General features: G+C 35.2%; 5 protein-coding genes and 1 pseudogene across 5 annotated transcripts; all 6 read left to right on the forward strand.

The window, feature by feature from the left end:
* The first annotated feature begins 1,052 nt into the window (after positions 1–1,052).
* On the forward strand, positions 1,053–8,756 carry LOC126827356 (S-crystallin SL11). Its single transcript, XM_050556651.2, has 5 exons — positions 1,053–1,281; positions 1,936–2,028; positions 5,567–5,685; positions 5,878–5,982; positions 8,248–8,756. The coding sequence occupies exons 1-5, from the start codon at positions 1,149–1,151 to the stop codon at positions 8,398–8,400; spliced, it is 603 nt and encodes a 200-aa protein (XP_050412608.1). The 5' UTR covers positions 1,053–1,148; the 3' UTR covers positions 8,401–8,756.
* A 2,841-nt stretch (positions 8,757–11,597) lies between these two features.
* On the forward strand, positions 11,598–13,039 carry LOC126827975 (uncharacterized). The gene is made up of 2 exons (XM_056102289.1): positions 11,598–12,420; positions 12,709–13,039. The coding sequence occupies exons 1-2, from the start codon at positions 11,747–11,749 to the stop codon at positions 13,031–13,033; spliced, it is 999 nt and encodes a 332-aa protein (XP_055958264.1). The 5' UTR covers positions 11,598–11,746; the 3' UTR covers positions 13,034–13,039.
* A 122-nt stretch (positions 13,040–13,161) lies between these two features.
* On the forward strand, positions 13,162–16,223 carry LOC130013683 (uncharacterized). Its single transcript, XM_056102568.1, has 2 exons — positions 13,162–13,309; positions 14,884–16,223. The coding sequence occupies exon 2, from the start codon at positions 14,953–14,955 to the stop codon at positions 15,880–15,882; it is 930 nt and encodes a 309-aa protein (XP_055958543.1). The 5' UTR covers positions 13,162–13,309; positions 14,884–14,952; the 3' UTR covers positions 15,883–16,223.
* Positions 16,224–16,365: 142 nt separating this feature from the next.
* LOC126827838 (glutathione S-transferase 1) lies at positions 16,366–26,959 on the forward strand. The gene is made up of 6 exons (XM_050557403.2): positions 16,366–16,578; positions 23,865–24,153; positions 24,710–24,802; positions 25,462–25,580; positions 25,905–26,009; positions 26,807–26,959. The coding sequence occupies exons 2-6, from the start codon at positions 24,021–24,023 to the stop codon at positions 26,957–26,959; spliced, it is 603 nt and encodes a 200-aa protein (XP_050413360.1). The 5' UTR covers positions 16,366–16,578; positions 23,865–24,020.
* A 14,494-nt stretch (positions 26,960–41,453) lies between these two features.
* On the forward strand, positions 41,454–43,096 carry LOC126827974 (uncharacterized; annotated as a pseudogene).
* Positions 43,097–45,710: 2,614 nt separating this feature from the next.
* Positions 45,711–51,446, forward strand: LOC126827302 (uncharacterized). Its single transcript, XM_050556574.2, has 5 exons — positions 45,711–45,953; positions 46,319–46,413; positions 48,266–48,404; positions 48,929–49,255; positions 50,897–51,446. Exons 1-5 carry the CDS (start codon positions 45,794–45,796, stop codon positions 51,160–51,162), a joined length of 987 nt encoding a protein of 328 aa, XP_050412531.1. The 5' UTR covers positions 45,711–45,793; the 3' UTR covers positions 51,163–51,446.
* The last annotated feature ends 8,434 nt before the right edge of the window (positions 51,447–59,880 follow it).

Genomic DNA, 59,880 nt, shown 5'->3' on the forward strand with positions numbered 1-59,880 from the left:
ATATTAGACCATACCTTCATTGATTGTACGAAAAATTACGTTTTTAGCTTGTGGACACTCTAGAGGTCACAATTTTCATTTGATTTTGATGAAACTTGAAATGCATGTTTATAACCCAAAGATCCTGGTTTCTTTTGATATTGCGCATATCGGATCGCAACTTCCTGAATTATGGCCCCTGATTGTACGAAAATCTCGTTTTTAGCTTGTGGTCCCCCTAGAGGTCACAATATTTATCCGATTGAAATATTATTCGTGAAAATGGGGCCAAAACTGCCGAACAAAATGGCTGCCCCTCGTACGCAAATAGTGTAAATTTATATATGGTATATCCAGGCTGTGGACCCCCTAGAAGTCACAATTTTGATCCGATTTTGATGAAAAACTTGAACTATATATATCTTTATAACCCAAAGCTCTTGGTTCATGTCGACATTTGCACATATCGGATCGTAACTTCCTGAATTATGACAATTAATTGTACGAAAAATCGCTTTTTGTTTAGCTTATTCTCTATCCATTTCTTGCAAAATGTGGGCGTATCTTGCCTGGCAGTCGCTGGTTAGTAAATTCTTAAGTTTGAGAATACTTTGTGAACTCGGGACCAGATCTAAACATGGCATTTCGATTATCACATTCGTAAACGTTGATCAAAAGAGCCATTTCCAGTCTCCTTTTTTTAAATATGCAAATATATTTGGAAAGCTTGTCTGTAACCAGCGAAATAAAAAGTCCATTTAGCGGTTGATATAACGTGCATTCCGTTACTGGGCGATCGACTCCCCTAATTCTGGGGTTTCAGGCCAGATAGAGGGTAATGCGGCATAATAGTTATTCGGTGACGCCCACGCTTTAACTTTCAGAGCATATCGAAATTGGAACAAGCAACCCACAAAATTAATGAAATAAAAAAAAAACAATTGATACTATTAAACCCAGAGAAGAGTAATGTTGTCTGTATATACGTACAAAACGCATTGTAATATCGATGGGCTTTTAGAATGTCGTATCCCTGATACACCGTATTGCACAGAAAACCGGTTTCACCGTTCAACCGCATGCACGCATGGGTGATTTCATTCTCACCGGTATGGTATAGACCGAATTGATCTAGTTTTAGTTTGTTGAAGAAGAACATAAATACTATAATGCATGTTTACCGACTACATTACTTTCACTCTAGAGGCAGGGGCGAAGTAGCAAGACTGTTATTTCATGCTGCAGGTCAGCAATTTGATGACGTCAAGTACAACCAAGAAGGATGGCAGGCATTTAAGCCAAGTAAGTATAACACTAACAGAAGCATAACAAACCGAAGTAGGCAATCCGAATTGAACGTGCTTAAGAGCCTTAGGACTAGTTCCTTTCAAAATCCACGAAGTCCTCTTACCGTACCTATTAAAGTTCCGATACGCCCTTTTAAGCAGTAGGAATCACTTGCGAATAGGCCTACAATATTTTGAAAGATGCATCTCTGATCAGTGATAGGAATACCAGTCCATTAATGGTTTAATTCCGTTATTTACACAGGTATGTGAAATTGAAATTTCATCGACCTATGGCTATATGCTGCTCGTTATGTAATAAGCCCCGCGCTCATTTTGCTGTGGATGAACATAATTAATAGACCTATTTTAAAATCCAGTTGAATCCAAGGCGGGAGTTTATCTATGCAATAAGCCCACCGCCATTTTATTGTTCACGAAAATTTAATTATATATACGTCTTGTGAAATAATGTTCTATCCACCTCTGTTCTACTTCTATGGCCATCGTGAGTCCTTACCTTCTATTTTTAACCGTAATTCTTCTTTGATCGACAAAAAGAAGAGTCATTTCTCGCCACATCTAACATAAAATTATACTAATCCAACATTATTTCCAAATGGAATTTGGCGATTAATCAAAACATGTAAGTGTCCTTTTTTCTTTATAGAAACACCATTGGGACAGTTACCATGTTTAGAAATTGATGGAACTCTCTATGCACAATCCAATGCTATAAACAGTTATCTGGCAAAAGAATTGGGTTGGTATAATTTTTATTCTCTTGAAATAATAAGGATATATTATAGACTTGTCAGATTTAAGAAAGATTATCTGAAATATCTAAACCTTTTTGATTAAGACCGGTGGTCGGCAAGTCAACAACACCTGGTTGAATGAATGAAATGGGGTTTAACATCTTGCAGTTCTGCACAAACCGGGATAATGAAGACGGGGCATATGCGTCATATTCTGTGTGCTAGAAGGGATATTTTTCCCGGTCAGTAATTGAATTCAAACTGCCAGGGTTTCTTTTACGTGCACACCAACGTGTACACTGGACCTCGTTTTTTTGTCACACCCGCATGACTAGACGATTTTCTGGGCTCTCCGCCCTGCACAACTGACGTGTAATCTAGGAACACCGGGATCGAATCCCGGACCCCCTGGCTAGTGAGCCAGTGCCTTATTCACTGAACAACCGCGGCTCCTGACTGTATCTAAACTGCGATGCTTTTTATAGAATATAGTGTGACACCTGTTATGACGGGGGATTTGAGTCAAAAGTCAGTGCTATGTTGTTATGGGGCGCCGTTTGTAAATTAATTATTTAGCTTTTTATATAGCAAAAAACACTAGATTTAATTTAAATTTATATATATAGTTAAATCTTGACTTTTGTGCAAATTTTTCACTTTTAATATTTAAACTAAAAATACAACAAAAACTCAATATTGAACATAATATATATAAATATTTCTTGATTTGTCTCTATTTTCATATTTAACATTTAGCATTGAATATTAAGACCAAAACAAGAGATTTGATGATATATAAATATTTAGCTAAATATTTAGTTAAATGTTTAAACATTTAGCTAAATATATATTTAGTTAAATGTTAAAATATTTAGTTAAACATTTATATATTTAGTAAAACATTTATATATTTAGCTAAATAATGTATATTTAGCTAAATAATGTATATTTAGCAAAATATTTATATATTTAACTAAATAATTATATATTTAACTAAATAATTATATATTTAGCTAAACATATAGTTAAATTTACAAAGAGCAACCGTACCGCGCCGTTTGTAAAATAATTATTGTTCGTGGTCAGCTTTCATTTCTAATTGCTAGTAGGCCGATTGTGCCAAGGCTCACGTGTATATTTAGTTAAATATATATTTAGTTAAACATTTAGCTAAATAATATATATTTAGCTAAATAATATATATTTAGCTAAATAATATATATTTAGCAAAATATTTATATATTTAACTAAATAATTATATATTTAGCTAAATAATTATATATTTAGCTAAACATATAGTTAAATTTACAAAGAGCAACCGTACCGCGCCGTTTGTAAAATAATTATTGTTCGTGGTCAGCTTCCATTTCTAATTGCTAGTAGGCCGATTGTGCCAAGGCTCACGTGTCGGGTACACGTCATCATTTTATGCGCAGTTTTTTGTGTCGCTTACGATAATAGAAATATTGGCGGGACCACAAATATATATTTAGTTAAATATTTATACATTTAGCTAAACATATATATTTAGCATGATATTTATATATTGAGTTAACTGTTTATATATTATATAAATATATTTAGTTAAATGTTTATATATTTAGTTAAATGTTTATATATTTAGTTAAACGTTTATATATTTAACTAAATATATATATTTAGCTAAATGTTTATATATTTAGCTAAATGTTTATTTATTTAGCTAAATGTTTATATATTTAGCTAAATGTTTATATATTTAGCTAAATGTTTATATATTTAGCTAAATTAATATTTATATATTTAGCTAAATTAATATTTATATATTTAGCTAAATTAATATTTATATATTTAGCTAAATGTTTATATATTTAGCTAAATATTTAACTTTAGATTTTTCAGTGATTTAGTATTTAGCATTTATACCTACGAAAAACAGCACCTTTAGCTATATATTTAACTAAGCGATGTGAAATCAAGATATAACATTTAAAGTTTTTCATAGACCAAAAACTCGACTTTTAGCTACAATATTTTTTGATATTTACATATATGCCATTTTTGTTCTAATATTTATCTAAATATATATATTCGGAGTTAAATCTAATGTTTTTTGCTATAAACAAAATTAAATAATTATTTTACAAACGGCGCCCCATATGTTGTTAGTGCTTTTACATCTACAATGTTGCAAATGTTGAATGTAATGTGTAAATTGGAGGACGTTAAATTTAACAAAATATTGTAATACTGACAAATACATCGTGTAAATTGACATCTACGTTTTGTCATTAAACATTTCACATTAGACATTTCAAAATTTCCACAACACGCCTAACTCCATCTACCCAGATCTTTAAACATTGAACTCTCACATCTTCTCATATGACACGCGCACTATGTATCGTACCGTTCAACATTTCACTTTTACATCGTAACACAGAACTCACGACATGAAATTAGCCAGTATGAAAATAATATCAGACGGTACCTATTTTTAATCACGTGACATCTCGCGTGAAGAAAACATAATTTTGCAGCAGGGAATTTCCCCCGGCATGAGACCTGCAACCGGGTGTTGATTTCATGATTTTTTTTCTACATAAAGAAAGAAATGTAAAATATCTCGGCTTCCACATATAACACGAAGAATTTTACTCTGAAGTCGCCAGGGTTTTGTGTGAACGTGTGCGACAGTCCATGAGCAATGTGGACATAGAAAGTTGCCACAACAACCATCCTTCCCTTCATGAGAAGTATATACAATACAAAATATAATAGCCCAACAAATAAAAGGAGAAGAATGAACAATGGCCCATGGATGGGTATTATATAATTTATAAACAGGATAGCATTATAATGCAAAAGATGACAGCACCAAAAAGAGACAGCATAGGTACCGTGTGAACTAATTTGCATACTGGCTAATTTCATTACTTGTTCTGTGTTACGATACACAAGATATATGTCGAAGGGTACAATACATAGGGCGAGTGTCAAATGAGAAGATGTCAGAGTTCAGTGTTTAAAGTTGTGGGTAGATGGACTTCGGCTTATTGTGAAATGTTTAATGACAAAAAGTAGATGTCATTTTACACGATGTATTTGTCAGTATTACAGGATTTTTTACTTTTGACTTAGTCAAATTTACACATTACATTCAACATTTGCAACATTGGACATGTAATAGCACTAACAACATAGCACTGACTTTTGACTCAAATCCCCCGTCATAACCTGTAGCTAGTCAACTACATTTAAACTGGTGGCGTTTATTGTGTGATTTACCTACTTGTGGGCCCTAAGCCAAACTCATCAGTGGGCCCCAAAATGGCCCCATACTCATGACCCTATAATTATTCCATGGGGGCACTTAAGGTTTTGAATATATTATATCATGGACCGTATAATACAATGTTTATATATTATTAAATACCCGTTGTACACTTGAAACAAGATACACTAGCACGCTGTGCGACTGCGGACTATAAATTCGGCCCCCGTTGTGCCTACAGCTCATTTTAGCAGGGAATTAGGATGGCTTAGAGTTTATTCTATTTTCAGGATTTTATGGCAATGGAAATACTGATGCATTAAAAGTAGACGTGATTGTTGGTGTCATTGGTGATTTAATTCCAATTCTGATCAGAATATTTTTCTTAGAGCAAGATGAAACTAAAAAGGTAATATATAAGGGAAACACATATTGTTGAAATAAGCAAAAAATAAAAACGGCCCGATAAGGAGGAGCCCATAATAACAATATAGGCCTATCATAATAGCATATGATAATAACGGAGTTCATGTTTAAGCACTATGATTTTCTATTGTGATGCTTTAAATCTAATTATAAACAGTCAATATTTTTTTTTCAGAAAGAGCTTCTTAATAAATTGGTCACTGAAGACACTCCTAAATTTTTCACCAATCTTGAAACAATTTTAAAAGCTAACAGGAATGGCTATTTCGTTGGTGATTCGGTAAGGGTTATTGTCTGATCTGTCATAGTAACTCTTTCTGCTTACTCTTCTAGAATATCTGATACCACTTGTTATTTGTGTAGCTAACAAATATTAAGTTGTATTTTTGTGTTATACGAGTTTGAATCTCTTTGATTTGGGTTTAAAAAATGCAAGTGTTGATTTGAGTTTAAGCCGCAGTTTCAGGTACATTTTGGTTAAGAGAATTGGCTATTTCTTTGTGAAAGCCCCTGGGGCTGACTCACTAACCGGGAGTTCCGGGGTTCGATTTAGTTATTGGCCTAGAAAGTTCCTCAGGGTGTTTCAGCATGGTTTCCCTTGTCAGTGATGCATTAAAACGACACCTCCCACATCATATCATACAAACATCTCTCATATGTTAAACAAGCGGCTGTCATGTAAGATACGCCTACATTTTGCAAGAGATGAACAGAGACCAAGCTAAAACAAAAAGCGATTTTTCGTACAATCAGGGGCAATAATCCAGGAAGTTTCTTCATCATAATCGGATAAAAATTGTAACCTCTTAGAATGTCCACAAGCCAAAAACGTGACTTTTTGTACAATCAGGGGCCATAATCCACGAAGTTACGTTCTGATACATGCCAATATCGAAAGGAACCGAGATCTTTGGGATATATATCTATATTTCAAGTTTCGTCAAAATCAGATAAAAACTGTGGGCGTTTAAAAACGAAAACCGCAATATCATATGCTATCTCATGTCTTTAATCTGACCTCATACATTTGCATGATTATCTCTCATATGCAGGGCCGGATTAAGACCCACAGAGGCCCTAAGCACAATGCCATAAAACATTTTGGTGTCCTCATATTGAAATTCAAAATATAAACCACAAACAACCGCCAAACACGTGATTAAAGTTTTTCTGGGATTTTATACACATCATTATTAATTGCGATAAAACAGATAACAGTACGGAAAAACAAAATGAAAAACTGACCGAAAGACTTTAATTAATTTTAAAATTAAACATTTTAAATTTGGCATCTAACAAAGCAGACATTATGTAGTGCCCTCATTACCATGATGCTCTGGGCACATGCTTAATGGTTAATCCAGCACTGCTCATATGTATGTATCTACACGATTATCTCTTATACTGCATGTACAATTGTCAGGGTATCACTAACTGGCAACCCGACTGTTATCTGCCAGCTTATTGTGTGCCAGCTTAAGTGAGGGAGCAGTTGTTATTTATTGATCAAATGGTTAGGCGGTTTTGGGAAAATTGAGGGGTGTCAACGTACAAAAGACTCTGCAAATAAACGGCAGAAAAAGATGACAGAAAATAATTAAGAATTTACTTAGGCCTCAATATGTATGGTAAATGTACAGTAAGTAATGATAAATCCATTCTGAAAAATGGACCCTCCCACAATGTAGCTAAGTTGACAGACATCGCGTCTAACAACAGCTTACTTATAGCTATAGGTATCCCCGGCGAATACAAAGTTTTGAGAGGGAATTGAAGCAAATTTTTGATAGATTGGTCACTTTGAATATGTGTTTAGTCCAAATATATCATCAAATCACAAAGTTTGTACGCGGGAATGTATCTTTAATAAGAACGATTTTTAAATTTTAGCACAAAAGGCTCATGGACCTGAGATACACCGCTGCACATAAAGCAGCATGTATACTTAAAGGGCCATCATTTTTGTAGTTATTCTTTGATTTTGATTTTCTTTCACCGGTATGTTGCCAGAACATATTATGGGAAGCATATAAAAAGGACCTTTTTGTGATACCTGAATGTAGGGCGAAAGTTATTTTTGGTCTTTCTCTCCCTTTCCCTTTTCCCCCTTTTGCATGGCAATTTTTGTTGACTTTTTGGTGTAGAATCGAAGAAAAGGGTTTGAAAATACATTTTCTGCCAGGTTTTGGTGAATATTCAGGATTTTGGAAAGGATACAAGAGTCGAGAGGTTGAAATGTAGGGCTGAAAATTGCATGTTTACTTGTCTCTACTTCCAGCTTGTGTATCTCAAGTTTTTCATGGTGAACCTCATAATGCTTTTGGGCAAGAGTTTGCCACATGTTCCTCCATCTGTGGCAGAAAGAGTTCTACCCAACGAAAATTTGGGAAAAAAGTTAGAGCCGGTCTAAGAGACGAGAATTAACATTAAAGTCAATTGGGAAATCACCTTCCAGCCAGAACACCATTGCCTTTAATAATCGCGTTCAATAACTTAAAAACTTTATACTAATTGGCAAGTTTGACAATGTTGTTCTATATTTTAGTTGACTCTAGCAGATATTGCGGTTTATGACATCACAGATCCTTTACTTCAACAAAAAGAAGATCTACTTTCATCGTTCTCATTAATACAAGAAAACAGAAAAAAGGTGGAATCCAACCCAGGTCTCGCCAGTTATCTTAAAACTAGAAAATAAAATATATCTCCGGATAACCCCAGCCAATAGACACTATCGATAATTGCGTAAAATCCGAGTTGTATTTAGTTATACGTGTATAATGATTTGTGATAAAAAGATCATAAACACACATATTGTTGAGTTTAGTTCAAGGGCATAGACCTACCCAATTTATGTTTCGTTCGAATCAATGTCGTACTTAAGGTAATTCCAAACTTCTGATATAGATAAATGGTTGTTGTCCGAGAAACTACACATGAACACGTGCACTGAAAGGCGGGAAAGTTAAAGCGTTTATACAATTTGGACTTATGCTGTAATGGTTAGTCTTTTGGAATTACACAGCCCCTTTAGACGCGCAAGTTAAACTGATTTAAAAACCTAGGTGATCGTTTAACCAGGTTAATTTGTCGTCTGAACGCAAGAGTGGGACAAATGAGTTGCCTCAGTACTGGGCACGCGCGAAGTCAGTTACCTTCTGGCAAAAGGATGACATGTTGCCATGCGTAATTAAAAGACCGAAATCGCCATTCTCTGGCACCTAGATAAGGACACAAAATGGGTTGCAACGCATATAATAATGTAACATGAATGTATATATAAACTGATTTACATTCAATCGTTTCTGTTTTTACTGTAATTTCTAATCAGTTATATATGTGCGGCGAAATGCGCGAAGCCTCCAAATTGAATGACATTCTTTGGCGTCTGATTATTATTATTATTATTATTGCGTCATATTTATAGTGCGCCCTTTCATATAACATTTTCAGGGGCACTTTACAAAGTGACAATGTAATCATAAATAAACAACAAGATTGTGGACAGTTAAAAGCCTGATTAAATAAATGCTTTTTTAAGTTGTTTTTTTTTTAAAAGAATTTAGAGATGTACAACATCTTAAACTAAATTGTAGATTATTCCACAAAACAGGTGCTTGATAACTAAAAGAGCGCTGATCACAAGAGACTAATGTAGTTGAACAGTTTTGGGAGTTTAATAACTTTTTTTTTATCTAAGTTAAAACTATATTTATAATTTCAGTTAACTCTAGCCGATATCGCTGTATTTAATGTCACCGACCTCTTGTTGAATTCGAAAGATGATATTCTCTCACCATTTCCGCTGATACAATCCAGTCGTAAAAAGTGGAATCTTTCCCGGCACTCAAATCTTACTTGAAAAGTAGAAAATAAATAATTAACAAATATGAAATCAGCAATAATCAGTCACCATAATATATATATATATATATATATATATATATATATATATATATATATATATATTCGAAATAAAGATGTTATAGGAAAAAAAACCTAGGATTTTGCGAGTACTTTCCACTTTATTAAGCTTCTTCAGGCAAATTTTACCAATTCCAACAATTGATGTGACGTAATAACGTCATGATTACAACAATGAACTATAATGGCTATAATAAGCACGATAAGATAATATTGCATACATTATGTATCATTAACAAAATTATTAATTAAACATTTATATTTTACCCAAAACTCAACACCTTGAATTAAGCAATGGTTTGAATTTTTCAATAAAATATGATTCCTTTGCTTCTAACAGATCGTTGTTTTTGCTGTTTAATTGATATAACGGAAAGACATTAAAATTGCATTTGCCACAAACATCGAGGTGTCGGCTCAGGGGTATCATCCTGTATAGCGGATTAAGAATATGTTGTCGATGGAGGTTCATTCTTAATCTAAGCATATTTATGGTCTTTCCGATATATCTACCCTTACAGCCCGGACAAATTATTACATATATAATGTAATCGGATTTACAAGACATTGGTTGTTTTACATGAAATGTAAAATTGTCCATGATATTTATGGATGAACCTTCAATTATGATTGAACACGTTTTACATTTGGATTCATTACACTTATTAACTGTTGGTATGATTTTAGTTGATTCGAATTTTGATGAGATTAGTAATTTAGCCAGGCTTTGAGGTTGCTTTAAACTATTTATTATTTTTGCCTTATTTAATATATCATCCATAATCGGGCTATTTTTAAGAATATGGAGATTATTATTAATTATAGATTTACCATCTTCTTGTGATGGGTTGAAAGTAGTTACTAAAGCAACTTCTTCGTGACTCTTTGTTTCACAAATCGTTTTTGGACACCTTAATTTGCTCTGATCTAAACTTAAAGCTTTTCGGATGGCATCATCTACTAGCTTTGCCGGGTAGTGTTGCTTTTTTAGAAAACCTTTAAGCCCATTAAGGCGTATTTGTTTGATATCCGATTGTGAAACTATGGTGCACACGCGTCTAGCTAAATTATACGGAATATTACGTTTGATATGAGAAGGATGGCATGAATTAAAATTGAGATACTGATGTGTGTCTGTCGGTTTATAATACATATCAGTTTCAATTTGACCATTCGGTAAAATGTTCACCGTGACATCGAGAAAGTTTAGTTTTACTTTACTAGATTCAACAGTGAATTTAATATCGACATCTAGGCTATTCAAGAGATCGTGGAGTTTGGTGATCGCTGTATCTTCTATATTAAGGACGCACCAACAATCATCCAGAAATCGTTTCCACGATTGCTTAATCATGTCGCTAAAAGTTTTATCGAAGGTTGTGGGTATTTTCTCATACCAAATTTCTTCGAGGTAACCTAATGTTAATGTTGCGTATGTCGGACCAACTTTTGTACCCATAGCAACTCCTTTAATTTGTGAGAAATAATGGGTATCGAAGAAAAATATGTTATTTGAAATTACTAAATTTAGAGCGCCAATTATAAATCGTTTAGAAAAACGATCTGGGATACTATCGGGGTATGTATCTATCCAATATTCGATAGCTTTTATTCCCAGATCTTTACTGAAGTTATTATATAGATTTACTACATCAAAGCTTATTAATGTACTACCAGGTTCTACCTGCTTAGGTAAATGATGAAGGAAATCTATATCATCGCGGAGAAAGGTTTTGACTTTAGAACATAGTGGTTTCAGAATGATATCAATGAAGTTGCTAAGTCTTTGGGTACTACTATTTGGTCCGCCTACTATTGGCCTGAACGTTAGGTCACCTGGACATTTTATATTTACAACTTCATGATTAGTTCGTTTTACAGCATCTTGAATTAGCCTAAATTGTCTGTTATATACTTTGTAGTTTCACAACAATTTGTGAACTATTTACGTGTACTGACAAATAATTTTGTTGGTAAACTGTATCAGAATATTAACAGTTGTTATCGTGTATTTTAAATCCACATGAAGATATTATTTACGATACTCAACTAAACTAAAGTCTAAAACGGATTTTTTGCTCGAGTCGGACACGGAAAACACGTGCTTCGATGGATTCAGTATGACCGATTTGACTCAACGCGTTGTCACTAATAAACCTGAGAAAAAGGGTAAAACTCCCAGCAATGGTAAACAAGTGGGAAAAGGTTCCAAGAAATCTTGCAAAAAGTTGCAAACGGCTACGAATGATTTACCCATAGCGGGGACGTCGACAGAAAAAGAGTCTGCTCCGGGTCCAAAAGTAGGTTCTGATTTAGTGAACGACGTCAGCGCCTCTATAGTAAACATTGACGGCCATGTGTCTTCAAAACGGAATGAAACTAATGTGACTGATAATATTTATCAAAATATGTTTGTGGAAATGACTGAGATGATTTCAAATCAAAACAATCTGTTTACTCAACTTATCAAGTCCAGGAACCAAAGTCAAAGTGGGCTTATTGAGGATTTGGAGTCGCCACCTGTATCGCCTTCAATCTCTGATCAAAATCAGGACACTGTCGACGAAGTTGATATTTGCACACAAATTGATAACGTTCTCATGGACACTGCTCCGGAGGCTGGGACAACGGATGTCTTGTTACAGGATATACAACAGTTATATGCCGATGATTCGGATTGTGGACCCGATATCAATCAGAAGGTAGCAGATTTAATCAATAATCTGTTGTGTCCAAAAATTCCAGATTCTAAATTAAATAAAACTGGAGAAGAATATAAAAGACCTCAAGAATTGTATGATGATGGTTACGCCTCGGGTTAATGCCGAAATTTGGGCAGAAGTTCAACCGAATCACCGTTCTTCTGATATAAAGTTTCAGAAAATTCAAGATCGATTAACTAAGGGACTGGTACCTTTAACGACACTTGTTAACGACTTGAATATCATGAGAAAATCACCTAATCTTCAGTTTGATTCTGAGGAAATGGGAAAAATGATTCGGAAGTTGTGTGATAGTCTGGCTTTTTTAGCAGCAGCCCATTTTGAAATTTCAATGAAGAGACGTGAAATTTAAAATCAAGTAACCTCAACAACAAAATCATGTCTAGACTTTGTTCGGTCTCTAACAGAGTCACTCAGAATCTTTTTGGAGATGATCTTCCGAAGTCGATCAAGGATATCAGTGAAGTCAGTCGTGTTGGCCAAAATGTTCAACCACGAAGATTACCATTTAATGCTAGACGTCCTTTTCCTTATCAAAGATCTTATAATAGTCAACAGATTAATTATAAGAATTCTTATAAGAATCCTGCTAGTACTGGAACCAGTCACAGATATGGCTTAAGTGGTCAGATGTCAAAAAACTTCTATCCAGGGAGGGGACGAAGTCGGAAGAAACCAAACTAACACAGGAATCGGTTAGTAAAATTTCTAATAAATTTAATATCATTGACATAGATTATCTCAAAGATTTAGCCTCAAAATTTAAGGGAGGTAATTTGGCTACGAAACTTCCATTTCGGAAGTCATTAACTACAGATGAATTTATTTTGGCAGTTATTCAAGGTTATTCTTTAGAATTTGATCAAGCCCCTAGTCAATATTGTATACCTAAACCATATGTTCTTTCTTTGCAGGAAGAGCAGAATGTTTCTCAAGCAGTTGAAAAACTAGAAAATAAAGGTATTATATCTGCTTGTTTACATGAACCTGATGAGTTCATTTCTAATATTTTTGTTACACCTAAACAGGATGGATCATTCAGATTGATATTAAAATTGAAGCAATTTAATAAAGAGATCACCTATCACCATTTTAAAATGGAGTCCCTAGAAAATGCAATCAATTTGATGTTGCCTAATTGTTATATGGCAAGCATTGATTTTACAGATGCTTATTATTCTATAAATATTAATCCTTTACACCGAAAGTATTTACGTTTTATCTGGCAAAATCGTTTATACGAATTTAACGCTTTGCCACAGGGTTTAACGTCTTCTCCACGAATTTTCACTAAAATCACTAAGCCATTATTTGCATCTTTACGACTAAAAGGTCATCATAATTGTTCATACATTGGTGATTCTTTTCTTATGGGTGATACCTATGAAAGTTGTTATGCAAATATTCTGGATACTGTAGATTATGCGATTAAAGCAGGTTTCATAGTACATCCAAACAAATCTGTTTTGCAACCAAAACAATCCATCATTTATCTGGGTTTTGTTTTAAACTCTGTATCTATGACAGTATCTATATCGAGTTATAAAGCCAATAAAATTGAATTGGCTTGTTCTAAATTATTACAATTAGCTAAACCTAGTATCCGACAAGTAGCTGAAGTTGTTGGTATGATGGTAGCTTCTTTTCCTGGTAATGCTTTAGGACCATTATATTATAGACTTCTTGATAATTTAAAAAATCAATGTCTAAAAACTTGTAAAGGAGATTTCGATTTCACAATGGTTATCTCTGATTTATGTAAACAAGATTTAAATTGGTGGATACATAATATTGGACAGGCCACCAAGTCGATCATGCATGTAGACCCCATTCGTACTTATACTTCGGATGCAAGTAAAAAAGGGTGGGGGGGCACATTTGACACAGCTTGTACATCGGGTATATGGAGCAGTATTGAACATGAGCTCCATATAAATACATTGGAGTTACTAGCTGCACTCTATACTATTCAGTCTTTTTCATCAGATTTATCAGATTGTCATGTGCACATTTTGGTTGACAATACTACAGCTGTGGCTTATATTAACAACATGGGAGGCACATCTATATCTTGTAATGCAGTTGCAAGGCGCATATGAATGTGGTGTTTGAAACGAAATATTTGGTTGTCTGCTGCTTTCTTACCTGGTAAAGAAAATGTTCAGGCAGATCGACTAAGTCGACTTAACCATGATAATGTAGAATGGAAACTAAATAGCAATATATTTCTACAACTTTCAGATATGTGGGGTATACCAGATATTGATTTATTTGCTTCCAGACTGAATAATCAAACCCCTGTTTATGTTTCCTGGAATCCTGATCCATCGGCTATTTCTGTCGATGCTTTTCACATTAAATGGCATCATAACCTCAATTATGCCTTTCCTCCCTTTGTTTTGATAGGTAGAGTCTTGCAAAAGGTTCAGTTGGATAAAGTAAACATGTTAATTATAGTTCTTTTTTGGACTACTCAATCCTGGTTTACATCCTTAATGCATATGCTAATTGACTGTCCTTTTTTTAATTTTTAGAGAAAGAACAACTTTGACTCATCCAACCAAAAGTTTTATGGTTCATCTACCCAAACTCAGACTGCTGGCATGTTTGATTTCAGGCAAGCAACACGAAAGCGAGAATTTTCGGATGAGGTTAACAACGTCTTGTTGCACTCATGGCGACCACAAACTATTAAACAATATGATGTATACCTCAAGAAGTGGTTCACTTTTACAAATCAAAGGAGTGTCAATTCATTTTCACCCTCTGTGGGAAATGTGTTAGAATTTCTATATCAATTATTCGATTCAGGATATTCTTATAGTGCCTTGAACTCTGCTCGATCAACATTATCCAGTTTCATCACATTTGACAACCAACCGTTGGGATGTAATCCATGTATTGTGCGGTTTCTTAGAGGATGTTTTAATCTTCGACCATCCCTTCCTAGAACTAATGTGACTTGGGATGTGGACAGAGTATTAAGTTATTTGAAGAATTTGTATCCGCTTTGTGACTTAACTCTTAAAGATTTGACATTGAAATGTGTATCGCTATTAGCGATTGTTAGTGGTCAGCGTATGCAATCTTTATTTTACATTGATGTGCGTAATATTGAAATATTGTTTGATAGGTTAAAAATACGTTTTGGAGATCTACTTAAAACTAGTAGACCAAACTTTCATCAGAAGGAACTGTGTTTTGAATCATACACAGATAAACGATTATGCATTGTGACTACCTTTCAGGAATATATTAAGAGAACTGAAACACTGAGATCATCTGGGACTCAATTGTTCATTAGTTACACGAAGCCTTATTCATCGGTGACACGTTCAACCATCGCTAGATGGGTCAAAGTGGTACTTTTTAATTCAGGCATTGACATGTGTTTATTTACACCACATAGTGTTCGTGGTGCATCTACCTCAGCTGCTCATCGGAAAAGAGTTCCATTGGCCACAATTTTGGAGACTGCTGGATGGAGTAACAGTAAAACTTTTGCTAGGTTTTACAACAAACCTATTCATTGAGGATAACAGTGTGTATTCTAATCTTATATTGGACAGCTCAAAATAGGGCAGTGTTTTATTTGTGATAGTTCAAGTGGTAAACTATGGCAAACTGTTACTAGTATAACTATTGTGAAGGTGACAAACTTCATAGATTGAAAACATTTTAGATTAACTCTTCATGTACAAGTCAAATGGACTTTAAACATGTTCCAAAAGGTTTAAGGAAATATTATAAAACAACAGGATTATGCTAAAGGTTGATAACATGACTGTAATGAGAATCATAAACACTGAGTTGATGATATTTTTTCTAGTAGTTTAAATATGTAAGTGCTAGTAATAAAAGTTGGAAAATTGAATTAGTGATCTTTTCTTACTTATATATGTTTTTGCATCGGATGACTACTGTCTTTGAAATCTCATGTGATTCCAAGTGACGTAAATAGTATAAACAGAATTTAAAAATTAAATGAGCTTACCTGTGAGTGAAATTTGATTGTAATTCTGTTTTACTATTTATGGAACGGAGGGATCACATGCCCACCCTGAATTTTGGGTTTGTGTTTTGAGATATCTTGTTGCCCACCCAGGACTTGGAAATTTCCATTATTCATCCTCCTTTGAAGTATGACCAGAGCATGCGCAAAGCACTCTCATGTGATCCCTCCGTTAAATAAATAGTAAAACAGAATTACAATCAAATTTCACTTACAGGTAAGCTCATTTAATTTTTAAATTATTTGATAAGGGACTAAAATTCACCCCAACACCTTCAAATGATAGCTGCTTACTCCAGTCTGAACTAACACAATTTTGTAGAAAACTGCGCCTCAGACATCATTTCTACAGAGAGGATGATTCTCGACCCCCAGAACCCGAAAGCCTGGCTCGAAACAAATCTACTTTTACACCAAAATCAGGAAAAGATGTACAGTTAGATAAATTTATAACAACTATAGCCACTCATAAAATTCAATCAAAACCTACCATTAAAAATCTAAATAAAGGTGAATTGAAAGCTCTCAATAATCTGAGAAATAATCAAAACATAATTATCAAACAAGCAGATAAAGGAGGAGCTATAGTCGTTATGGATAAGTCATTCTATCAAGAAAATATATTCAAAATGCTCCAAAACACGGAATATTATGCGCCATCAACCATCAAAGAAAACAACAACGTCATAGTAAATATGAGAACATTTGTGTCTTGCTACACCGGAATGCTGTTAAAGGAGGAACAAGAATATCTTATGAACTTCGATCCAAGCATTGCATACTTTTATGGATTGCCGAAAGTACACAAAAGTAGGCTAATTCAAGATGCTGTAAGACGAACTAATCATGAAGTTGTAAATATAAAATGTCCAGGTGACCTAACGTTTCGGCCAATAGTAGGCGGACCAAATAGTAGTACCCAAAGACTTAGCAACTTCATTGATATCATTCTGAAACCACTATGTTCTAAAGTCAAAAGCTTTCTCCGCGATGATATAGATTTCCTTCATCATTTACCTAAGCAGGTAGAACCTTGTAGTACATTAATAAGCTTTGATGTAGTAAATCTATATAATAACATCAGTAAAGATCTGGGAATAAAAGCTATCGAATATTGGATAGATACATACCCCGATAGTATCCCAGATCGTTTTTCTAAACGATTTATAATTGGCGCTCTAAATTTAGTAATTTCAAATAACATATTTTTCTTCGATACCCATTATTTCTCACAAATTAAAGGAGTTGCTATGGGTACAAAAGTTGGTCCGACATACGCAACATTAACATTAGGTTACCTCGAAGAAATTTGGTATGAGAAAATACCCACAACCTTCGATAAAACTTTTAGCGACATGATTAAGCAATCGTGGAAACGATTTCTGGATGATTGTTGGTGCGTCCTTAATATAGAAGATACAGCGATCACCAAACTCCACGATCTCTTGAATAGCCTAGATGTCGATATTAAATTCACTGTTGAATCTAGTAAAGTAAAACTAAACTTTCTCGATGTCACGGTGAACATTTTACCGAATGGTCAAATTGAAACTGATATGTATTATAAACCGACAGACACACATCAGTATCTCAATTTTAATTCATGCCATCCTTCTCATATCAAACGTAATATTCCGTATAATTTAGCTAGACGCGTGTGCACCATAGTTTCACAATCGGATATCAAACAAATACGCCTTAATGGGCTTAAAGGTTTTCTAAAAAAAGCAACACTACCCGGCAAAGCTAGTAGATGATGCCATCCGAAAAGCTTTAAGTTTAGATCAGAGCAAATTAAGGTGTCCAAAAACGATTTGTGAAACAAAGAGTCACGAAGAAGTTGCTTTAGTAACTACTTTCAACCCATCACAAGAAGATGGTAAATCTATAATTAATAATAATCTCCATATTCTTAAAAATAGCCCGATTATGGATGATATATTAAATAAGGCAAAAATAATAAATAGTTTAAAGCAACCTCAAAGCCTGGCTAAATTACTAATCTCATCAAAATTCGAATCAACTAAAATCATACCAACAGTTAATAAGTATAATGAATCCAAATGTAAAACGTGTTCAATCATAATTGAAGGTTCATCCATAAATATCACGGACAATTTTACATTTCATGTAAAACAACCAATGTCTTGTAAATCCGATTACATTATATATGTAATAATTTGTCCGGGCTGTAAGGGTAGATATATCGGAAAGACCATAAATATGCTTAGATTAAGAATGAACCTCCATCGACAACATATTCTTAATCCGCTATACAGGATGATACCCCTGAGCCGACACCTCGATGTTTGTGGCAAATGCAATTTTAATGTCTTTCCGTTATATCAATTAAACAGCAAAAACAACGATCTGTTAGAAGCAAAGGAATCATATTTTATTGAAAAATTCAAACCATTGCTTAATTCAAGGTGTTGATTTTTGTGTAAAATATAAATGTTTAATTAATAATTTTGTTAATGATACATAATGTATGCAATATTATCTTATCGTGCTTATTATAGCCATTATAGTTCATTGTTGTAACCATGACGTTATTACGTCACATCAATTGTTGGAATTGGTAAAATTTGCCTGAAGAAGCTTAATAAAGCGAAAAGTACTCGCAAAAACCTAGTTTTTTTTCCTACAACATCTTTATTTCGAATATCTAACACCTAAGAGTAGCTTTAACTATAACCTTTTATTATATATATATATATATATATATATATATATATATATATATATATATATATATATATATATAGTTTATTTATATTGTTGTTTACATATTGAGTGGTGTTATAATTATGTCAGCGTATAATACATTATTCGTATCAATGGCCTATTTTTACAAAGGACCAGGGCCCTGTTTCACAAAAACTTAAATCTCCTTAAAAATCGTCTTAAACTAAAATTCCATCCATACTTAAGATGCATGCGTTTCACAAAACTATTTTAAGCATTTTAGATAAAACTACGAAAGCCCAGAAGGCTCATTCCAAATTACAAATTCCAGATTCCAAATTACAAATTCCAAATTTGCTGCTGGAGCAAAAAAAAAAAATGTCAATCCTAGGATACCGAGTAGCAGAGTAGCTCACTGCAGAGGAACTATGCCCCAAACTTTTCAGGGGATCACGTGGCTAAGTGGGTAGGACGCTAGTCTGGAGGTCGGGTGTTCGATCCAGATTTTCCGGCGTGGTTCCCCCTTGTCAGTGATGCAGGACGGAGGGCCTGACAAGGACAGCTGTCTAGTCCTTCGGATGAGACGAAAACCCGAGATCCCGTGTATACATTGGAATGCACGTAAAAGATCCCTTGGCAGATGGAATTCGATATAAAAGAAGGCGATAGTGCCGCTGCCCGGGCAAAATTTCCCTCATAGCACACTGTATGGCGTATGTCCGTCTTCATTAGCCCAGTATAGGAGCAGAACAGTAGGACGTTAAACCCCATTTCATTTCATTTCCAAACTTTTCACATCTGCCGAAGCAAACCCGAACTGGAATATTATACTCTAACTGATTAGTCAAAAGCAAAAACCTGATCCGATAAGTCGGATCAGATTTGGAATTTGGAATTAAGCATTTGGAATTTGGAATTTGGAATCTGAAATTTGGAATCTGAAATTTGGAATCTGGAATTTAGAATTTGGAATCTGGAATTTGGAATTTGGAATTTGGAATCCAGTAATTTGGAACGGGTATTTATCCGGCCCAGATAGGTAAACTAGAAGTAATTAGTTGTGTAAAATGACAATTCATATAAATTCTAATTTGTTTAATTGAGTGTGTGTGTGTGTGGGGGGGGGGGGGCTACCAATTTGCTATTTCATCAGTAAGACATGAATTTGGAATTTCGCATTTGGAATTTGGAATGAGCCTTCTGGGCATTCGTATAAAACCTACTAAAATAATATTGTAAGTTAAAATTGTATCTTACCTTAAAATAGTGGCGTTTCACAAAACTATTTTAGGGACAATTTTAACTAAAATCAATTTTAACTTAGGACATCCGTCACCCTCTCCTAACTTAAAATCACGACTTTAACAAACATTGATTAGAGCTACGTTGTTAGATCTATTGTTACATATAGATATATTTGGAATAATGATAATATTGCCAATGACCCGGGTCATATAATTTAAACATACTATCATTTACAAAAATAATTTTCATTCATTTTCTTTTCATTGCATGGGAAATATATAGCTGCGGCCCAACCGTTTATTTTAGTGTAAGGTAATATAAGCAATTAGATGACGCCCTAAATTAAAACCCCAAGAACAAAAAAACCCTCAAAACCCCAGTAAACAAAACTCTTTGTTACTATTTTATATATTACCATATGATTCAAGTATAAATTATACTATTTTCAAATAATTAATAGACACCAAAAAAGCCTAAAACAAAATCTGAACTCACTTCATATCTAATGACATTGAAAGAAGAGCGCTCTTATCTATAAAAAAAATTGACAATTTCTTGGTATTAGAAGGCCTACAGGCCTATAATACTAGTCATGCCAAATGAACGTTTTTGGGGTTATGTTGATTTGTATAAAATGATAAATTAATAATCTCAAATGTATTTATTGAAAAATGTTATACGTCTTTTTGAAATTAGATTTTAATATCATAAATTTATTTTTATTTCTTAATGAAGGCTTTCGTTAATAAGACAGCACAAATTAGAGAAGTTTTAGGAGCCAAAGACATTTTATTTTGGGAAAAAATCATTTTAATTGTGTAAGATTGAATGGGTATTATCCAATAAGGAGTGTGGCACTTCAAAGTATTTTTAAAACAGTATGGGATGACATTTTAAATATAGGCATCGGAACATTGGCTATAATTGGTCGATTACTTTCAAAGTTGTTAAATACTTTTAAAATTCGACAACATTTGGTCGTTTGAGTTACAAATATCATATTTCATATGTTTGTGACAATTCCCAATTGTTTCTGTTATTCAAAATACCATAAAACTACGAAATTCAAGCGATTTATTCGATCCCTGCATTGGCCGAGAAAGTTCATCCAGATTTTCCGGCGTGGTTCCCCCTTGTCAGTGATGCAGGACGGAGGGCCTGACAAGGATAGCTGTCTAGTCCTTCGGATGAGACGAAAAACCGAGGTCCCGTGTATACATTGGAATGCACGTAAAAGATCCCTTGGCAGTTGGAATTCGATATAAGAGTAGGCCGTAGTGCCGCTGTCCGGGCAAAATTTCCCTCATAGCACACTGTATGGCGTATGCCCGTCTTCATTAGCCCAGGTTAGGAGCAGAACAGTAGGACGTTAAACTCCATTTCATTTCATTTCATTTTTCAAGCGATTTAAAGATACATTATGGGAGATTAGATAAAGAGCTGGCAGTTCTCACTATAATAGTTAAAAATAGATACTGTAAAGGGAATTTGCTGAAAATTACAGTCAAATTGATCCACTATGAACCAAGATTTTAGCGATTGAATTTTCGGCCTACCCTCGATCATCATTACTAAAGTCGGTAGGATAAAAAACATAGTCTCGATTATCCATTTCATGATTTAATTATGAATGGAAGTCGAACAGCAAATCGGAACCTAATCCAATAAACATCGCAGTCTAGCGATGCCATCGAGAGTTGATTATGGTCTGGATAAGTTAATTAACGTCTAATTAATAATTGAGATCACATTTCAGGCCTAAAGAAAGACCTGCAATAGGCAGATTTAGCGATTACATAATGTATGTTTAATATAGTTTATCGATACACACATTATTTACATTGAAGCCTGCGATTAAATCAAATGCCGAAGTCACGAAGTAAATGCCAAGTTCAAGGCCAACCCACCGATACATTTCGAAACGAATAATACACTACGACTGCCTGACCATGTGCAAACATTGCTACAACGTATGAAACTCTGCCCATTGGTATTGTACCCATCAGTTCAACCTGTCAACAGTTTTCAGTTTCGAAGCGTATTTGCGTACACCGTAAGTGCCGGCATCGGAAATGTGCACTGCGCGAACACAAGCAATTTAAACTAAAATCTATTAAAACTGGGCCCTGTTTCTCGAAATCTTAATTAAAGATAAAATCCAAATTTTAGTAGATGCTACAATTTTGATTGGCTAAGCACTACAATCAGTCTAATATTATCCAACCAAATTACTAAAATTTGGATTTTATCTTAGTTAACATTTCGTGAAACAGGCCCCAGGGCCCAGCACCGCTAGTCCGACAATCATTTGTCCAATACATTGATATTTGTATTATGGCAAGTCGGAAAACATTATCATGATAAACAATGTATTTTGAAAATTTTTTAAGTCAAGACAACTGATTGTTTTTATAATTTTATTAAATCTATTTGTACCCAATATTAAAGTTTTACAATCGATTTTGGTTAGTGTGTTTTGGTTTCATCCTAAATATATAATATCAATCTGTTTCTCAGAGAATTACGAGTCTTCTAATATCTCTGTAAAAGATGACTGCCTTTAACACATGCCGTCACAGTACGCGGCGTCAATCATTGACTAAATGGCGCGTGCATTTTTTACATAAGACGTTACTGCTTCGGACAGAATGCCGCCTTTTAGTCAATAGGAAATAATTTTTACCTACAAATACGTCAAACGTCTTTAATTATTTTTCTAATACATCCAAAAAATGTTTTAGAATTTAATTTTTCGGTGGAAAAAAGTTAATATTTGAGACTCATTAAATCGCATTGATGTCATCCTTATCAGTGATTGTAGCAGCCTAGCGAATATTCACTGCTGATCAGTGTCATATAATATAAGTATGCCTAATGTAACAGTACTGACAGTGTTTTAGTAAATATTGAACTTTGTTAATATAATTGTGGACCATCAAGAATGTTAAGACTTTAGAATTACAATTTATTGCCCTTCTGACTGGCCTTTTAAACCTGGAGTTAGCAACCCAATGTAGCCTATGTCAGGGTTGTGAACTCATCAAAATGATATCTGATCACCATCTGATCTCAGGTGTTCCAGATAGTAAGCATACCGTGACACGTGTAGCTGAACGATAGTTTGGGTATGGTTTTAAGAAGAAGACATTTCACGTCCAAAGTACAATTACAATTGAAGTCCTGGAAAGAGAGTATAAGCGAGAGTGCAATCTGTAAAGTTTCAACTATTAATGCGACATGAAGTAAAGTTCAACGTTTATGAAAACATACTTTTATTTCCAATTCCAATGTTAAAGGGGAGGGGGGGGGGTGCACGCGAACGTGAACAACGCAGCGCCCCGTTTTGCATCACTCACTAAGGGAAACCACGCCGGAATATCGCTGTCTCGATCTGCACCGGGAGCGAACCAGCGCCTTGCTCACTGACATGGTTGACGTACAGAGAGAGGTGCGAAGGTAAGAAGAAAATAGAAACTGGATCATAATAGAAATCATCATTATTCCTCGATTCCGCGATCTAACCCTTTCTCATTCTCATTTCCGCCACTATTTTTTTTATCTTTGTTTAAGGTTGATACAATACGACATATCAAGGTATCCAGGTTACCACATTCCATCCATGGTTTAGATATATAAAGACATCTATGATAACAAATTCGTGCATGAAAGGAAAATAGAGCCTATATTATTTAGTACATACATAGTTATGGTCATGTAAGATACAAAATGCCCAACTATCGTCTGCATTATTTTGACGTACGAGGTCGCGGTGAAATTATCCGACTTCTCTTCAACGCTGCTGGACAAAAGTTTGAGGATGTTAGATACACTAAGGAAACCTGGCCCTTATTTAAACCGTGTAAGTATAAAATCTTATTTGGGCTAGGGAATGTACATCGCCGTCATGTTGCACATGTCTGACTCAATGGTTGAACAGTCATAACGTAAAAACAGCTGTTCTTTTAGTAACCGTCAAAGCTGATTTTATTTGTAAAAGTATGAATTTATGTAAGACTTCGTTAAATATATCATTCAATTATTCTAAATTCACTAATTATTGAATGGTTAATCGGCATATAAAGGCGATTTCAATTTCCTTGTCGATACAGTTGCCGGCTTCTTATTTAGAGGGTGTGTGGGAGTGTTTCTTAGCTATTTTGCTAAACTGTAGGGTTTGTGTGGACTGTCTTGCTCGAGGGTCAGATTAGAAAATTGAAATTGCCAAGACGCAGCGATTTCAGAATTTGTCCACCTGTGTTTTATAACTGTATAAATGGCTTACATGTACTCTAACCCATATAAACCAATTGAGGAATTCCTTTATCATTTCTTAATTTCGTCTGTTTCGCCTCTTGATAAAAATTGTATTTCTTCTACTTAAACTATTTTTGGACATCATTATGTATTTTTTTCAGCAACGCCTTTAGGCCAGTTACCATGTCTTGAAGTAGACGGTACCCTTTATCCACAGTCTGGCGCAATTTACTCTTATTTAGCAAGAGAATTCGGTGAGTTTGGCTTTTCTGTTTTGCCTTGTTTCCTGTTAAAATAAAGTCTAGATTACAAACTACCACAAATGTATGGTGGCCTTTTAGTGCCATAAGTTCATTTATACATTTACCTCATATTATGAGAAATCGCAGTGAAAACTATGATAAATTTTTAAAAAAACATGAAAAATCTTTTCTCTGCGGTGTAAACATTTTCTCCACCGCCAAGAAAAGTTTTACACCACGGAGAAAAGTTTTTTTTATGTTTTTTTGATTTATCTTAGTTTTCACTGCGATTTCTCATATACGAGGTAAATTTCAAGAAAAATGTAAAATTCAACGTATGGCCACGGTACAACTGATTGGGTGAACGATATAAAATAGGAAATATAGTTTAAAGTTTAACCAAAGTAGTATAGACCATTCTCTGTAAGTAAGCATGAAGGCAGGTTGATCGGCATAAAGATCCAAACTGGCAGTATGTGTATATTGATCTGATATGATGTTCTCGTACTGGAGTTCAGTATGATTAAACGTATATCTATAATTCGTTCCGTTTCATACTTCACTTACGAATAAATGTTAACATAAACGGCTTTTCGTGAATAGATCGGCAATGTATCCAATATAATGGTTATGGTTTTGTTGGTTAATTGAAAAATTTATTTTTATTTCAGGGTTATACGGGAAAAATAACATGGAGATTTTTAAAGTTGATATAGTAATGAATATTATAAATGACCTGATGCCATTTATTGTCAGTGTTTTTGTCGAGGAAAAAGACGAAGAAAAAAAGGTAACGTCTATTTGTAATATGTGTACGGTGTACGACCATTCGAGATTGGTTTATATATTATTGAATCTCTTTGATTAACCAATAAGACAGTATAGTTTCCAGTTCTGTAAGTAAGTACACTCGAATGCATTTTGAGTATTTACGATAAAACAAAATGTAGCCTAAATTATGTATTGGTCACACAGTAAATCGTAAATCAACAATATGTGATTATGATTTTGGTTTTAATCACCTTAGAGACTGCCATATCTAAATTATAGTACAATCCAAAGGAGAATAAATTCAACTGAGATACAGTTTATGTATTTAATTTTGCTGTTTCAGAAAACCCTGTTGGAAAAATTACTGAACGATGATGCACCAAAATATCTCGCCCAGCTAGAACACGTGGCTTTACAAAATGGTGGTGCTTACTTCGTTGGAAATTCAGTAAGTGTTCAAAATAGACGTGGGTGGTGGTGACCTAAAGGGCATTGTTAGTAATCAGAATTTGGTGTCAGAGTATAAATTCGGGACAATTGTTTACGGTTTTTTTGATCATAAAACTGAAAATTGCATTCTTTTTTAAACGTGGAATGGTAACAAAACAGAACCTATTAAAGATGGTTTAAGAGCTAAATATTTAGATATTTATTCACATGGCAAGCCTATAATCAATTCTCAAGACCATCGGATGGCCGAGACGTAAATGGATTGAAACCCCATCGCCATTAAATTTAAAAATGGATAATCTAGACTTAGTCCCCATTGTCAAGTACCGCTGCTACGATAATGCACAATCAATGCCACATCTTCAAACACTGTTAAGATTTCTCAGATTATTATTAAATTTTCAATATATTATTTTTCATTGTCTATTTTTGAACTGTTATAGCATGAATGTTCAACTCTTTATCTAAATCTTACAAAATGCATGTTTAATAGCAAGGAATGTCGTAAACGAGGTAGAGTCGTGTCTAGAGAACACTCACACCAATGATATTTTCAAGGTTAATACATAAGTTCACATAGATAACAAATTGAAGGTTATATTAAAGAGGTGCTATCACTTTTACCAAGAAAATAAATGTAATTAACTTACAAAATAACCCTAGGCTCGCCTAATGACTTACTTATGGTAAAATATGTTGTCGGAGCATTTGTTAAACTACGGAAAATTTACTAAAACATTTGTACGAGACGGTTTAAATCTGAAAGCTATAATGCCACATTAAACTGTTTTTCAGTTAACCCTTGCTGACCTGGCTGTATTTGATTTAACAGATAACTTATTACAGTTTAAGCCAGATATTCTCTCAACGTTTCCACTTATTGTAAACAACCGAAAAGTTGTGGAAACAAGTCCAGCATTAGCAAGTTATCTTAAAACAAGAAAATAAAACAGTTTACTTGTATGAAATAAACTTGTCAATGTTTTCATTTTGTATGGATTATTGGTTTTGAGTCCTACTAAATATAATCACCGACAAGAACCGACAACGGCTTAGGTCAATGTCCCACAAGTATTGCGAAATAAAAGTGAGACCTGCAAGGAAAGATAATGTTATAGATATGTATACTCTACACATCATATCCCAAAAAAAAAAAATGATTATGGACAAAATTATGGATAAGTGAAATTGACGGGGATTAGTAAGACCATTTTTTGCAAGATTTCAATTATCCATAATTTTATCAATTTTTATATGAAACAATTTAAGTAGAATATACTTATCATTAACATAAATTTTCTTGTTGAAAAGTTTTCGCAATATTTTGGGCGCTATTAACAAAACACACCTGTCGCTAACTTTTCGCAATACTTAAGAGCCATTACACGAGAAAACCATGCAGAAGGTTCGAAGGTGGGGGTCGGCCGATTGAGTTCATATTTACAGGGTTTGGTCGACCCATCGAGCGTACTCCACAACCAAAATCGCCGATTTTAGAAATCAACCGTTTCTGAGATACAGCCCGATTACGTTTTTCGGCTAATTTTCGCCATTTTCCCGTCAAATTTCGACCATTTTTGTAGCATTGCTATAGCCGTTAATCGACCAATGGCGAACTAAGTTTTGGTTGGTGATTATAGTCCGGGTCTCACCTTACCATATTATAATGGTCACCCTGTGCAACCTCTCTTTCCGTAGGTGTCATGACACTACACAAAATACGTGTCTGCAGACACCGATAACTCCACTGGAGCAGGGTTTACGATAAAAGTGGAAATCGTTTTATTTGCAGCTTGACCTGTTCTAACAACATAAAAAATAAAATCGTTGTCAACTAACCTTCAACAGTATGAAAATTTGTGTCGAAAGTTGCGAAATTGTCACTTTTTGCGTCGAATTTCCGGACATGTCCTACGCTATTTCATCAATCTAGTCTTGAACAGAGGTCATTGCTTCTCTTTTGTAGGACTATTTATCAATCCAATAAGAGTGAGTATCAACCTTATCTACGTGATTACCTCGGTTGTTTCTCCATTGCCGGACAATTTAATCTCATTAATATCAACCGACAGCACGTAGAAACTAGTCCTTGATGTCACATATTATCCTGATAGTATATAACATCCTATTAAACCTTTAACATATTTTCCGTAATGAAACTACTTCTTTTAAGACACCATATATAAATTCCCATCTACAGTGGCACTTTCCCGCGATCTCGATTATCGCACGAAAATCGCTTACCATATAAGGCAGTGCTTACTACGAAACTACTGTATGTGTTATATGTTAACGGTGTCGTTCGCCATATGCTAAAGTTCTGTATGTCTTTTAGAAGCGATTTAACTATCAATGTAATTTTAAAATACCATTTTACGAAAATGATTTGACATCACCACAAGTAATTCTCATTTCGGACGTCTTTCTTTCATTTGCTGCCGTATAAACAAAGACTCGTAATTTTGGAGGAATATTACTGCCGTGAATTTGATTGAAGCAGGCACGGATCGGCAAATTTCATTCTATCGTATTACGAAAGCACGTAATTTTGTAGGAATATTACTGACATAAATTTGAATACCGTACGGGAATTAAATAATGAATAAGCGATTGCCATGCAAGATACGCCCACATTTTTGAAGAGATGGACAGAGAACAAGCAAAATAAAAAGCAATTTTTCGTACAATCAGGGGCCATCAGCCAGTATGTTACAGTCCGACATGCGACAATATCAAAAGGAACCAAGATTTTTGGGATATAAAAGTATATATAAAAGTTTTATCAAGTTGAATAAAAATTGTGACATCAAGAGGGACTACAAGCTAAAAAAAACCGTGATTTTTTGTATATTCAGGGGTCATAACTCAGGAAGTTACGGTGTGATATGAGCGAATATCGAACGGAACCGAGATCTTTGCAATATAAACATACATTTTAAGTTTTATCAAATTCGGATAAAAAATTATGTTCTCTAGAGTGTCCACTCTCTTGGAGTTACATATTTTTACACTATTTGCGTATGAGGAGCAGCCATTTTGTCCAGCAGTTTCGGTCCGATTTTCATGAAATTCGAACTTAGTCGTCATTAAGGCGTAACGGTGATATATTGAAACGATTTTTATAATCGGATAAAAATTATGACATCTAGAAGAACTTCAAAAATCGGGGGCCATATTCCACGAAGTTACGGTGAGATATGCGCGAATATCGACAGGGACCGAGATCTTTGGGATCTAAACATGTATTCAAATCTCATCAAAATCATACAAAAATTGTAACCTCGAGCGTGTCCACAACCCTGGAATTACATACTTTTACACTATTATATGGGCCATAATCCAGGACGTTAACGTCCGATATGCGGGAATATCGAAAGGAACTGAGATCTACGGGTTATAAACACACCTTTTAAGTTTCATCAAAATCGGATAAAAATTGTGAACTCCAGAGCCCACAAGCTAAAAACATAATTTTTCGTAAAATCGGGGGTCATAGTCTACGAAGTTACGGTCCGATACATGCCAATATCGAAAGTAAGCGAGATCTTACGGACATAAACCTATATTTCAAGTTTTGTTGAAAGTGGATAAAAATTGTTACCTGTATTATAGGGTGTCCATAAACAAATTGTGGACGGACGGGCGGACAGGGGCGACGACAATATACGTCCACACGAAAATGTGGAAGGATGGACGGACTGGGGCGACGACAATATACGCCCACACGAAAATGTAGGCGTACAAAAATAGTGACGTGTTTCTATTTTTATTACGTGCGGATCTGAATATTTTGTCGACATTTTATAAAGAAAAAAACGATGTTTTGACATCACAAACTATTCTTATTTCGGAAGTTCTTCATTCATTTGCTGTCGTATAAACGAAGACACGTTATTTTGAAAGAATATTACTGCTGTGAATTTGAAGCCGAAGCAGGATCGGCAAGCTTTCATTCAATCAATGTATTACGAAAACACGTAATTTTGTACGAATATAAATAAAATAAAACCAAGTACGAACAATCGAAACCATAAGACAGAATTCGAAGTCCTAAAAAACGTTATAGGCAAAATAGTGTTCTCAAGCAAAATAGTGTAATCAGCAAATGGACTGCTCCTCGTGTACAAAATACACGACAAACAGTGGTAACAGGTGTCCGGAAGAGTAAGCTTACCCTGCCTGGCGCCACACCCGCCATAGCTGCATCCAAACTATTAGGCGAAATGTCGGTAAAATAGCGTGATTGGCCAATGAACTATCGGTATGCAAAATGCACGCGATGAACTGTGTTAACGATGTAGTAGACATTATCAGGGAGACAGTAATAGTATACGTGTCAATTAATAAATTTGAATACCATACGGGAATTAGATAGAATGAATGGAATGAAATGGGGTTTGACGTCCTACTATTCTGCTTCAACTGGGCTAATGAAGACGGGAGAATTAAATATCAAAAATATCGAGGTGCACATATTGTTATTACGTATACGGGATTTGAATATTTTGTTGACACGTGATTTTTAATTGTGGTATGAATCCGTCTGCTAAAATAACGGTCAGGGTTATGCCCCTTTACTTTCGGTAAAATGTCCGACAAGGAATTTTTTGAAATCCTAACTCTTAACTCATTTGTTTTTCGATATTTTCGAATGAGATATGGTTTGTTGATAGAGCAACGTGTGAACTTCTAATTGCATGTATCCCTGATGACCTCGCGAGTGAAGGTCACGGTCAAGGTCAAATAGGCGATTTTCATGGAAATTGGGTCTGTTTTGCTTAATTGTCGACTTTCATCATTTGAATTGAAATTTCTCATTTTTTAATAGAAAAAAAAATATTTAAATAATCACGATCGACATTTTAGATCGAGAATTTGCGAAAATCCAAATTCACTGTGAGACGCCATCTTGGATTTGTAGACTGGATACCAAACCACACCGAGACTGAATATTTTGGCAAAGCGGGTTGAAGGGGAGCTGGAGTTGATATATTGACCCTTTGAATAACAGGAATAACAATATAGGCGATTGGGTACCTGAATAATCCGCCGATGTATCCCCATAAAAACTGTAACTTGGTAACTTTCGACATGAATTTTCATACTGTTGCATGTTAGCTGACAAAGATTTTATTTCTTATGTTGTTAGAATTGGTCAAGCTGCAAATAAATTGATTTTAATTTTTATCGCAAACCCTGCTCCTGTGGAGTTATCGCGATCTGAAGATAAGGTACATTTCAGGTATCTCTAGACACGTATTTTGTGTAATCTCCTGACACCTATGGAAAATGAATTTGAACCGGGTTACCATGATAATGTGATCGGGTAAGACCCCGACTATCACGAACAACCAAAACCTAGTTCTCCATGGTCATGTAACAGCGGTAGTAGTGCGACAAAAATAGCTAAAATTTCGCCTAAAAATGGCAAAAATCAGCCGAAAAACGTAATCGGCCAGTATCTCGGAAACGGTTGATTTCTGAAATCGGCGATTTTGGCTAGGGAGTAGGCTCGATGGGTCTACCAAACCCTATGAATATGAACTAAAATGGCCGACCCCCACCTTCGAACATCTGCATGATATTGCATGGTTTTCTCGTGGAATGGCTCTTAACACGCTATTGACAAAAGAAATGCTCTTGTCGATTATTAGTAGGACATGAATATAAGTGGTGGTGTTTATATTTTTGTCCTGGATGATAATGAATACACGGGACCTCCGGCTTTAGTCCTATACGAACGACCAGGTGCGGATTCTTACCAGCCCCCCACCCCCACCCCGTTCTGCACCACTGACAAGGATAAACCAAACTGCAAAATCCCAGGGAACTTTCTCAGCCAGCGCCTTACTCAATAATGGGTTTCAACGCACACGATATAAAGAATCATAAATAGTCTACAATTTGTTTTTATACGCCCACATTTTCATGTCGACGTATCATGCCGTCGCCCCTGTCCATCCGGACGTCCGTCTGTCCGTCCACAATTTGTTTGTGGACACTCTACAGGTCACAATTCTTATCCGATTTAGACGAAACTTTAAATATAGGTTTATCTGCAAAAGATCTAGGCTGCTTTCGATATTGGCATGTATCGGATCGAAACTTTATGGATTATGGCCCCTGTTTGTACGAAAAGTCGCGTTTTTAGCTTGTGGACCCTATAGAGGTCACAATTTTTATCCAATTTTGTTGAAACTTGAAATGTAGGTTTATAACCTAAAGATCTCGGTTCCTTTCGATATTCGCGTATATTGTAAAGTAAATTCCTGAATTATGGCCCCTGATCGCGTTTTTAGTTTGTGGACCCTATAGAGGTCATAATTTTTATTCGATTTAAAAAACCGTATTATTATATCACCGTTACACCCTAAGGACGACTGAGTTCGAATTTCGTGAAAATCGGCCCAAAATTGACAGACGAAATGGCCGCCGTTCGTTCTCAAATAGCGTAAGAATATGGTATATCAAGGTTGTGGACCCTATAAAGGCCACAATTTTTATCCGATTTTGTTGAAACTTGAAATGTAAGTTTATAACCCAAAGATCTCGGTTCCTTTCGATATTCGCGCATATTGTACCGTAACTTCCTGAATTATGGCCCCTGATTGTACGAAAAATCGCGTTTTTTAGCTTGTGGACCCTATAGAGGTCATACTTTTTATCCGATTTAATAAAAGGTATTATTATATCACCGTTACACCCTAAGGACAGCTGAGGTCGAATTTCGTGACAATCGGCTCAAAATTGACAGACAAAATGGCCGCCGTTCGTTCTCAAATAGCGTTAAAAAAAATATGGTATATCAAGGTTGTGGACCCTATAGAGGTCACAATTTTTATCCGATTTTGTTGAAACTTGAAATGTAAGTTTATAACCCAATGATCTCGGTTCCTTTCGATATTCGCGCATATCGGACCGTAACTTCCTGAATTATGGCCCCTGATTGTACGCAAAATCGCGTTTTTAGCTTGTGGACCCTATAGAGGTCATAATTTTTATCCGATTTAAAAAAAAACATAATATTATTTCACCGTTAGACCCTAAGGACGGCTGAGTTTGAATTTCGTGAAAATCAGCCCAAAATTGACAGACAAAATGGCCGCCGTTCGTTCTCAAATAGCGTAAAAATATGGTATATCAAGGTTGTGGACCCTATAGAGGCCACAATTTTTATCCGATTTTGTTGAAACTTGAAATGTAAGTTTATAACACAAAGATCGCGCATATTGAATTGTAATTTCCTGAATTATGGCCCTTGATAGTAGGAAAAACAATTTCTTGTTAACTTGTTCTCTATCCATCTCTCGAAAATGTGGGCGTATTCTGCCTGGCAGCCGCTGGTTGCAGAAAGGGGCCAGGTTCAAGCCATTATAGTCCGGGAGCTAGGTGGGTTTTGTTCAAAATGGAAGGTTTGGCATGTTAGTGGTGTATGACTGTGTTAGGAAACCCCAGAAATCCAATTCTTAAGTTGCGCCAGTGGTGGGTGTGGCAGGAGGAGCCACCAATAGTACCCCCCAAAATGGGTTTATTCAACATGGAAGGTGCAAGTTCCACTTCAATGGCATTTGAAAGAGGAATGTGCTCTGAATTAGGAAATATAACTTAAGAATGGGATTTTTGGTGGAAAGGCCACGTAAGAAGAGGTCAAAGGTCATTAATTAGCAATTTTTCGATTTTACTGAAAATGATTTTTCCATTATCTCGTGATCTATTCCAAGTATATTGCACAAAACTACATGGACATTTTTGATAGTGCTAGGAGCAAAAATATGAGACATAAAAAAAATGAAGTTTTAGCTAAAAGTATGAGATAATCTCAAAAATAACGAAAATATCACTCGAACCCCATCGGTAATTAAAATGTTAATCAACATGAAAGGTGCGAGTGAGAAACCAAGCCTAAATTGTTCGGAATGATATCAGAAATCATTATCATCAACTTAAGAATGAAATTTCTGGTGGTCAGTGTACTTAAGAAGAGAATAATGCTGGTCTGCACCGAATGACCCCTAATTAGAAATTTAATTAACATGAAAGGTGCGACATTGGAACAAGGTGTAAAATGTAGGGACTGATCATAGGATTCACAACCACTAACTTAAGAATGAATATTTACGTGGTAAATAACCTTAAAAAAATCAGTGACAAGCAGTGCAATATGCCCACAATGCTATGTTTCCTCTTGATCTCTGATAGTAACACTGATACATTAATTACCGCCCACTTCCTTCATACTAAGAGTCATTTAAAACATAGATCTATATGTCATGTTAAGGCAACTGTCTTCATCAGAGGCAGCAGTGTCAAAGTCATCATCAGAGGTATCCTGATCAGATTGCTCAATGTCCTCTTCAACCAGTGACTCCCGGAGTTCAGGACCATTAAAATACATGATTTCATTATGTCCTTCTCTCAACTATCTTCTGGCGATGGGTGCTGGGTAATTCCTGATTTATCAGCGCTTCCCGACATTTTTGCGCCAAAAGATGCCCCTTTTGATTTGTAGTGACACTTCTGATTCGCAAGGAGAACTCCTGCTATCATTGATGCCCTTTAGTTTCCAAACACGATGTAGCGATATCATTCACCGTGCAGATGTATGGGGCTAAGCGACAAGCAATCTCCTCACTCAACAGGCATCGCTACACCGTGTTTGAGAAGACGTAATGGGTCTTAGGCAAGATGTAAAACTCTTCTGGAGAAACTGAAAAGGGCATCAATGGTAGTATGATCCCTCCTAGCGAATCAAAAGTGTCACTACAGATGGCAAGGGCATTTTTGATCGCAAAGATATAGGGAAACGCTGATAAATCAGGAATTAACCAGCACCCATCGCCAGAAGATGGTTGGGAGTTTAAGGAAAGACAGTATGGTTTAATCGTCCTGAACTATAGGAGTCATTGGTTGACGAAGACGTTGCGAATCAAAAGTGTCACTACAGATGACAAGGGCATTTTTGGTCGCAAAGATATAGGGAAACGCTGATAAATCAGGAATTAACCAGCACCCATCGCCAGAAGATGGTTGGGGGTTTAAGGAAAGACGGTATGGTTTAATGGTCCTGAACTATGGGAGTCATTGGTTGAGGAAGACATTGAGGAGCCACCGTCCCCCTTTTTGGGGAAATTCTACATATATTAACCAGAATTAATCTGTTAGTGCAAAACAACGAACAATGGAACTATCTAGACATTTGTGTCCAAAAAATTTATTTATACGTCGTCTTCACAAGTCATTTAAAACATAGATCTATATGTCATGTTAAGGCAACTGTCTTCATCAGAGGCAGCAGTGTCAAAGTCGTCATCAGAGGTATCCTGATCAGATTGCTCAATGTCCTCTTCAACCAATGACTCCCAGAGTTCAGGACCATTAAAAGGCATGATTTCATTCTGTCCTTCTCTCAACTATCTTCTGGCGATGGGTGCTGGGTAATTCCTGATTTATCAGCGCTTCCCGACATCTTTGCGACAAAGATGCCCTTGTCATCTGTAGTGACACTTTTGATTCGCAGGAAGGAATCATACTACCATCTGATGAAGACAGTTGTCTTAACATGACATATAGATCTATGTTTGGCGGTAATTAATGTATCAGTGTTACTATCAGAGATCAAGAGGAAACATAGCATTGTGGGCATATTGCACTGCTTGTCACTGATTTATTAAGATTATTGGTCACATCTGCTATTCTTAAGTTCATTTACCACCTAAATATTCATTCTTAAGTTAATGGTTGTGAATCCTATAATCAGTCCCTACATTTTACACCTTGTTCCAATGTCGCACCTTTCACGTTAATTAAATTTCTAATTAGGGGTCATTCGGTGCAGACCAGCATTATTCTCTTCTTAAGTACTCTGACCACCAGAAATTTCATTCTTAAGTTGATGATAATAATTTCTGATATCATTCCGTACAATTTAGGCTTGGTTTCTCACTCGCCCCTTTCATGTTGATTAACATTTTAATTACCGATGGGGTTCGAGTGATACTTTCGTTATTTGTGAGATTATGTCATACTTTTAGCTAAAACTTCATTTATTTTATGTCTCATATTTTGTTCTAGCACTATCAAAAATGTCCATGTAGTTTTGTGCGATATACTTGGAATAGATCACGAGATAATGGAAAAATCGTTTTCAGTAAAATCGAAAAATTGCTAATTAGTGACCTTTGATCTCTTCTTAAAGGACAATATTGGTGCCAGTCATTATCACATATGTGATAGAGCTGGTTAAACAAATTCCCAATATAATTTTAACACAGAGATCATTGCTACGATAGCTGAGTAATACAGGTTTCCTGAGTCGGAAGTGACGAACGCCAAAGGAAAACACGAGTCATCTCTCTATATAACGGACTGATGTGACGAGTGATAACGGATATACGGCCGAATTTCTGCTCACTAATAATTCCATCGAAGACCAAAAGTTGATATATGAGACTATTGAATGTCATTAGATAGGAGAACACGAGAAATGTAGAAATAGTCCGTACATTCCCTTGTTTATATTCATTCTATATCTTATAAAAACATGGTAATGCACGGACTTTTTCTGTTTCTCTTTCGTGTTCACTTATCTAGTGGCAGTCAATTCTTTTTATGGATTGTCAGATATCCTCTCACAATCTCATACAACTTTTGGTCTTCGAATGAATTATTAGTGAGCAGAAATTCGCCCGTATATCCGTTATCACTCGTCACATCAGTCAGTTATATAGAGAGATGACTCGTGTTTTCCTTTGGCGTTCGTCACTTCCGATTCTGGAAAACTGTATTACTCAGCTATCGTAGCAATGATCTCTGTGTTCAAATTATATTTGGAATGTGTTTAACCAGCTCTATCACATATGCGATAACGACTGGCGCCAATATTGTCCTTTAAGTGGCGTTTCCACCAAAAATCCCATTCTTAAGTTATATTTCCTAATTCAGGGCACATTCCTTTATCAAATGCCACTAAAGTGGAACTTGCACCTTCCGTGTTGAATAAACCCATTTTGGGGGGTACTATTGGTGGCTCCTCCTACCACACCCACCACTGGCGCAACTTAAGAATTGGGTTTCTGGGGTCTCCTAACCCAGCCATACACCACTAGCATGCCAAATCTTCCGCACCTTCCATGTTGAACAAAACCCACTTAGCTCCCGGACTATTATCCCGGTTGGCTATAAGACAAGATTTGGTAACTCGTTGTAAAACACCTAATACCACATCTCCGATGGAGAGGGAACTGGGATCAACGCTTAGCCGTTTAATATTCTTGAATTATATAATACCTGCTTCACTACAGTTAAAGCATATAAAGTCTTTTGAAGTAGCTTATTTTCTCCAAATAAAATGGCGGGGTGGGGCTTATTGATTTCAATTTTACAGCACCCCCGAGAACACTTCCCGCCCCTCTCGTTGCTCGTCGGATTTCTCGTAGAAAGTGATCCCAAGGATCCACAAAGTCTGATATGCGTAAATATGAAAAGGAACCGAAATCTGGGATATAAATATATATTTCACGTTTCATCAAAATCAGATAAAAACTGTGACCTCTAGAGGTTCCACAACCTTCGTATTACATACTTTGACACAATTTGCGTCCGAGAAACCGCCATTTTGTACGGCAGTTTCGTTACAATTTTCCCAAAAATGAACCCAACCTTCATTGTGGTGGAATAGTGATATATTTAAACGTTTTTTTATTTTAAATCGGATAAAAATTGTGACCTCTAGAGGATCCACAAGCTAAAAAACACGATTTTTCGTTCAATCGGGGGCCATAATCCAGGGAGGTACAGTCTGATATAACTCAACCGACATTATGGTGTAATGGTGATATAATCATATAAAAATTGTGACCTATAGAGGGACCACTAGCTAAAAACGCGATTTTTCGTATAGGGGCCATAGTTCAGGAAGCTAAAATCCGATATACGCGAATATCGAAAGGAACCAGGATCTTGGGGTTATAAACATGCATTTCAGATGAAAATTGTGACCTCTAGAGTGTCAACAAACAAATTGTGGACGGACGGATAGAGTCGACGACAATACGTCAACATGAAAATGTGGGCGTATAAAAACATGCTGTGTAATTTGAAAGAGTTTATGTAATTATACTTCATTCATTGCAACGAAATTACGCTTCCAGTGTCTTCATTAGCCAGTTAAGTACATTCAGATTTTCATTAATCGATTTCTCTAAAATAGACTAACTTGACTGCCAGAATTGTGTCAAAGTATGTAATACGAAGGTTGTGGAACCTCTAGATGTCACAGTTTTTATCTGATTTTGATGAAACGTGAAATGTAATATGTTTATATCCCAGATTTCGGTTCCTTTTGATATTCACGCATATCAGACTTTGTGGATCCTTGGGATCACTTTCTACGAGAAATCCGACGAGCAACGAGAGGGGCGGGAAGTGTTCTCGTGGGTGCTGTAAAATTGAAATCAATAAGCCCCACCCCCGCCATTTTATTTGGAGAAAATAAGCTACTTCAAAAGACTGTATAGCTTTAACTGTAGTGAAGCAGGTATTATATAATTCAAGAATATTAAACAGCTAAGCCGGAGATGTGGTATTAGGTGTTTTACAACGAGTTACCAAATCTTGTCTTATAGCCAACCGGGATAATGGTTTGAACCTTGCCCCTTTATGCAAAAACAAATTATAGCCTATATATGATTCTTTACATTGTGTGCCTTGAAACCCAATGGGACTAAAGCCGGTGGTCCCGTGTATTCATTATCATCCAGGACAAAAATATAAACACCACCACTTATATTCATGTCATATTTTTGGTTTCCTTTTATTTTTTAAAAGTTCTAATTTTAAGACAAAACAATCAAATCAAAATCAGATCGAATGGTGACTGCAGTCTAGATACGAGTATGTTGTTGTCGAAAAGTAGAAATTAGGAAATTACCACACCACGCTATTAGCGACTTTTCGCCTCATGAAGTTGTTGTAGTCTCAGTTTTCCAGGTCGCATTTGAATACGCGCAATCAGGGTTCACACTGTATCTCATTCTTTTCCGTCAAAATGGATAATAATTTTTATATAAAAAAAATGTTCATATTTTTTTTCCGCCAACTGGGATATTTTATCTGCCAAAGATGTTTGATAAAAAAAACACACCTAAGGCTACAACAATTTAATTTTATTATATAGGCCTATTATAAACCAAATTTCCCGTACCGATATATACAATATACAACAACATACATGGGGATTGGGTGGTCTAGTGGTTTAACACGTGCGCGTGAAATCACAAGTCGAAAAGTCGCTAATAGCGTGGTGTGTTAATTTCCTAATTTCTACTTTTCGAGTTGCATTTTGGCTTGGTATGCGTGTTGGCGCCTTCTTACTGACATCAATAAATACAAAAATATGACTAAGTCGAAAGTCGACAATACGGTATACCAGCCAAAATGCAAGTCGAAAAAAAGAAATTAGGAAAAAACGAGGGGAGCTATTATCGCTGTGTGTTATTTCTTAATTTCCTGTTTTCGAGTTGATTTTGGCTTGTATAGCGTGTTGTCGCCTCACATTTTGTCGTAACTTCTACGTACTTTTCGACTTTCGTGTTTTGAAGAGGCGAAAAGTAGAAATTATGAATGGTAGTTATAGGCTTCCATATTATTGTATCGAACATCATCAAATTTCTGTCCTGCAGCATTGAACAATAGGCGCGTGACCACCCCCGGCCTCTACCATCAAAATAGTGCAGACGATAGGCAGGCATGTTGAAGTTCTGTAATCAGTTTATCTAGTACTGGTTACCTTAACTATAGTAAAGTACTATCACGTGTTTGTCTATCCATTGGTATATGCAATCATGATACGAATTACGCTACGCGTATTTATTTTGCTACGTCACGCGTGGACGGTCCTGCTAATAATCGACAAGTGCATTTCTTTTGTCAATAGCGTGTTAAGTATTGCGAAAAGTTAGCGACAGGTGTGTTTTGTTAATAGCGCCCAAAATATTGCGACCACTTTTCGACAAGAAAATTTATGTTAATGATAAGTATATTCTACTTAAATGATTTCATATAAAAATTGATAAAATTATGGATAATTGAAATCTTGCAAAAAATGGTCTTACTAATCCCCGTCAATTTCACTTATCCATAATTTTGTCCATAATCATTTTTTTTTTTTTGGATATGATGTGTAGAGTATACATATCTATAACATTATCTTTCCTTGCAGGTCTCACTTTTATTTCGCAATACTTGTGGGACATTGACCTAAGCCGTTGTCGGTTCTTGTCGGTGATTATATTTAGTAGGACTCAAAACCAATAATCCATACAAAATGAAAACATTGACAAGTTTATTTCATACAAGTAAACTGTTTTATTTTCTTGCTTTAAGATAACTTGCTAATGCTGGACTTGTTTCCACAACTTTTCGGTTGTTTACAATAAGTGGAAACGTTGAGAGAATATCTGGCTTAAACTGTAATAAGTTATCTGTTAAATCAAATACAGCCAGGTCAGCAAGGGTTAACTGAAAAACAGTTTAATGTGGCATTATAGCTTTCAGATTTAAACTGTCTCGTACAAATGTTTTAGTAACTTTTCCGTAGTTTAACAAATGCTCCGACAACATATTTTACCATAAGTAAGTCATCAGGCGAGCCTAGGGTTATTTTGTAAGTTAATTACATTTATTTTCTTGGTAAAAGTGATATCACCTCTTTAATATAACCTTCAATTTGTTATCTATGTGAACTTATATATTAACCTTGGAAATATCAGTGGTGCGAATGTTCTCTAGGCACGACTCTACCTCGTGTACGACATTCCTTGCTATTAAACATGCATTTTGTAAGATTTAGATAAAGAGTTGAACATTCATGCTATAACAGTTCAAAAATAGACAATGAAAAATAATATATTGAAAATTTAATTCAAATTAATTTATTCTGATAGATCTTAACAGTGTTTGAAGATGTGGCATGGGTTGTGCATTATCGTAGCAGCGGTACTTGACAATGGATTATTCATTTTTAAATTAAATGGCGATCGGGTTTCAATCCATTTACGTCTCGGCCATCCGACTACGTGACTACGTGGTTAATATGATCATATTTTAGTTCCATTACAGATTCCATGCCCCTTGTTTTTAATTTTAATTATTGTTAAAATTTAATAATCGTACCTACATTACAGATTCTCACCCCCCCCCCCCCCCCCCCCCCTTGTCAGATTTACCAGATCAAACACCTATAAAAGATGATGCCTTTAATGTATCAACTGATTAACCAGATCAAACACCTATAGAAGTTGATGCCTTTAATGTATCACGAGCTCAGAGAATATTACCAATTGAAGATCAAGGATTGTAAGTAATAAAACTTGTCCTTTTCTCCGTAGTTTTCATATCTTCGTTTGGTATACAAAACTTCTTTTCTTCCGTCGTTAATTGACGAATGGACTATTTTTCTGGGTCTAAACGTCATTTGGTATTTGCGACAGAAAAACAGTTAGACTTATTAGACAGAGCAAAAACTTGGTATATTGGTGGCACTTTTAAGGTATTTGGTTTGTTAGTCTCTATTATACTGCATTTGTTAAAAAGAAAAATGTGTCGTTCATATGTTATCTTAAAGTAGCTAAGTCCCTAACTCAATATCATCCACAGTCTTCCACATTGAAATCGCGAATTATTTGTCAATTTGAATCAACATCTAATTGTGATCTTACCGGGAAAAAATGGACTTCTAATATCCAACATTTTACCATTGACATTTTCGCTCCTTTAATAACAAGTTTCTTATCCTCAAACTTTAGGTTGTAAAAGACCCGTTTTACCAGTTGTTATCGATACATGCCTTCGTCAAATCTGGTGATGACATGAAACAGTTACCCCTTTGTTTTATTTTAATGTCGGGGAAAAGAAAGAAGGATTACAAAAAGTAAGAATACATTTACTATTTCTACATGTGTGCTCTCTGGTAAACATTTTCTACTACATTTCTATAATTTGATATGTGTTTTCTCCGGGTCCTCCGGTACCCTCCCACTGCTAAGTCCAGAAATGACCTAGTTTGTGTCGAGTGGACTTAACTTTATGATCATTTTTTTTCAGGTGTTTAAAGCTGTTCGGGAACTACTACCTCATCCGTCAGTTGGCACGTTTGTTGTAGATTTTGAATCTGGTCTCTGACAGGGTCTGCGGTCAGTATTTGACAAACCGAAAATATATGGCTGCGTCTTCCTCTTTGGACAAGCATTGTGGAGAAAAATGCAAGAAAAGGGACTACAGGTAAGGACACAATCATAAAATCAAACTGCATTGTGCTATATATTAGGGTTCGATTTTTAGAATTGTCTCATTGTAAAAGCGCCATAGTGCAGCTGTTTCCAGCTGGATTTTGGCGGCTATATAAGTTTAATAAATTATTATTATCATTGTCTGCGATATCACCTCGGTGGAAGCGGACGTAAAATACAACTAACTAACAACATTATTATCATTATTATATCAAAAATTCAGAACATAGTGGGCTATATATTATCCTAAAGTCTTGGTTATTGATATCGAATTTTGTTTTTCAGACTGCCTATAACCAGAAAGATGGCATTTTTAAGATCTTAAGAAAAGTTTTTGCCCTCCCTTTGTTACCTGCAACAGACATACCCCCCGCGTTTGATCAACTAAAGAGAAAATTGCCAGAAGATCAACCGCTGCTGCTGCTAGACTGTTTTGATTATGCGAAGGACATTTGATTAGAATCAACAATATGGACAGTTGAATCCTGGTCAGTGTTTGATAGAAGTGTTAGGACAAATAATGATGTAGAAGGGTGGCATAACAAACTAAACAAAAGGGCGAAGAAGGGATGTTTACCATTTTATTTGTTGAATACTCTTTTGTACCAGGAAGCGGACGAAATACCAAGCCAATTAAAATTAGGAGGGAAAGCTACGTAGATACCAGACAACAAAAACTAGAAAAACAGAGGGAAAAATAATGGAAAATTTGGAGAAAATATTGTGAAAATGAAATTACCACAAGTCGTCTATTGAACAAAGCCGCGCATATATATGGTCCAACGGTTAACTAAATCATAATAGCTTGTAAATAATTATTTTGTTTTGTTTTTATGATTACATTGTTATAGGACAGGTTTTGAAATAGATGTGTTTGTTTTTTTCAATTTTCGATTTTTATATGAAATATTTTGAAATGTGTATTAATAAAATATGTATATTACCGCTTTTTATATGAAATAATTTTAAATATGTGTATATATTTTTTAATAAAATATTGGTTTGTAAAGGAATTGATTCACCACCAAATGTCTCGTTATATGAAATAAATTAATGATATTTACTAATTAAAATATTCTACAAAGAACAATTTGTCTGTCATTTTTTCAACTTCACTCATTACAAAATATCGCATTCTTTGCAGTAATTATACTGATATGAGGCTATTTTGATATTGGGTTACAGTTTGATAATACTGGGTAGTATTTATTGTCATGCAAACATAGTTAAAACACTTTCGTCATTGATCTGATCATGGTCCGAATCAGCCAAGAATCTGGTCCCAATCAGCCAAGAATGTGAAGCATCTTCTCTGTGATTTAGCTCATTTGTATTGAAGCCGTCATTCACTAATTACACTATTATTTGTGACTAATTACACTATTTATTGTCATAGTTGTCTTATTATCAAAAAATATGCAGTAATGGTCCGAATCAGCCTTGTCGTGGTCCTAATCGGCCATAAATCTGGTCCTAGTCAGCCAAGAATCTGGCCCAATCAGCCACAAATCTGGTCCCAGTCAGCCAGGTCCCAATCAGCCATGGTCCCAATCAGCCAATTACCGTTTAATATAGGCTATGCCTGTTCACCAATCCCTATTCAGATACAAATCTGAATAAAAATATTGCTTATAAAAAAAATACTAATCAGCCTTGTCGTGGTCCTAATCGGCCATAAATCTGGTCCTAGTCAGCCAAGAATCTGGCCCAATCAGCCACAAATCTGGTCCCAGTCAGCCAGGTCCCAATCAGCCATGGTCCCAATCAGCCAATTACCGTTTAATATAGGCTATGCTTGTTCACCAATCCCTATTCAGATACAAATCTGAATAAAAATATTGCTTATAAAAAAAATACTAATATACCTGTATCTATAATTATGTCCCTTTATATCAGATTTCAATTATTGCTACACAATGTCTAAATTAGAGGGGATTAACTTGTTTAATGAGCTGTATTCAGCGGTGTAGCAAGGGGTTTCAGCGACCGGGGCCAAAGACACTTTTTGTGCTCCCACACGGCATATATTTTGGTAAATTACATGCTAAAGGAAGAAATGAAGTATATTTGTAATGATGAAATGGAAATATAAATTTGAAAAACGGTAGCGCATCACTATTAAATAAAATATATTATAACTCAAGAGCCCAGGGGTTGTAATAAGATGTTATTAGTCATATCACCTGCCTTAATAATCAGTATGGTAGCCACCTGTCTTCTGTTATAACTGTTGAATAAATAAATAATCAGAATCAAACATTTCAAATACGCCATGGTTAATTAGTAATGAACAAGTACTGTTAATTAATTACCGCTAACTAAAATGTTAATACCCAGTGTCGATCAAGAGACAATATAATATTATGTAATTCAATCTAACAAGGCAGGGATATATAAAACTCGACTCTTGTTCTAATATGTTGACATTTGTGTGCTGTGTGGAAGCGGACTTACAACCCAGAAGGCAAAAGGTTAGTAAATTTTGTTAATCTCATGGATACCGAAAGGCGTTATTCTAGAATAAAAATTAATAAAGGCACTGTTTTAAATGTAGGTATAATTTGGCGTTACATTAAGGATCTTATAGCAGACCTTTTCATGGTGCCTTAAGAGCCTACCTTTAAGGTTGTTTATACCCATCCTAATTCTCCGATTTAAATATGTGCAGACACTTAGAACCAAACCTGACTACATTCTTGATTCTCCTTGAAGGTCTCTGTCTATGCAGTAAGAGTGGGATTTGTTATGACCAAACGATTCACGTACGGGTATGTCTCCGTAATTGAACAGCGTATAGCTCTTCTCTGCGATAGTATCCTTTATTCAAAGTCGAAATGACAGACGCTTTCTCTAGGCTAGATTTCGTTGTTAAAATTTAATCCTTTGTTTTGTCTGTGTTTTGATGTACAGTTCTCCCATATTGACTATTAGCCGGTGGCTGTAATGGTTGATGCTCTGTGCAGAATCAACCATTTTGGAGCATTTTCACAGCGATTTCGCCCCTGGAATACTTTACATAATATGCTGTTTAAATCAAACCCATTTCAGCTGGCGTGTTGACGGAGAAACTTCCTCGGGTTTTCCGGCGACTTTTCTTCTTGTCAGTGGAGTAGAATCGAGGTCCCGTATAAACGCCTTGCGTCGTATACCCAAAAAACCCTTGACACAGTTGGAATTTAATTCCTGTCTGGGCAACATTTCCCTCATAGTACACTGCATGACATAAATGCTCGTCTTAATTAACTCAGCTGGAGCAGAAAAGTAGGACGCTAAACCACATTTCATTCACTATTTATATTATTCTATAAAATTAATAATATCGAGAAATTACATCATATTGTATACTCCAAGACAAGCTCTGATAGGTGAATGTCCCAAGTAAAGATGTCGACTACTCCAACATTACAATATTTTATTATTTGATATGTTTATCAAAAATATATTTAAATACTATTATGTTGGTATTATTGTTTGTATATCTATTATTTTTTTCTAGATGACCATGAGGTGTAATATATTGTATAAAGTTGGTATATTTTTGTGCGTGTGTTCAACTATACACGCAATGGATCTGAATAAAGTACTTCAGAAATTATTACTGAGAAAACAACAAACCCCCGAAGACCCCTTCAAAATCAATAAAGCAATTATCACTAGTAAGTATTTTATTATTTATTTATTTATTTGTTGTTTGTTTTATATATTGATATGTGGTTTATCAAACATTCTCAATGAATTATATGTCTACTGTGCTGCTAGAAAAAGAAAAGTGCGGTTAATTCCATCTACATGTACTTCGGTTTGTAAACAAATAACCATTTCTGCGAGTCCTAACATAAATTAAAGCAGAATTATGTCTCCGGAATTTCAGAATTCCCAGCATACACTTACATTGACATGACCATAAACTTCCGATTATTAATACCATTTATTGTGTTTGATAAAACTAAATTAACACCTGTTATAAACGATTTATGTTATTGTAAGTTATATTATAAAAAGTATATTTTAACTTTTTCAGGAATATTAGATCATCCTGTAAATATGGGTGTTGTTTATAGATCTGCTTGCATGAAATTACAAACCAAAGATGAAAACATTGAAACAGATCTACAGGTAATACTTTACAGCATTCATACACCTTACTACACCAATTTTAAACTATACAACACCAATGTTATACTCTACTACAATTATTTTTCACTTATTTCGCGTAATATATGCGTTCCCGCCTCTTCATCTTGAAATGTTCTACTTGATGGCACTGAGCTACACTGTCACGTTTGGTATTCACAATTAAATAAGGGGTTCTTCAAAGATGATTTAAAGGACTCAAGTTCTGGATTCCTTTAATTTTGTTGGGAATTTATTCCATCGGTTGGGTGCTACCACTGAAAAAGCTCTATCACCACAAGACACTTTCGAAGTTTTTGGAACGACAAGGTCGTGTTTTGATGTTGATCGAGTTGTTCTTTCACCACTTTTGATCTGTATGAACTTTCAAGTAAGGAGAATTATCTTATATTGAATACGTCTGTTTATGGGCAGCTAGTGAAAGGGATCTGAGCACAGTCGACGAAATGAAGAAACGCAGTTCAAAGGAATATATATATTTAATTTGCTGTACATTATATTATAATACATATTATATAAAATACATATTGCACATGCATTGTATGCAGTTTAGTCTATGTGCAAAGGGTGAGATGCGCCATCCGCATACTCCATTATCCCCAAATTCTTCTTGCATGAATCGTCTTTTCAATTCCAACAATCGGTTTTCGATTCTTATATTATATTTGTGGCGTTTTCTGGGTGGTTGCTGTCCTGCACCATACTGGACTACCCAATTCTCTGTTATACCCTGTTACCTCATTTAAAATATACACATGTACGCTATTTGTCGCTTGTCTGGGAGGAAAAAATAAATTCGTGAACATAGTTTAAATGGCCATTATGGAAGATTAGATAAAGAGCTGACAGTTCTCACTATAATCGTTAAAACTAGAGAATGTAAAGAGAATATGCTGAAAATTTCAGTCAAATTGCCCCCCGGTATTTAATCATCAATGAGGCCTTTTCGTGTTAATAAATGTCTAATTAATAGTTTATAATAATATAACATTTCAGGCCTAAATGAAGGCCTGCAATAGGTAGATTTAGCTCTTGTCTTAATATATGTTTAAGTGAAATATTAGGAAAAAAATCCCCTTAAAGCCATAATGCTAGGTTTCCACTGTCGTGAGATACGTTACGATAGGATTGTCCTGATTGATTCCACGATCTGGTACGTGCAGATACGTTCGGATACGTTTCGGAAACGATTATCACGATTGCTACGAATGACCACAATCATAGCGCGAATATTAATAATGGGAACATAGAATTAATTGGCTTGTTATAACAAGAGGCGTTCATCAAAAGAAAACCTACGAATTTCGCCCTATGTCCTTTTGCGAATTTTGTTCTTAAAAACACTAAAACAGCACTTTTTTTACACTCTACAACACCATTTTAACACTAAAACAATACCAATTTTACATTTTACACTATACAATACCAATTTTACATTTTACACTATACAACACCAATGTTACACTCTACTACGCCAATTTTACACTCTACAACACCATTTAAACACTAAAACATTTATATTTTACGACACCAATGTTACACTCTACAACACCAGTTTTACACTTTACCACATAAATTTTACATTTTACACTATGCAACACCGATGTTACACTCTGCTACACCAATTTTACACATTATAACACCAATATATAAGCTTTATGTTTGTTCAAATATTGTATAAAGTGCACGTCTCGTTTGTTTGATAAGTCTACACACTCCGTTATGCTTTTATTCTCTTTTATATCTTGACATTAGGCGGATTATTTACTTTAAAATTTAGACTATTTTATCGGATTACATAAAATGATTAATTTATCCTTTTTTATATTTCTAGGTACGTGCTTTATTAAATGTGTTTGGGGAAGAAGAAGCAGATACGCCGAAGCGTTCTGTTTTAACTAAATTAAAGACAATATGTCAAGGTGTAGAAACAGACCCACAAACATCCTTACTAAAGACAAAGGAATATAAAGGTATGACTATTGCTTGAATGTAAATATTATGATGTTGTAATGTCCAGTTTCCAAACATACGTTTGTCTAACAGATACGTGCCCATTAAAAGGGCTGTTAATTCATGATAAAACAAGATGGAAAAGTAATCTGGGACACATTGTAATTTACACATCCCAAAAATAAATATACTTTAACAAAATAAATTGCCACTGTCCAGTTGATCAATTAGAGTGTTAGCCGATCTTTCACAGATGAAAATGTGCTTGGGATTGTCCTCGACGTTTCAGTTGAATGAAACGATAAAATTTATCAAATCAGCGGTTGAAAAAATCATTCATATGGCCACACGAGAACATGTGTGTTTAAGAGCGTTGTAAACTGGAGTCTCAATTATCATTCCTCGGTTAGAATTAACGTAAGTGTTGTCTAGACGAGGAGTTAAACTTTAAGATTTTCCATCTATAATGAGAGATATGCCTTTAAAAGAAAGACATTTCCCTTTCTGTAGATAGCTTGATAAATCTGGCATGTTTTTATTTCAGATATCAGAAACGCATTTAAAGTGCCGGTAACTCCAAGTCTGCTGTTGAATTTTGGCTGCCAAGGACTGAAAAGTGTCATGCAGGGTGCTCAATCAAGAGATGGGATGTCTCTAGACAGACAAGTTCGCCTGCTTTTGAAATTGACAGATGATATAGACGAAGATGATGATATTGTTCCCATTGATCATATCGAAACAACAGAAGACGATGATGACAATGTTGAATTAGGGAGACCAAAACTTGGAGAACGCTTAATTGACTTGTGTGACGCCATTGCCACATGGCCTGGGCATCTGTCTTCTAACAATTCATCGCAAATGCCATCAGGTAAGTAATACTGTACACGGTAGTGATTAGTGTTGTTCACAAAGCAATGTGCCTTCACTTTTTATTAAGCTGGATTTAACTTCTTATTCATTTTGGAAGTTGACATTTCGTTTCGTTTATGTTTTTGCAGACTTTTGAGATTGAAATGTCACCAATATAGGCGTATCATCACGGTGATCTGCCAACTGTATTTCAAATGCTTTTAAAGGGCAATATTGGTGTCAGTCATTTTAAAATATGTGATAGAGTTCGTTAAATACACCCCAAATATAATTTTAACACAGAGATCATTGCTACGATAGCTGAGAAACAAGCACGTGAAGAAACGGGAAGTGACGTCAAACATGACAAACGGTCTCAGACTAGTAATTATTTGCCCATTGACTTCAATGTTAAATGGCTGTAACATCACAGGCTGTAGCTTTTTGCTCAACATTCCGTTGGTTCCAATCTTTATAGGCACAATGGGGACCACATTTGGCAATCTCCTCATCATAAACTTGTAGGGGGTTGACCGTTTAGATTTTTTGCTACCGGGATTTGAAGTTGACTGGGGTGAAAATCTCACTTCCGATACAATGATTGCGCGGCAGAAAGACATTTTACACCCCCTATCACTCCGCTGTAATATCATCAGTATTACCCAAAACTGCTATAAAATATCAAATTTGATCCCTTTTCTCCTATTCTAGACCAAAAAGTCAACCCAAAAATGCAGGAAGAGGGGAGAAAAAAATTAAGGGAAAAATTGTCTATTTATAACTCGCACTACATTCGTCCATCATGAAATAAGGGGAAACAATTACTAGTCTTAGTCCAAACACGAGTTGTCTTTCTATATAACAGACTGAAGTAACGAGCGGTAACAGACAAACAATCGAAGTTCACTTCACTGATAATTCCATTGAAGTAGAAAAGTTATTATATGGGACGGTGGGAGGGTATCTCACGATTCAAAAATAGAATTGGCTGTCACTACATAAGGGACACGAGAAAAATAGAAAAATCCCGTGCATTCCCCCGTTTTTATTCATTCTGTTCTTAATAAAAACATGGTAATGCACGGACTTTTTCTAATTTGTTCGTTATCTTTTATCTACTGGCAGCCAATTCTTTTTTTGAATTGTCAGATATCCTCTCATCGTCTCGTATAACAACTTTTCATCTTCAACTGAATTATCAGTGAAATGAAATTCGATCGTTTGTCTGTTACCGCTCGTTAATCCAGTGTGTTATATAAAGAAAGACAACTCGTGTTTGTCATGTTTGACGTCACTTCCCGTTTCTTCACGTGCTTGTTTCTCAGCTATCGTAGCAATGATCTCTGTGTTAAAATTATATTTGGGATGTATTTAACGAGCTCTATCACATATTTTATAATGACTGACACCAATATTGTCCTTTAAACCTAAACCACACCAGAATCATTCCCATATACTCTTTCCCATAATCCACTACAATCACGGTATACACGAAACGACGATTTGATTGGTCAAAAGGTTCACGTGGTCTGAACTACTTTGTCATGTACTCACGTAAGCAGTTTATCAAACACGGCTAGACGCGAAGACGTTTTCCTTTGATGTTTGATTATCAGATATTATGTTCTGTGTACATTGTGTTATTATGGTTATTTTACAGGTCCTTTATTTAAACCCATTACTGGTAAAGATGTATTCCGAGTGGCATGTAGTAGAGCTTTTAAACCAATTGCTACTAAACCAATGACGGAGTCGGACACAATAAAGACCTTGATTAAAAGAATATTGAATGGAGATGAAGAAGAAGCGAGTAAAGTTGATCCTATTAATGAACGACTCAAGGATTTCTGTCGAGCTTTGTTCCGTAGAAAAATGCCATTAACAAAAATACAAAGAAGTAACAATTCTATCCTTTCCACCAAATAATATTTATCAAAATGTCTCTGTTAATATTGTTCATATTCTCGAAGCAATGGTAACGATCACAATTTATTGTCATTATTATGAGTTATTTTTTGCATTGATAAACTGGGTTATCTGGCCGACTAATCAAATGGGCTATAGCAACCTCTGGTGTAGTAATGGTAATTGAACTCAACATGCTCCTAACCACTGCTTAGGGAATATGATGATTGTTCTTGTTTGTATGTTTATTGACGCAAAACTTCATTGATTAATTATTGTAAATAAATGAGAAGGATCCATTATGTATCGGCACATCTGTGATGAATATAAATATATTTAATTAAAACACCTAAAATATAATGTCAGTGTTTTATATTGTGATGATTTTAAATTGCATCTGAATATACAATGTTAAAATTCGGGATACGTGATCCAAGAGTACGCCCATCGCGATTGTAGCATATTAATGCGTTTAACGCCCCAAATCCCATTTGTGTTAAAAAAAACCTAGAGTGAGTTCAACAGCATAATATCATTTAATCAATAGTCACAACCCAGGAACAACAACTTTGGCAGAGCCATTTTAAATAGAAAGAGTAACCCTAAACGTGGACGATATCCGTAAGAAAAGCTACAAAATGTTTTTATCAACAGTATTGTTTATTGCTTGTTTAATATTTTAAGGGATTGGAACCAAATCTGTTAAGCACGATCATGATATACTGGGAGCTATGTTAGGAATTTGGATAGTTTTGATCTTCGACAACGGCTCGTCTTCAGCCAGTCTTCTGGCAACATGCCTTCTCGGAAACCAATTGTATCGTACCACTGTATACAGCAAATAAAAAGGTCATGATTTATAGAAATTGGAGGGTCGGGTAATTCTTTGATTTGATCCCTTTACTACACGTCGTATAGCAAAGGGGCGCTTGCTTAACTTGGTAGTTAACGAAACTTAGAATGAAATTGCTCCATACATTTTTGACAACAATTGAGCAATAGCATTGGCATGCATTCAACAAAATCTCTTATTTATTTTCTTCTGCATCGTCTTTAGATTAGATCTCTTATATTAAAAGCCCTGATAACTTTTCCAGAAATTCATTTGATTCTTCTCATATCTAGATAAAGAAATGTCCAATGCCCTGTGCATATTTGATTATCTTTAACCCCCAGGGTTCACACGTAGGGCGGGATTTAGCAAGGTGTCAGATAAGCACGATACATGATAACCATAAACAACCCCAGGCGATTTTTAATCTTCGATTCTTTTACTAACAATACAATAACTACTATTACAGCGAGGTTATCAACAATATATCTTGTTCATGCATAGATTAACACCTATCGCGTCTCTCAAACTATGTAGCTCATAAACTAGAAAGCGAAGAATGCCAACGTATTAGGAATTGAACTTACTATCCATATCGATAAATCTTTTAATGTTATCTTTAAAAAATAAGAATATAGATATGTATATATAACTGGATTCATTCACAGCTTGGAAAACATTTTAATAACCAGGGGGGTATCTGAAATTTATCCATTTGTCTCCCGGTTTTCAATTAAGCAGATACCACACGTGAATGTAGTACTTTAAATCAGTGTCCTTCGGCAAGTAAGAGAAATCTAAAGCAGTTGACGATGTAAACTGCGACTGGACAAGTCAAGAAGAACCCGTTTAACGAATCTGTTGTAGGATATTTTTGAAGAAATCAGGATGTGTAGTTTTATTGCTGTAATCGGATTAGCGTTTTTGCCCTTATGTACCTTAGTTTATGGACATGCTAGATTAAGAATACCACCACAGAGATCAAGTTTATGGAGAGAAGGATTAAGTTCCCTTATTAATAGAGACGACAATGAGCTCAATTGTGGAGGTTTTTCGGTAAGTTAATAAAAATACACCCACTTATCATGTATAAAGGTGGAATAGAATATACGGAATGGCCTACTGTTTCCTTGGTTAAATCTTTTTTTCTCTTTGCCAAAGAGAAAATTAACGGTATAATTTGACTTTGCTTAGTATAATAGTATCAAGAAAGATAAAAAAAAATCAGCCTATCGAAACTCAAACAGTTACCATCCATTTAAAGCAATTACAGAGAATTGTTGTTGATGAGTTCATTTCAAACTTTGCAGAAATTTGTTGTACAGAAGAATTTAACCACCCTCTTATAATAAATTTCCGTCATTTACAGTTGACACTATGACAGCACGAACAAGATTCAGAAGTTAAACTATTCCCTGCAGTTTAACAATCGTTTAGTATTTAAAATATGTCGCTATTAAAATCAAAATTATTATTCTCGCTCATATTGTTTTCCCTCCGATTTTAATTTAAAATTTCGACATTGCCGTATATGCGGGAATCAATATACATCACAAAAACCCATTTCAGAAATAAATTGTCACTGTTCATTTTACAAATATACGGTGCCATTTTTATTTACAGACTCAACACGGACAATATAATGGAAAATGTGGTGTATGTGGTGATAGTTATGGTAGTCACCAATTTCATCAACCACCTGGTAAATACGCTCAAGGTATCATCGGGCGTTGCTATAAACCTGGTACTCTGTGGATAGATGTCAAAGTGGAGATAACCGCTAATCACTTAGGTTATTTTCAGTTTAAACTATGTGCAAATAATAATATTAAACACCCAGTCAACCAGACCTGTCTAGATTCCAACGTTTTAACAATTAGAGACAAGAACGGTCGTGTATACGGTACCAGGTTTCCTATTACCGCCTTAATGCTCGTGGTTAATCTTCAAGTTAAACTACCAGATAATATTAAATGTTCTCAGTGTGTTTTACAGTGGAGTTATACAACAGGTAAGTTCAAATATCTAAACATTGTCAAGCCCCTTTATACTCCTACCAAACTAAATAAAACTTCATGTTATTTTATTTCAAATCTAACGCCATGCTAAAGAAATACGTGTTCTGGACCTGTGACGACAGTTTAATAATTCCAATCAAATTTTTTGAAAACGCACTATTGCTGACGTGGGTGCATAATAGGCGTGGTAATGAATACCGAACATTTTCCAGAGGACTAAATATCACTAAGTTGGTGGGTATACTGATGGTTATACTAATGACTATCTCAGTATAAATAAACATAAAAAAAAACAAACAGGAGTAGGGTGTAAGTGGTCACAATTCTGTTGCGGCTACAGCCCTTGTGTTCGTAACCATTTTACAGATTTTAGAACCCAACTGTTATTATTTTGCTGGGAAAATTAACGAAACTGATTTTGCTAGGAGGATTTTAAACTAAACTGATATTGCAGAAAGGATTTTAAACTAAACTGAATTTGCTGCGAGAATTTATAAAACTCAAGGGGTTTTGCTAGGGGAATTAATGAAACTGATTTTGCACAGTTTAATTTAATAAGTTTATATTTTTTTTTCTCAGGAAATAACTGGGGATGCTTCAATGGTAAATGTCGTCTTGGGCACGGTTCACAAGAAACTTTTATAAACTGTGCTGATATAGCCATTACAAACAACTGTCCATCCAACCCGGTCGTTATGAAGAATGATGTCGTGAAAGCTCCAGCGTCCCAAATACCTAAATCGATGAATTGTGTAGCCGTTGGTATCTGGGCTAGAACTAAATATACTCTAATCACAGAATGGTGTCGTATTAATTGTCATGAAGTTTGTCCACCAGATTATTGTAAATGTTATTAATTGTATTATTTATATATTATAGGGATATATATACTTCTATATATTTACAAATTACATTTTATAGTTTTTGTTCTTTGATTATGGCAATGTTTATTATTCCCACAGTCCATAGCATCGTGCATTTCATTTTCACATGAAAATATATTATATATACTTCTATATATATTTACAAAATACATTTTATAGTTTTTGTTTTTCGATTACGGTAATGTTTATTATTCCCACAATCCATATCATTCCTGCATTTCATTTTCACATGAAAATTGAGAGTGGGAAGGAAAAGAATGAAGTTGAACTTCTTATCAACACAATACTTCGCGTATTTCCAGACTTACATACTCTTATATTTTCATGGCCACTCGTGCAATACCCGTCATTAGAATTTTGCATGACATGGGTGGATTTGATTTCCAACTGACAAAGGAGTTCCGTTATGTGCACCTCGATTTTTTGTTCAACCCGTACGACTTTTGAACCCTATCGGTCAGCCCCGTAGGCACTACCCTTGACAAGTGGAAACCAGGCTTGAAAAATGAATAAAAAAACAGCTATTCCATATGATTTTCGAGGTTAGTGTCGTAGACATCGACTGCCTATATACGAACTAAAATGACCTAAAGGAGCTGAATCTCTTCAATTTTAGCCAGGATACAGTACTGAATTTAGTTAATCTAATTAATGTGTTACTTGTATTTCGATTAGTGATTGGATAAAAATTAGCTTGTTTAATAATGTTTCTTTCTTTCTTTGGCTTCAACTATCGACATTAGATACGCTACATCACAACCTGGACGGGTAGACCAGGAAACGATCGTATGGAGTGAATTGAAAATTTATGGATGAACCTTACTCCCGCAACGCAAAGACCACCCCAGCGATTAGAGCTTAGTTACTTTATATTAATGTTCTGAACACACTCCCATATTAATTTCTGAACAAGCACTCTCTTTTGAAAACACCCTAATATTTATTTTCTGAACAAACTCTCATAATATTTATTCAGGACTTTTGGGTTCATTTTTATATGGCCCTAGGTAACTAAACTCAAAACACCGTTCATCGACTGCAACTTTATGAAAACAGTGAATTATATCCGTGAAACCATAAATAAAGCCACTAATCCCGGAAGTGTCCTATATGTTATGGGACCGTTACTGAATAGCTACTGTGAGTCTTGGTAATAACCCAAGTAAAGCGTGTCAGGAATTCAGTTCCTATTGAGTTAAGCTTGAGTATTGTTTCTTTTGTCACGGAACAGCCCCGCATGAAGAAGATATAACAGCAGTTACCCAGACCTCGTTCTCGGTTGCAAGGGCAAATCCATAACAGTTCAATCTTCAGGACCCCCAAAAATGTCCGCCACTGATATCTACTAAGTAATTGTTACAGAAAGATAACTAGTACTTGTACAACTTTGTGTTATTTTATCTAGACTAATATACGTCGTAGTCGAGTAAAATTTCGGCTGCAGCGATCGGAAGTAGTATTACTACACCTGAATGTCATTTCTTCTTACATAAAAGGAAAAGGGCAACCGATAAATTGGATAGCTCATATTCGATTGTTGTAAAATAGATACCATATAAGAAAAACGGAAAACCAAATAGATACCTTATATATGTAGTATAACAAAAGCAAGGAATCGAGCCAAACCGGGTACCAAGCCAAACCGCGACATACGTATTATTCACTTTATGTACACATTAAACAGTAGTATCTATCTTATTTTCAAGTTGTTTACTCTGTATAAATTTATGACACAAAACTGAGTTACCAATATAGGCTTACTGTGTATTTTAAGACGTAGCATCATATATAAAGTATACAGCACTATTGATAGTAACCAAAATACGAAATGACAGTATAGTACGCGGAAACGTACAAAGTAATAGTGATATCAGGCATTTAAGAATACCTAAGATTCCTTTTTTAAAATGGGAGGTCGCAGAAGTGAGTATATTTTTGAGAATTTTCAACGACCTATATCAAAATTTCATAGAATAATCTTAAAAATCACATGAACTTTCACCTAGACACGGTTTTCAATTATTTGACAGAATGAAACAGGACCGTCTTTGAACATAAACACGGTCTTCAATTATATGACAGAATGTAACAGGACCAACTTAACAGCATTACAATACTCATGGCAAACAGTGCACAGGGTGTCCTACTTAAGGAATAATAATGTAAATGGTCGATAAAAGTTTAAAAACAACTTGATACTTCCAACAAAATCAGGGCATACATAGATTAGCATGTGGACTCCCATGTTCCTGAAGCAACGACTGTGAGTTTTACAACATCTGGAAGCAACCACTGCAGGGTTAAGAACATCTGGACGTTGCTAGATTGCTTTTACTACAATAATGTCGCGCTAAACTGATACAATTGATACAATCTAAGAGGTCTTACGCAAGTACAAGTAGGTTCAAACGCACAAATTAATGTCAACACATATTATTACAGTTTGTATTGAAATTAGTAAATCTATTATAAATAGTGAAGACTGAACCACTAAAATAGTTACCTACTGTCTGAGTCTTGGTAAATTTTAAACGGATTTCTTCGATTATGAACAAACTACTTAACTTTGGTTATTATAAACTTACCTGTGTGTTTGTAATGAACTCCCGTTCGATAAAATCCATTGCACAACTAATTATCACAACGATGAAAACAAGTTCTCTCTTGAAAAATTGAAATATCACAAACTTTTCCCAGAGAAAAATACCAATATGGAAGATGGTTACGTCACTCTGCGGAAGATATCATTTCGTATTAGGGGTGACAGAAATTCAAGTACAATTACGACAAGAATCCATGACCACTCGGACCAAAGACCACTCGGTTCAAGACCAGTCGGACCAACTGATAGACCACTCAGCCCAAACAAATAGACTACTCGGACCATACAAAAAGACTATTCGGACCCAACTGAAAGACGACTCGGACCAATAATAAAGTGTTGTTTTAATAAATTGATAATTTCGTTTGTTTTAATATGATTACTCGAACCAATAATAAAGTGTTATTTTAATAAATTGATAATTGTGTTTATTTTAATATGACTACTCGAACCAATAATAAAGTGTTATTTGAATAAATTGCTAATTGTGTGTGTTTTAATTTGACTACTCGAACTAATAATAACGTGTTGTTTGAATAAATTGATAATTGTATTCCAAATCGCAAAATATCGAGAACCACACTTGTAGTCACGTTTAAAAAGGGGCATATAAACGTCCGGTCTTCGTATTATTATGTGCTGTTTATATTAACGCATCAAGGGCGGATAACTTGAAAACGTGTCTCCCCCCCCCCCCCCCCCATATATAGTAACCCAGGGGTTAGTGGGGTAGAACGGAATGAAACCACTGGGGATACCGCGAATGTGGAAAAAGTAAAATTAGGCTATCAGACAAGAACAGTATACCCGTATCTGTAGAAACTGTCAAAAGTCTGGACATACCGAGTCTCATTGCAAGAGTAAAGAAAAATTAGATTGATATTTTTTTTTGGCACCATTATTAATTAATTTTAAAACTAATCGTTGATTTATTTTCCGTACACAAAATTGAACCAAACAACTCTAAATATAATAATTCCGTATAAGAATTATTTGCTTCTTTGTATTGTGATTTAATAATAAATAAATAGCATATTGTCTAGCCTTATAATATAATTTAATTGGTCCGACTGGTCTTGTTTTGGTCCGACTGGTCTTAGTCCGAGTAGTCTTTGGTCCGAGTGGTCTGGATACCTACGACAATTGGCATTGAGTTTGAGCGTTCACACACATAACTACCCGCATTCCTGTATTTAGTTACCGTCTTTTACATTCTAGTAAAATCTCTGCAAATTTTATAGCTTTACTTTTTGAAATATTTTGTTCTATATATTTGATTAGCGACTCGGATGGGATTATTTACTTTTGAACACGCATGCCGCACAAACACAACTATACATTCGTTTTACGGGCTTTATCACACTTTGGTCAAAACTGTCGAATCGAGAATTAATGTTCCGCTTCTTACGGGGTCATACGGGCTTAGTAGCATTATATACCCACCCGGGCACCCAATAGACACGCTGAGGGCTGCCGCAACACGCTTAAAGATGTTACTGAAGCGGTTATTATTCGATCGAAAGAATGCGTATAAAATTAAAAATACACTCAGAGAATTCGGAGGTAAGCTTCATGATCCTTGTTAAATTATTTATAACATAAAGTAGATAGGATATTTATAGTTTATACATGACTTTATTTTTACGAGTATCCGTGCAATCAGTGATATTTTAATTGTGAAGAAAATTTGATAGACTGGCGATCAATGGTTTCCATATAAATCTCCTATGTAATTGCCTTCAATTGATATTTTTCGTCGCCCAAACCCATATACGATCAAAATGATCGCGCTGTCAAACTATCGTTCAATGTTAACCAACCCCCGCAACAGGTATATTGGATTCGACCAATACGTCACGAAGACATTGTTGACATCGACTCTGTCGAAATTACAAGTAAATTTTCAAATTTTTCAAGAGAAAACTTGTTCTCATCGTTGTGATAATTAGTTGTGCAATGGATTTTATCGAACGGGAGTTCATTACAAACACACAGGTAAGTTTATAATAACCAAAGTTAAGTAGTTTGTTCATAATCGAAGAAATCAGTTTAAAATTTACGATGGTTCACACAGTAACAGTTTTTCTTTGTGGTAATGCGTTCTACATTTTCGAAGCCGCCATGACACCACCCAGGTGAAATCTCGACAAATATCGCAGCGTTAACCCCGCCGTCGACGGCTTCCCTTATAAGGCAGTGTTACTACGCAATTTTACTATCAATGCCATATATGGAAAATGACGTATGATCACTTGAGACGGAGTGCGCATGCTATTTCTTGCTGGGTTTCATCAAATTATATAATTATGCGGTAAGGCTTCACCCCTATTTCAATGGTAATTGGTTTATTATATGTTAAGCTATGTGCATTACAGTTTGGGGTCAGTTTATGTGGACATTTAA

The sequence above is a fragment of the Patella vulgata genome, chromosome 7 (genome assembly GCF_932274485.2).
Source record: "Patella vulgata chromosome 7, xgPatVulg1.2, whole genome shotgun sequence".
NCBI classification, from domain to species: Eukaryota; Metazoa; Mollusca; class Gastropoda; family Patellidae; genus Patella; species Patella vulgata.

Excerpts from the sequence above, each read along its gene's own strand:
- LOC126827356 (XM_050556651.2), top strand. The coding sequence starts at position 1,149 with ATGCATGTTTACCGACTACATTACTTTCACTCTAGAGGCAGGGGCGAA. Across the intron at positions 5,686-5,877 it reads AGCAAGATGAAACTAAAAAG|AAAGAGCTTCTTAATAAATT; the intron begins GTAATATATAAG and ends TTTTTTTTTCAG. Across the intron at positions 5,983-8,247 it reads GCTATTTCGTTGGTGATTCG|TTGACTCTAGCAGATATTGC; the intron begins GTAAGGGTTATT and ends TCTATATTTTAG.
- LOC126827975 (XM_056102289.1), top strand. The coding sequence starts at position 11,747 with ATGACCGATTTGACTCAACGCGTTGTCACTAATAAACCTGAGAAAAAG. Across the intron at positions 12,421-12,708 it reads TATAAAAGACCTCAAGAATT|TAACCTCAACAACAAAATCA; the intron begins GTATGATGATGG and ends TTTAAAATCAAG.
- LOC130013683 (XM_056102568.1), top strand. The coding sequence starts at position 14,953 with ATGTTTGATTTCAGGCAAGCAACACGAAAGCGAGAATTTTCGGATGAG.
- LOC126827838 (XM_050557403.2), top strand. The coding sequence starts at position 24,021 with ATGCCCAACTATCGTCTGCATTATTTTGACGTACGAGGTCGCGGTGAA. Across the intron at positions 24,154-24,709 it reads CTGGCCCTTATTTAAACCGT|CAACGCCTTTAGGCCAGTTA; the intron begins GTAAGTATAAAA and ends TATTTTTTTCAG. Across the intron at positions 25,581-25,904 it reads AAAAAGACGAAGAAAAAAAG|AAAACCCTGTTGGAAAAATT; the intron begins GTAACGTCTATT and ends TTGCTGTTTCAG.
- LOC126827302 (XM_050556574.2), top strand. The coding sequence starts at position 45,794 with ATGACCATGAGGTGTAATATATTGTATAAAGTTGGTATATTTTTGTGC. Across the intron at positions 48,405-48,928 it reads AAAGACAAAGGAATATAAAG|ATATCAGAAACGCATTTAAA; the intron begins GTATGACTATTG and ends TTTTTATTTCAG. Across the intron at positions 49,256-50,896 it reads TTCATCGCAAATGCCATCAG|GTCCTTTATTTAAACCCATT; the intron begins GTAAGTAATACT and ends GTTATTTTACAG.